Source organism: Juglans regia, chromosome 10 (assembly GCF_001411555.2).
Source record: "Juglans regia cultivar Chandler chromosome 10, Walnut 2.0, whole genome shotgun sequence".
In the NCBI taxonomy this organism is placed as follows: domain Eukaryota; kingdom Viridiplantae; phylum Streptophyta; class Magnoliopsida; order Fagales; family Juglandaceae; genus Juglans; species Juglans regia.
This window is the reverse complement of record NC_049910.1, coordinates 30,577,184-30,649,272: the sequence shown is the minus strand read 5'-3', so window position 1 is coordinate 30,649,272 and position 72,089 is coordinate 30,577,184. Positions and strand designations below refer to the sequence as shown.

The 72,089-nt window shown below is 35.2% G+C and overlaps 3 protein-coding genes, 1 non-coding gene and 1 pseudogene across 4 annotated transcripts; 3 read left to right on the top strand and 2 right to left on the bottom strand.

Annotated features, from left to right (window-relative positions):
• Positions 1-13,173: 13,173 nt before the first annotated feature.
• LOC108988568 lies at positions 13,174-20,462 on the bottom strand. Its single transcript, XM_035695317.1, has 14 exons — positions 20,177-20,462; positions 18,876-18,931; positions 18,494-18,668; positions 17,981-18,082; positions 17,711-17,782; positions 17,488-17,604; positions 17,216-17,293; positions 16,336-16,398; positions 16,164-16,260; positions 15,601-15,679; positions 15,313-15,524; positions 14,480-14,625; positions 14,190-14,312; positions 13,174-13,666 (listed from the first exon to the last, which is right to left on the bottom strand). The coding sequence occupies exons 1-14, from the start codon at positions 20,261-20,263 to the stop codon at positions 13,514-13,516; spliced, it is 1,560 nt and encodes a 519-aa protein (XP_035551210.1). The 5' UTR covers positions 20,264-20,462; the 3' UTR covers positions 13,174-13,513.
• Positions 20,463-40,913: 20,451 nt separating this feature from the next.
• LOC118349798 lies at positions 40,914-41,019 on the top strand. Its single transcript, XR_004802712.1, has one exon. It is a non-coding gene; the product is annotated as a small nucleolar RNA R71 (small nucleolar RNA).
• An 8,928-nt stretch (positions 41,020-49,947) lies between these two features.
• On the bottom strand, positions 49,948-52,342 carry LOC108982424. The gene has a single exon (XM_018953799.2). It carries the CDS (start codon positions 52,104-52,106, stop codon positions 50,310-50,312), a length of 1,797 nt encoding a protein of 598 aa, XP_018809344.1. The 5' UTR covers positions 52,107-52,342; the 3' UTR covers positions 49,948-50,309.
• Positions 52,343-52,425: 83 nt separating this feature from the next.
• LOC108982425 (mitochondrial import inner membrane translocase subunit TIM17-2-like) lies at positions 52,426-53,491 on the top strand. The gene has a single exon (XM_018953800.2). It carries the CDS (start codon positions 52,521-52,523, stop codon positions 53,208-53,210), a length of 690 nt encoding a protein of 229 aa, XP_018809345.1. The 5' UTR covers positions 52,426-52,520; the 3' UTR covers positions 53,211-53,491.
• Positions 53,492-67,760: 14,269 nt separating this feature from the next.
• Positions 67,761-71,020, top strand: LOC108982421 (annotated as a pseudogene).
• Positions 71,021-72,089: the final 1,069 nt, after the last annotated feature.

Sequence of the window (72,089 nt, the reverse complement as noted above, 5' to 3'; positions counted from 1 at the left end):
GTTCCTCTTGGAACAGGAGGTAGGAACTTAGTCCTAATAGAAGTGGATCACAAAGTTGCTAGGCTATGACTTCACCATAGACTATAAAAAAGGTAAAGAGAATAAAGTGGCTGATGGGCTTTCTAGAATAGGTGAGGAGGAAAATGCCTCTAGTATTAATCTATTTTTTCACTCCTTTACGGATAGAAGAACTGAGGAGTTATTGTAATAAAATGACTAATGTGTAGGTAGTGATACGGGGAGTTTGGGAGAGTTAGTTAGATGGTGGTTTCATTTGATGTAATAACCATACTATGTATTTTTACTTCTCTATTATTAGTAGTAAGTAATATGGTGCGTTTTTTAATTAGTTGGGTATAAATAGTTAGGAGGGAAGAAGGCAACAACATCGGAAGTGTATTATTGTGTTATAGTTCTTAGAGGCAGGATTTCCCTCGAAGTAAATCCATCATTACGTTCTTGGTTCAATTCTTGTTTTTATTCTTATATTTCTTGATTTTCTTGTTCCAGAACTAGAAACTCCCTAGCATCCTCTCTTGGTTTCTCTCTATATTTCCCTCACTTGGTATCTCTCTCTATTTCCCTCTCTCTCTCGGAAGCCCTAGCGACTCCGTGTGCTGTCACCGTGGTCGACGACGATGTAATGAGCACACCATTGTTGGCCACCACCAACCACAACCGCTTCACTCTTAGATCTTCTCCCTCTCTCTCTCTCTCTCTCTCTCTCTCTCACCGTTGGTCCCCCTCTCTGTTTCTCTCCTTCCTCAGCCGCTACTCCCGCCGTGCACCACCAAGCTTTAGCCACCTTGAATGGCATCCATTGCCAGTTCCCTTTACCCTGCGCGAGCACTTGACACCCATAACCCCAATGCCTCTCTCAACCTCTCCTCCAACAATCATTGTCGTATGTTAAGCCCCTCCAAATAGCCCCTGATCAGTTGTGAACCACCATAAAAAACCATCGAGCCCCTCTATCAATGCCTGCAGCCATGGCAGCTTGAGACCTCCACCACCACATCCTATGTTTTGAAAACCACCGTGAACCATCAAGTCCCGACATTGTCATGCACCAAACATGTCCTCTGCCTCAATTGTGAAAGTCCACCACGAACCCTCACATTGCATCCATTCGATTTATGGTATATTTTCTATCCATTTACCTTTAGAATATGTCAAGTTTGTGAAACCGAAATTGTGTTTTGTTGAATTGGACAGATTTTCTATATATATTGACTGTATTGGTTGTGGTAGACTTAGAAGAAGTGGGGTATGGTTGTGACTGTAATGGAGTTGGAGGTGAAGTATATAGATTGTAAAATATAGGATTTGTGTTATTTGTTTAGTGTAGAGTTTAATTGGACCTTGTTTTGAGTATGTGCGTAGTTGCATGATATGATATTTGATTTCATGGACTAAGGAAATTGTAGTTGAGCAAGCAATGTTTTGTAAATTGGTAGGTTTGATGTATATGGAGTTTATATGTGCAAGAAACTGTTAGTATGGGCAGATTTTTATTTATATATGTTGAATGTATTGATTGTGATAATTGAGAAGAAGTAAATGTGTAATTGTGATGTGCATGTGTGCTATGTGTGAGGCAATGGGTTTATGGTGTAGTTTGTGCAGTGTTGGGATTGTTAATGGTGCATATAAAGCTTATAAAGCTTTGTGATTGTGTTGCGTAGATGTATTGATATGGATAGATTTTATGCATGAAATGTGTATGTTTCAATAAACTATTCAGAATTGAGGTGGTAATTGAAAAGTTGTTATGAAGTATGTGTGTTTGTGTTAGGTTGTAATTGGAAATATTTATGTATTACCAAGAGGCTTATAAGTTAGGTAAAATATTTGTGAAGGTTGGGATGATTAATTTATATGGGTAGTAAATAAGTTAGTATGTGTTATGATTTGAGTTGGGTATATGGAAGGATGGAATGGAATGATATGAATTTGTTACTAAATATTGAAGTGATATATTGCTTTGGTTGAGTTGTATATTGAGTTTAATTGGGTGATGGATTGAATATGTGTGTATTCTATTTATTGTTAATAAGCTTATCGATTGAGAATAGTACTTGTGAAGTGAAGGGGATTAATGAGCAGTTTGTGATGTGATTTTGTAGTATGTTTTATAAATTGATAAATTGAGTATGTGTATGGATTTTAAGGGATTTCTAGGTTGTGTTATGTGAACTTGGTGTATGGTGTTTAAATGGAGTAACAAGTATGTTAGTAATTTACTTTATAAAATTAGATTATGTATATGGAAGTGTGAAGTGGAATTATACGAATTAATACCAAGTATTGAAATGAAATTCTTGATTGGAATTGTTGTTGACATGTGTTGAAGCTGGAAAGATCAATTGTATGTTGGTTTAAGCGGCTGGACAAATTGTATTCAAATTGGGTTTCTTGCATTTTATGTTTGTGTGAAATATGTATAATGTATATTGCAAGATGATAATATTTTGGAAGTGTATAAGTTCTATTAAGTGGCATAAGAATTGTAGAATAACACAATTGGAAGAATTGGTCAGATTTGAGTATGTTGGATGTGCCAAGCATGAACAATGGTTGTGTGATGGATTTAGGTTAGGCTCAAATGGTAAATGAATAGAGTGTGTATCTTAGTGTTTGTGGCATTCATTGGACAGATTTAATGGTTAATCTTTAAATTTATTCATATTGATAATTGAGTATAGAAGTGGTTTGTAATTGTATGATTATGCTTGGTTTTTAGGTTATGCTTCCTAGTTGATTGTATTGAGATGTTATTATGAATGTATGAAGTTTGGATTGAGATGGTTTGTCTTGAAGTGTTGGGATTAAATGGAGTTGTAGTGAACTTTGAGAAACATGCTAATGTTGTTAGTTTTTAATTGGAAAATTTTTGTATATTTAATGTGTTGACTATGATAAATTATAAAGAGTGATGTATTTGGTTGACTAAGGAAGATTGTATTGAATGTGTGGTATGTGTATGAAACTTGTAAGTTTTGTGAATGTGTGGTGTTGGTGTATAAATGGTATGGGCAAATTTCATGTATTGGGTGTGTTGGTTTGGATTGTAAGGGAGTGGATGGTATGCATTTTGACATATTTATATGTATTAAATGTATTGAGTATGGATGAAACTTGTTAAAACAAATTAGTGCTTTAAATAGATTGTATGTTGATTTTAGGTGATAAAGGGATATGACACGTGTATGTTTGGTGAATTGTATATGTATGTTTAGTTTGGATTGTGTAATATATTTGTAGGTAAGGAAGTGAATGAGAACTTGAGTTGATGTTGGATTGGATAGTATGTGTATGGATGATACGTATTGTATTTGTAGTTTGGATCTAATGGTGAAGAGTGACTAATTTGTAAAGCTTGTTGAGTGATGGTTTGGAGGTTAAAGTGAAGTATAAGAGCTCATTTTATTAGTTAGAAAATAAAGTTAGGCTTTTAGGTTCATAGTCTAGGCTTACGATTTATGAAATTGATTATGCTTCAACGATTGAATGATGACTTGTATAAGATAAATGAAATAGATATTATGAATACCTAAAGGTATAAGTTTGTACAATTAGGGATGTCATGAAGAAGCATGCAAGTAAATAGTTTACGAAAATTATTTGGGCAATGACTAGTCTAAGTGGAGGAAGTTTAAGTAAAGAACCAGTTGGAAGTTAATGTCATGTGGAAGGGAATGCACTAGAGTTAGGAGTGGTTTTTATTATGCAAGTTCTAAGTTTAATATTCTTATGTAAATGAAAAGGAAATGACGTAAGGTTATGAATGCATATAGGTTGTCATTTGACACACATGTGAATGGACCGTATGAAATGAAAATGGCATGGACTCTAGGAAAGTATTATGTTTATACTCTTCTAGAGTTTTTTAAACATTATGAAAATGAAAATGAAATATTTTTCTTTAGAAAATAAAATGAAAACACTTTTATAAATATTCTTTTATGTAATGAAAGAAAAGAAAATGTTTTCCTAGAATGAAATGATGCTTTATGAATCTATGCTAATGTATTAATGTTTAAGTATATGTATGTAGTGGGATGAAGTTGTAAAGGCCACTCAGTGCCTTCGTTTCTCTGGGAGAGAGTGTGAGGTTTCAGTGCCTTGGGTTTTCACTCAAAGGTTTACGTCTCACTTGATGTGAGTTTGCGTGGCTGGTTTTGCTGGTTTGAGGTTTTGTGGCTGATTTGCTGGTTTTTTTTGGTGTTCTCATAAGGGTTACGGCTCACCTCATGTGAGTTACCTGGTTGGTTTTATTACTGGTTTTTCAAAAATGGAGGCAGAAGACTTGGCAACACAATGGGAGAGGTTCCATCTATCAAGAGAAGAAAGCTCTTGTTTCCATGCAAACCCAGAACAATACACCGAGGAAGCTGCACGGGGCAAATACTGTATTGTTGGAAAGGCCCTAACGGAGAAGAGTGTCAACAGTGAAGGTTTTAGGGTCACCATGTCGCATATATGGAAGCTGGAAGGGTGGGTCATCTTCAAGGAGTTGGGAGAGCAATGCTTTCTGATTGAATTCCAAAAGTTGGTAGATAAAGAAAGAGCACTAAGTGGACGTCCATGGAAGATATTGGTCAGCAATTTGCAGGATCCATTGGGCACGTTATCAAAGTGGAAGCTGAGGCTGATGGACGTGCTTGGGGAGGTGTCTCAGAGTAAGGGTAGCGGTGGATCTACATAAACCTTTGCTGAGAGGGAAATGGCTGAAGCTAGGTGAAAAACAGCATTGGATTTCCTTTAAGTACGAAGGTTTACAAAGTTTTTATTTTAAGTGTGGGGTGCTGTCTCACAAAGGAAGAAACTGTGCACGGTTGAGAGCTGAGCAACTAGGAGATGAACAGGCCTCGTATCAGTTTGGACCCTGATTACGAGGACAACCCAGGAACACAAATTTATTTGATAGGCGCAGGTATGGTGGTGGTGGAGGTGGAAACCAACGTAGTGGTGAACAGAAAGGAGATAGTGGCGGAAGTGGAAGCCAATGCAGTGGTGAACAAAAAAGAGCGGGAAAGCAGGATATGTCCTCAGCAGAAAACGAGGAAGAAAAGAAGCAAAGGGTCCAATCTCAACCACCAACAAAAGAAACAATAGTAGGCGAAGATTATATTCAGGGTGGTTATCTTGGGAACCCTAAAGATCAAATGGGACAGGCAGATTGGATCCCAGAAGTCAAGCAGTCAACACATGGGTATGAGGTGTTTAGTCTCGAGGGAGCCACTGAAGCTACTGATATGCAAGGGATCCAAAAGAATATGGGACAGGGTTCTGAAGTACCAAAAGAGGCCTCCACGTGCAAAGTAAATAAATGGTCCCCACTTATGATCTTGAAAAATGGGGAGTCCTACAAAGGAGTGAGGTGGATACTACTAGAAGTCTTGCTGGCACTAGGCAAGTATCCGGGAAAAGGGTGGAGACAGGTAAGTTGGATAGTATAGATGATCATGTGAACCCTAGTAGGGTTGACTTGGTTAGTACTGTCAGAAGGTGGAAAAGGAAAGCACGTGAAAGAACATCCCATGAGGAAGACAATGCTGGTGCCTCTCTGACTGAAACACCTAACAGGTCCACCAGAGTGTTTTACCAGAGAGGATGCAAGAGAAGGAACTCACATTGTAATTCTGTTTCAAAAAAATTTAAAGAAGATGATGATAACAAGAAAACATTGCTTGCTCAGGTAGAGGCTGGTCTCCAGCCCTGCCATAATCAATGAGTATCTTGGTGTGGAACTGCCGAGGGCTTGGGAACCCTCGGTCAGTTAGTGTCCTTAGAAATTTAGTTAAGGAAAAATGTCCCAATTTAGTTTTCCTAGTGGAAACTAAAAGTAGAAATAAAAGGATGGAAGTGATCAGGAGAAATTTAACGATGGATGGGTGTTTTGCAGTGGACTGTGTGGGATTAAGTGGTGGTATTGCACTTTTATGGAAAGATAAATGGGATGTCAAAGTGATTAACTATACTAGATGGCATATCAATGCACTGATCCAAGAAGATGACAGTGGACTAACATGGCAGTTTACTGGCTTTTATGGCCATCCAGAGACTGGAAAAAGAAGTGGGAGTTGGCAACTTTTGAAGATGCTTAAACCTTCCAGCCCCATGGCTTGGCTTTGCCGGGAGATTTTAATGAGATACTGCACCAAAAGGAGAAAATGGGAGGAGGAAGCAGACCTTATAAACAAATTGAGGAGTTTAGGCAAGCAATAGACTACTATGGCCTCAATGACATCCACTGTCAGGGACTCAGTTTTACATGGTCCAATAACAGGCTTGGAAGGGAATTCACAAAGGAAAAGATAGACAGAGCTTTTGGAAACAAGGAATGGAATGATCTTTTCAGGCATGCCTCATGCACTGCCCTGGCAGCAGTAAAATCTGACCATTCCCCTCTCCTCATTGAATTATGCAGAACAAGTAATGGAAGAAGGAGAAGACAAGTGTGTTTCAAATATGAAATGGCATGGGAACATAAGGAAGATTGCAAAAAGGTCATTAGTGAGGCATGGAAGGAAGATAATGGACCAAGTAGTGAGGCTAGCACTCTGAGGAGACAACTAGATGCCTGCAAACAGGAGTTACTGGTTTGGCAGCAGCAAACTAAAAAACAATAGGCCAGGAACATTACACAGGGAATACAAAACATTGGTCACCTCCAAGAAACTGGCTCGAGCAGCCACTTAGCTACCATGAAATAAGCTCAGGAGGATGTGTTATCTGCCTTGATAGAAAATGATCTAAAGTGGCGCCAAAGGGCAAAGCAACACTAGTGGCTTAAGCATGGAGATAGACATACCCACTATTTTCATATGCAGGCAAGTCAAAGAAGAAAGACCAATACCATCAAAAGGGTTGAGGCCTCACAAGGAAGGTATGTCACTGAGCAGGCAGAGATTGGAGGTGTGTTCACAGGTTACTTCTCTTCACTATTTACTTCCACCCATCCCTCAAATTTTGAAAACTGCATGTCTGCTATGGAAACAAAACTTGATTTGGAGATGAAGGCATGGTTAATGATCCCTTTCAATAGAGAACATATAACAGAGGCTATTTTTCAGATGAACCCACTAGGGTCTCCTGGCCCTGATGGTTTCCCAGCTCAGTTTTATCAAAAGCACTGGGAGGTAGTGGGTGAACAAGTGTGTAATTTCGCACTCAAAGTCCTAAACCAGGGTGGATCTCTTAAGGAGGTTAATGACACTTTCATTACCCTCATACCAAAAATTAAAAACCCTAAGAGAGTTTCTGATTATAGACCTATTAGCCTGTGCAATGTGGTGTACAAAATAGTCTCCAAAACCCTTGCAAACAGGCTGAAGGCCATCCTGCCTAAGCTCATTTCCCATAACCAAAGTGCATTTGTACCTGGGAGGCTCATTTCTGATAACACACTAGTTGCCTATGAGATCCTTCATACCATGAACTCAAAAATGAAAGGCAAAAGAGGCTTTATGGCTATGAAATTAGAAATGAGTAAGGCCTACGATAGGGTGGAGTGGCAGTTTGTTGAAGCTATTATGGCCAAGATGGAGTTCCCTCCACATTGGATTAACTTAATTCAGACCTGTCTTCAGTCTGTTACATACTCAATACTGGTTAATGGTGAGCCTCAAAGGTCTTTTTTGCCCTCAAGGGGCCTTAGACAAGGTGACCCTTTATCCCCCTACATCTTCATTCTATGTGCAGAAGCCCTCACTGCCCTTTTAAACAAAGCTGAAGGCTGTGGGTTCTTGACCCCTATCCCTATTGGAAGAGGCTTAGTATCAGTGAATCACCTTTTCTTTGTAGATGATAGCCTGCTCTTCTGCCAAGCTTCAATTGAGGAACTTAGACATGTGCTCAACTTACTTGATATATATGAGAAGGCCTCAGGACAGGTGATAAATAAAGACAAATCTTCAATTTTTTTCAGCAGAAACAATGGCCAAGCAATTTAAAAACAAATTTTGGAGATTGCTGGAGTAAAATCTTCGGGCTCTTTTGAAAGATACTTGGGTCTACGTGCATTGGTGGGAAGAGCAAAGGTGGCATCATTCCATTCTCTAATTGATAGGACATGGAGTCGAGTTACAAACTGGAAAAATAAATTTCTCTTTGCAGCAGGGAAATAAGTTCTCCTCAAAGCAGTCCTTCAAGCCATACCTACCTATGCCATGGGTATGTTTTTTATACCAGCCTCCATCACTAGCAAAATAACTCAACTACTCAGGAAATTCTGGTGGGGCTTCAATGAAGATAGCTCCAAAATTCAGTGGGTTAATTGGAAACAGCTCAGTTTCAGCAAAGACATGGGAGGGCTTGGGTTTCGAGATTTGAGAAGCTTTAATCTAGCCTTACTTTCCAAGCAAGGTTGGAGAATTTTACAAAACCCAAATTCTCTAGTGGCCAGGGTTCTTAAGCAGAAGTACTTCAGCAAAGTGGGGCTTTTAGAAGCCAAAGTGGGGACAGGGCCATCTTTTGCCTGGAGAGGTATTCATGCAGGCATAAGGCTCTTAAAGGAAGGTCTCATATGGAGGGTAGGGAATGGAAAACAAGTAAATATATGGTCAGATAAATGGTTGTCCTTCTCCCATCCATATAAGATTCAGTCCATTCGAGATGACGATTGTTGGTGTGAAAAGGTTTGTGATTTGATTGATCCCCAAGTGCAGCAGTGGAAGGAACCTTTTCTCCAAGAGCTCTTCACCCAACAGGAAATTGATGATATTAAATCAATACCAATTAGTCTTGGGGGGAGAGAGGACCAGTTAGTCTGGCAATTTACGACACATGGGAGATATACTGTCAAGAGTGGTTATCACCTCAGCAAAAGTTTGGAGTGTGGACTAGAAGGGGAGACATCAAGCAAAGCTAATGAAAAACAAGCTTGGAAGGCTATTTGGAAGTTGAGAGTAACCTCTGCTACCAAAATATTTATATGGAGAGCATGCAAGGAGGCCCTACCAACTCTAGCAAATCTGAGGAGGAAAGTAGTGGAACACAGTTCATGCCTGATCTGTAAGCAAGAGCTTGAAACTTCTGGACATGTTCTGTGGGGCTGCATTGCTGCAAAGGATGTGTGGGGTCAGGGAGTAAAAAAGGTGCAAAAACTATCCTTTCAAAGTGATCTAATCTTTGATATCTGGTCAAGAATGGTAGAGATCCTTAGTTTAGAGGAACTTGAAGAAGTGGCAGCTACTATGAGGGGCATATGGACTAGAAGGAATCATACTCTTCATGGTAAAAACTTCAAACATCCAAATGCTCTCCACCAACTGGCCAAGGCAGAACTGGTAGCATACAGGGAAACTCTCACAGAGGAGATAGTTGTCAATCCCACAGCTCATGTAGGGACTCCAAAGTGGTGAAAGCCTGAGACTGGTTCCTTTAAAGTCAACTGGGATGCGGCTGTAAATCAAAGGGAAGGGCATATAGGAATTGGAGTGCTCATTAGAGATCACCAAGGTGGTTTGATTGGAAGCCTACAGGCACACAAATCCTTCAAAGGAACCCCTTTCGATGCTGAAGCCTATGGCATACTCCTAGCAGCAGTTTTCTGCAAAGAGCTTGGCATAACACAATGTTTGTTGGAGGGGGATTCAAAGCAAGTAGTAGTTTTAATGAACCATCATTCAAAGAACTGGAGTTTGGGTGGCTGGTGGAAGATGCAAGGGTGGTACTAAATTCTTTTGCTTGCTGGTCAGTGGTGCATACATTCCGAGAAGCTAACATGGCAGCACATCACCTAGCCAAATCTGCCCTGGAATGCACAGAGGATCGATATGATCTTGAAACATGCCCCTCATGTATCTCATCTATTGTCACAAAAGAAATGAAGTAGTTGTTTTACTCGTTTTCTGTTTGTGAATTCATGTAAGTGGACATGCCCCTCTGTTTTTTTCTTCTATAAAAAAAAAAAAAAAAAAAGTATATGTATGTAGTGGTCTTTCTTGACATCTCCTTTTTATGCACCCTAATAATAGTTGTATGCATGTGAATGAATGTTATATGTAGTACTTACTGTATTTATGCTCTATGAAACGAAATGATGATGTTTATGCTTTATATTATAAGATGATGTTTTATGAAATGAAATTGACTGGTAAATGAAAATAATGAAAAGGAGATGAATGAATTAAAAGAAATGAAAGGAAATGACTGAAAAGAAATGAACATTTTAATATATGAAGTTACGTAACGGCCATGACTGAATGAATGAATGATGGTACTAATAGACTGGGCAAATTGTAATGTCAGATAAGTAGTACTGGTAGTGCACCCAGTGCTTCCCCCTTGACAGAGGGATTCCCAACTCACTGCCACAGGCGGAATCAGGTTCAAAGGACTTCTAATCCTAAAATACGGGACGTAACAGTGTGTACCGGCCAGAAGAAAAGTGGTACGAATAATTGGATGTATGAAACGTTTTAGTTTTCTCATGAAGAAATGTACAAGGTGGATAATGTTTTGAGGAATGAAAATCTTTTTAAAAGAAAAACCTCAACTTGTAATGTTTTCAAAGAAATAAAATATTTTATGTAAAGTATGTAGATGAATGATAAATGTATGAATGAAACATATGTTAGTATATTTTTACAGTATGAAGTAATACTTACTGAATATTAGACTCATTTTATTTTTATGTGTGCCCCACCCAAAAATAAAATGAGGACAAAGCATCATGATTGACATGGCCTAAAGAAGAGGTGACAAGCCTAGACATTTTATGTAATGTATGAAATCACATTTTGTAAAATGAACTTTGTAATTTAATTAAGTGAAATCTACTAACTCTCTTTTAGATTTATATATAAAACGTTCAAATTTTAATTGAAGAATCTTTTATATCTTGAGAAGGGAATTGAAAGTTTTAAAATTATTTTCTAAAATTATTTTAAAACTTTTTCTAAAATTATTTTCTAAAGTCCCACCACAAGGACGAGCGTTATATCTATGATTACAAATATTATTTCTCAAATGATAAATGAGAGAGAAAAAATTAAATAAAAATATTATAAAGTTAAAATATTATTACAATATATTTTTTAATATTATGTTTATTTTGAGATTTGAAAAAATTGAATTATTTTTTTTAGAAGTTTGGAAAAGTTGTAATGATTAGGTAATGATTAGATGAAAAAGTTAAAAATTTGAAATTGAAGAGTATTTATATTTTAATGATATTTAGATGTTGAGATGAGATGAGATGAGATTAATTTTATCTCAACGTTCAAACGGGCCAAAGATTTCTAAAATATCCAAGTTCTAATCTTTTTTTAAATAATAATAATAATAATAATAATAATAATAATAATAACTATCTTATTTTTAAAACGTAACCAACCATCTACACAAAATCACGTGGATGATTCGACCATCCCTAAAATCCCAATAACAAAACATAACTTGAGATTAGTTCAATTAATTGAAGTTAATAGCCAATCGCCTTATGCCAAATGGCACCACCCATGGTTCTTAGCCGCCATTGGGAACATGGTTAGCGGTTCAAACTCCCCCCAACTACTAGGGTTGATTAGGGATGAAAAACCGACCCCTTGGTTCGGTTTTGTGCACAGACCGAAACCGACCGATACTGATATTTTGGGGAAGAAAACCAGCCGAAAACCGACCATATAAGGGGTAAAATCGACTGTTACGGTTGCCGGCCGGTTCACAATCAGTTTGGCGGTTTGTTGGAAATCAGTTGTGTCTCTTCAAAAAAAATATATTGCTCAAATGTGCCATTCAATCCAACCAGGCAACCACAAAATTCAAAAATCCAGAAAATAGATATCGTAAACAACAAAATCATCTAACAATCCAAGAAATCGTAAACAACAGAATCATCTAACAATCCAAGAAAATAGTAAACAACATTATCATCAATCAAGAAAATAGAAATAACATTAGACAAAAAAAATTTTATCTGGAGAGTGGAGAGGACGAAATGAAGGGGACAGCTGAGGAAGCTTCCCATGCCGATGTCGCTGGAGAGTGGAGTGGAAGCGAGGGCTTGAAACGGAGGGACGTGGAAGGCTGCGCAGCTGCGGACGTTGGAAGGGATGAGTCATTGCGCCGCTGGAGACTAAGAGCAATGAGAGGACTGAGTGCTGAGGGTTGGAAACGACGAAATGAGGAGACTGAGAGCAAGGTTGTTTACCTAGGTAGAAACGGCGCTGTTAGGCATAAGTTTTTTTTTTTGGTTTTAAATTGCATAAGCAAAACGACTTGTTTCACCTGGAAACGACGTCATTTTAGAATGCATTATATATATATATATATATATATATATTTGGTTTAAGACGTCGGTCGGTTAAGCGGTTTTCTACTAGTTCGAACCGAGACCGAACTGGCCGACGTCGATTTTAATAAAATTCTACTGTTTGCCGACCGGTTCCCTACCGGTTTTGACCGGTTCCGAGATCGGCTGGCAGGTCTGAGTCGGTCTCGTTCGGTCCTTCGGTTTATTGTACAGCCCTAGGGCTGATGGCCTGATATCCCTCAAGAAAATTGCCTAGAAAAATAAACGAAGAGAATACATCTTTGTTACATATATAAGGTTTTTGCTAATGATGTACTTGTATAATTGATAGGTTTTGCTATATATAAGTCGGTGTGTTAATACACAACTAATAATGAGACTCATTATAACTTTAAAAAAATTAAAACACCAATTATTTTTTTAGCATAACTGATTTGGAAACCCACCACAACAGCAGCTTTTTTATTTTTTAGTTTTATTTGAGTGGGCGATGGGGATTTCAAATGCCAGACCTCCCTTTTAGAGGCTAAGGATTATGTCAATCAAGTCACAGACTTTTGGCATATCTACAGTATATTGAATCTGTTAAAAAAATGTGTTAAATAAACTTTCTCATAATTTATGGCCCATGCGATTCAATATGTGATTATTAATGGCTATGGCGAAGAAGTTTTGGCTGCAATCTTCCATCTTGTCAAGCATACTATTAACGAGAGAAATGTACTTCACAAAAATATAACTGTTATGCTGCAATGCTTGGCATTATTGATGATTTCTACATTGGTTTGTAAAATGTTAGAGATCTAATCGGGTAGTCGGTTTGAGTCTGCTAATAATGCTCTCAACTGACTCATTTCTCTTTCACTTTGTTTTTCTATGGCTGACCTTTTGTTCTATTTACGCTGAAGTTCTGCATGTAATCACAACTCTGCTGACTGACATTATGATTTGAGCTGTGTAAGAACTTGATAAATTACAAAATAAAACCAAGTATAAATTACAAAATCAGCCCAAACTAGTGGGTTGTTGGGGAAGAATAAAAATGATGAATGGGGTTTAAAAAATGAAGAGAAATTTCCTAAAACACTTCAATCAAATAAATGATGGATTGGCCAAGCCATTTAAGAGGACCCAAATAATCCTCGCAGTCATTCTTGCTTCTGAAGCCCTAACCTGCTCACTAAATCTCATATAATGGGCAAAAAGATTCAATATTTCTTTTGTTTTTTTGTTTTTGGGTAAAACCAGCAACTAGATATCATATTTCTTTGGCTGGCGCCACTGAGCTATAGCTCTGGCCAATGAGCCAAGGAATGAGACTTTGGGAGGAGCTCCTTTCTTCCCATATAAATGCTTTCCTCCCAAGTCCGTAAAAACTGGACCCATATCCTTGCTTCTTTCAATCTGCAAGAGCACATAGAATCACTACTGTTCAGAAATTTGGCAAAAACAACTATGACTAATATAAGGGCTGCTTCATAGTTTAAACTCCCAATGTTCTTTCTTTCCCTTTTTCCAACACTCTAAAACTAATAAAGTTTCGATATAAAGGGGGTAGGGAAAACAATTGAGATTTACCAAAATGAAATAAAACCATAAATGACTCTTTCAGCTTTTCCAATTTACCTCGAAATTCTCCCCAAATGGTTTACAGTTTAGAAACAAAATGAAAAAATAAAAATAACAGAACATATGGATGTCAAAAACATAACAAGGGAATACTTTTCATCTCTAGGCCCTTGGTAAAATCCACTTTTGTATGTACACTGAGCTCTACTGACATTACATGAAAATGAAGATAAGCATCTATTCCTCATATTGCGCAGCATTCAAGATCTTGCATTATACAATAAGTCATAAAACGAAATACTATTCGACTGGAGAAAAACATGTTTTTGGAATCAACTGTAGACCTTAGCCAGCTTACCTTGCTTATCTTTCCATTCTCCAAATGATATCGGATACCAGACCAATTGATAGACTGAGAAAAATGAGAACGAAATGCAGAGATAGTGTATAAAAAGTTATCCACTAGCATCGCAATGAATACCTGCTTGATTGGAAAAAGTTCAATTACATTAGTAACTGGTCATCATCACCACGATGTACAAGGTCAACTGGTCAAGCAAATCAAACTGTTATTTTTTTTTTGGAGCTTAAGTTCAGGGATACCAGCTTGCAATTATTGTTTCTGAAAGAAGAGTTAAAAGTACTTACACGACCCCACTTGTAAGAAGCAAGTGAAAGTCGGGGTGCCTCGGGGGATAGCATGTTGCACAGGTGAACCTCTATCCTTGTCAAATTCCACATCGAAAGAAGTTCTATTGCAGTGCATGTGGCTAGGCAGCTTACTAGTAACAAGCCTGAAAAAAACAGCTGTTATATTGTTTTTTCACAGAGACAAGTCCAATTTTCAGATTAAAAATGCACCCTTTTCACAAGCATTAATAGTGCACTTCTATTCCTTGAAGTTGGTAACACAAATATTTTATCAAGAATTGCAATATGGAAATGTGAAACTAAAATGAGCACCACTTTGATTGGAAATAACAGATTTAAGGTGTGTTTGGGTAGTGAGATCACTCCACTACTATTCATTATTTTATCGTTACTTTTTTACCTACTTTTCACTACTTTTTACTACTATTCAATATTTTATCATTACTTTTTCACTACTATTTACAGATCATCTGAGATCAACTCACTACCCAAACACCCTTAAATTGAAATTTCAGGTTGCAATAAGACAATACCTACACTGCCTGTGAATGCAACTGAGATTGTAAGATTCATTAGTCAAGAACTACAATATAAACAAAGTAGGAGTGTGGGGCAATTTTCCTATAGAGTGAATAAATTAGAAATCCTACTTTTACTGACCCAGCATTAATGGTTATTAATGTTGGAAACTCTACCATCCAATGATTGTACAAATTAACAACATGAAACATTTGAGCAACAAAATTTCATCCTGCAAGGAAGATCCAGCAAGTCGATCTGATCTAATCAACACTAACAACCTACCTAAAAAGGGAAAGTAGTGTGCTCACCACCAGAAGTCAAGGTAGTTTCCTCAAGCGAATACCCTTTAATGTAAACTCTAAGTGCTGCTGTGATATGAATCATAGACATGAAGTACGGTGCAACAAATCCCCATGACAGGTAGCAGTGGGAAGTAAACAAAGCACGATTCATTATCCAGTTAACCTTTGTTGTATATGATTCCAAAACAAACGTTTGCTTCCTCAAGTAATTCCAATACCTACACAAGAAGCCAAGAATAAAAACATGGAAAGGAGTGAAATAGACTTTGAGTTTACCAAGTGAAGATTACAAACCTTGGTAAAGTAAGATCGCTCGCAAGGGGGTGAGGAAATACGGCAACAGGAGGCGATGTAATGAGCCTCTTATGAGCCCCTGAAGGAAAAACATCAACAATCAAACATAGAGCCACTCTGCATCACGTTGGATAGAAAATTAACACAGCCACGCCCAACAATTGATGAGAGCCATAGTCTGGAACCTTCTCAAAGCTCACCAAACTCGTGGGAGAACAAAGTTAAGAACATTTTGACACTTCAACCACCAAAACTATATATGCACCAGATATGGAGTAACTTATCAGGAATAAAATGTCTGATAACGACCAGGATTTCCAACATGACATTAAGTAATGGATTGAAAGCCTAAGATATAACCAGAAGCACTACAAAACAGAAGTCTCATTTCAGTGCTTTCGCGTGCTCGCACCAAATTGGTAGAAACAAAGGTTCACTATTATGTAATAAATGAGTGATCTGAACAGCCACTACAAAGTCGTGGTTTGTGTAGATAAACAATTCAGAGTCTATAAAATGACCTGCCATGAGAAAAATAATAATATTACTGATTTGTTCAATACCAGATATAGCTGCAAGAGTCATATCATCAGAGTATCCACCATCTCGAAGTCCAGAGACCACACCATAGCGATCAACTCTAAAATCATCGGCATGCATCTGCAAACAATGTAAAACTGTTAGAATATCCGAATTATGCGAATGCAGCACCAATAGAGAGTAATATTTGGTTACCATCATGCACCCTCCCCACAGAAAGAATGTTTTCCCACCAGTGGCAAATCCCATTGAACATGGCTGTTAGAGGGAAAATATATGTCAGATATGCATGGTTTGAAGAATTCAATAACAAAAGCTGACAACTGGATGTGTTATCTACATCAGCCCACTACTGCAGACAGTCATTGACATTCACTACTGCAGACAGTCATTGACATTCAAAAGCCCTATCCCAGTAGTTGTGATAAAAATATTCAAGAAAACCCCAGCCCGACAAAATTTATTATGATATTTGGTTATTCTCTTGCGACATAAACTTCATAAGAGAAAAAGGAGCTAGTTTTGAGACAGTTTCTGGGACAGATGACTGCGAAATTGTTGCAATAAATCGGAATGACAGACATTCCCTTGAATATTTGTTATGACCAGTTGTTCACTTATGCTGCCAGAAAAGTTTTGTAGCAAAACATAACCGCAACCCACTAACATATGGGCCCCAAACACTCACAAGAGGGTAGGTCTTAGAATTCAAACACAGGACAACCCCACTTGTCTACCATGTAGTGGTTCCTAAAGGGTAGAAAATGAAGAGATCACAAAAATGAGAGACCATCTTCCACGACATTAATACAATTAGAATTTCTGAATCAGCCACATTACAGCGTTTGGAAATTATGCACTTTGGCTATAATTTTCGTATAGGTAGGAACCCCAGCTACAATGCCAAGCAAACCCAGGCTGAGGTTTACATTTTTCAGGTTACATGTACTGCCATATTGAAATAAAGGCAGCCCTACCATAAAGTACAAAACATGACAAGGGATATGCGTACACATACATTAAGAAGCTTGGGAAAAAGAATACATAAATGAGGAACTCATAGATAAAGCCCTACCATATGGTATTCATAGATGCAGTAGCTCCCTAAACTTCCCGAGGGTAAATCCAAGGGGTATCCAGTTTGAATGAATATCTATAATCAAGACAAATGGAGTTAAGAACATACAAAATAGTATATACAAAATAGTATATATCCACAGTTTAGACAAATGCACTGAAATGCATAAAGAATTACACCTATATGAACTAGCATCGATACAAAAAATCCACTAAAATCACCCGGAATTCAAATATAGGGCATTTGGTAGGTAGATTGCAAAATCATACATCAGGATTCTTTTCCATCTCAGCAGTGAGGGCTCCAATCGAACCAGGATGCAGCCTAACATCATCATCCAAAAATAATACATACTTGGTCTCGTTATGCATTTTCTCCACTCCAACCTGCACAATAGCATTATATTATATATGACTGAGTGCTCTTAATATACCATGCATTCACTTTGACATTGGCAAAGGCCATACGCCAAGTTGTAAACTTGTTCCATACCAACTGATTATGAATTTTCTGACTACAAGTCGTTGATAACCCAGCTACAATAACCTTAGCATCAACTTCATCCTGTGCATAATAAACATGCATACAAGTAAGGAAGGATAGCCATGGACAAATTCACGAGGCACCCATGTATTCATTAAAGATATTAAAAGACAAGGTTTTATATTATGTATCCAATCACTGAGTACTCTGGGAGTTTCTTCTCAATATAGCCAGAACCAATGTAAAGAGAGAGGCATATAAAACTCGTGAAATATATACCTTGAAATCTGATATTAACAAAGATACAGCATGGTAAGCAGGGTCATCTATACTTTCCACCACAAAAAGAAATTCTACGGGACCACCATAAAGAGAAGTGATCTGCATCCATTCATGAGACGGCAATGTAAACACTGCTTCAGATGAATATTATATTTGCAATTAGAGGGGAAAACTTCAATGTAAAATGTAGATGTAAAGTTTTTTATGGGTAAAATGTAAATGTAAATAAGTACAAGGATTTTAAATGTAAGTATTTAAGAAGAAAACAAAACATGGAAACATAGTTAACATGCCCAAGAAGAAAGTGAACAGAAATAATATAGTCATTCAGAAATAATCCTTTACCCATACAAAGTGACAGCAGGGATGTGTTGTGATATGTTTATCTTGACTAATTCATTTTCCATTTTGTTTTGAGAAAAACAATTGGCACTTGTTTAATCAAAAGCACACACTTACTTATCAAGAAATTAAAAGCGCACGCTAAAAATGCAACAATAAGAGAATCACCTGACTTCTCCAATTGTGTAGATTGTGTTCTCCAAAACCCTTTAAAGGCATAACAACTGACACTCCTGGCAGATTGACCTGCTTGGAGTGCTCAAGTTCATTAACATCATGATAAAGAAAGGCAAAGCTATTACCATGCCGTACGCTATCCTTCATTTGATTGATCTCTCTATTCCTGCAAGAAAGAAGATGTTGGAGATACCTCAAATAGAAACTATAAGTTCTCTTCTTTTTTTTTAACAAGTAAGAATTTTATTAATAGAAATCTAGGCAATGCCCAAGTAGAAATGATAAGTTTTCATATTAAATGATGATAGGTATTTAAGCATAGAGGTCATGTCCCGAAATTCATCAACAAATTTAATCCGTTGAATTCTGATACCTGACATAAGCTGCAAAAGCCCACCCAATAGCAAGAGTTAAGCATATTAAGCATCCCTACAGGACAAAAATAGATCCAAATCAATACTAGAGGCTTTTGGTAAATTTATCATAAAGCAACGAGAGGATGAGGGATGAACTACCACAATTACAAACAACATATAAAATAAATAAGTAGTTCCCCTATGGATATGCTATAGGTAATCCAAAACTTTATTAAATAACACAAAATGCATGTCCACGTATGCAGGATGTATAAGAGACAGACACTTATTTGTAGTTCTCCCCAATGGATATAATTGGAGACTACTACACATTAATAACGATTTCAAATACCCAACTTTCGTACAAATTGTACTTTTTGCTGATATACCACGGATGGAACTAGACAAGCCGTACTGATAGTAGCGAGTATGCAAGACGTCTGATCTTTACAGTCCTTATTTCGGCGAGCCAATTTGTGTTTTCAGTCTAATTCCATCTAAAATTTAAGTAATTATTTTTGTTTCGACTAAAAGAATTTCAGGCTTAGTAAAGCCTTTTTTTTATCCATGCAGTTCAAACTTTTTATCTCCTTACTTGCACATTTCCACTGACATGAATTCGGTATAAACGAAGTTGAGAATCACCTCAGGTATCGAGAACTACAGCAGTAATACCACAGCCAACAAACAATTTTTAAAAATAACAACAAAAGAAAATGATTATAAAAGGCGACACATTGTCCTTGTGGCGAACCCAATACAAAGTTGACACCAATATCTGTGTCAAAGTTAAAGAAGGCGTTCAAGTCCTGCTACAGCTGTAAGATGAGCTATCCAGATCTGAAACTAGTGTAATGAAAAGCTTAACTGCTTCTAAAAAAGAACACAAATTGTTTAGACCACAGGATAAAGCAAGAAGAATACTTTCGGTCTCAGCAAGGGAAAAGTGTTAAAGTCAACTTTAATCTTCCAAAAATCACAGCTTGGTCAATTAAAAATCAAGGAAAACATAAGAAATAAATAACCTCTGTTTGTTAGCTGAGAAGATTAAGCAAACAAGAGGAATACATCAGACTGTAATTGTTTGGAAAGAGAAGGAAGAAAACGTACGAAACTGAGCCAAATAAAGCAACTTGGATTCAGTTCGGCCAAATAAGGCGATTAGTCTCTCTTCCAGACATGAAACCCACAAATAACACGCAAGAAAATGACAATTTCCCATCCCTATTCCTCACCCACAAACTTCTCGACAGCGAACCAGTTAATTATCTGAATGGAAGACACGAAGCGCAAATGCGAAGCGGAGAGATAAACAAACCTGGATCTGAACAAAAACAGCGAGAGGGCTACAGAAGGATGTGCTTAGTGAGAAGAGGAACGAATCGAAAGCGTCCAATGTAGGCATTGTCGCTCCCACTATCTCTCAATCTCTTCCAAAGATAAATTACTCTTAACCCCACTGAATATGGCAAAGACAAAGGAAAATACAGCCTTAGATTTCGGCGAAAAGAGTCTTCTCTCTATCTCCCCCCCGTTCTTCAGATCGCCATGGACACAGGAAGAACAGAGAGAGAGAGAGGAGAAAAGACCGTTAGATGGGTTGTTATTTATATAGGTAACAACAGAGAGAAATGGGGGGAGGAAGGAATGGAAGCGTGTAAGGTGGCACGTGTGGATTAGTTTTTTACTTTTAGGGAAGAAGATGCTGCTTTGTGAACCGTATCTTCTTCTTCGTTTGCTGTCGCTTTTTAAAATTTTCTTACAGCCTTACCTTTTTGCTTTTGTCAACCTTCTTTCTTCCACTAACTTCTCTCTCTCCTTCGGTTTCAACAATCAAACGATTCAAATTTCAAACCCCTCTCCAATTTGGCCAAAATTAAGGAAAAAAAAAAAAAAAGTGTTCCTCCCCTTGAGTTTATTTTATTGAAAAATTCTTCTCATAAATTATTATTTATTATTTCACACATTTTATATATAAAAAAAAAAAAACTATAAATATGATATGTAAAAATAAATAGTGACTGATGCATAAAATTTTACTATTTTATTTTGAAGAAGACACAAAAATTAATTGATCTACGTCAACTCTATTTTTTATTTTTATTTATTTTTATGTTGTCTTAGGATTTGCTTAGGAACAAGCATTTTCATATATTTTTAGATATTTTATTTCTAAACATCACTCAAATACAAAATATTTTTAAATTTTAAATTTTTAACTTTTTCTTCTAATCATTATTTAATTATTATAATTTTTTCAAACAACTACACAAAACATAAAAAATAATACAATTTTTTCAAATTTTAAAACAAAAATTATATGAAACAATTATATTCAAACAATTTTTTAACTTTATAATATTTTTATTCAACGTTTTCTATCTCATTTCTTAAAATCTAATAAAATATCTTAACTCAAACTATTTCACTACTATTTAAAGATAGATAAATGTTATGTATCAGTCACTATTCACTTCTACACCCTACACCTAGAGTTTTTTTTTTTTTTTTCATAAGATGTGAGAGTATTTTTCACAGGATGTGAAATGTAGAGTAGTGTATAGTAATTGATGAGAAAAATTTTTCTTAAAAATATTCTAAATATCTAAACGAGCCTATAGTTGACAACTCATTATCTTGCCTATGTTGTTTTTGAATCTACCTGACTAGAGCTATATATTCACAAAGAAGCTGAAGTAATTCAAATCAAGTACTTTGCAATTTCTATATACATTAGCATGATATATACACACACATATATATATATATATATATATATTATATGTTAGTTGTGTATAATATTTTTTTCTCCAAAGAGAGGTAAAAAAGCAAAAAAATAGTATAGAAAATTTATTAGAAGAAGAAACACATATTAGATCATGAAAGAAAGTTGAAACGTGTACGCTAATTGGAAGTGTTAGTCATGTATTAATATTAAAATATTAATTGATTTTTAGTTTAATATTATAAAATATTTGTCCAACTTGGGAAGAAACCATGGTTGGACTTTGGGAGCAACACGAAATTTGCAGAACAAAATAAAAATTATGTATGAAATCTACTTTAAGGATTATGGCTGATGTGGATCCGTGGAGTATAATTGGCCGGATTCCAAATTATTTTATTTAATTCTCCTATATTTTAAGACCTTTTGCACCCATTAATCAATTATAAAATGGACATCAACATGTTAGTTATGTAGCAAAGGATGACAAGCAAATGTCCAATGGAATCCACGTGCATGGCTAAAACCAGGTTGACTAGATGGTTGATCAATCGATTCCCCAATCTGACTATTCTATGTGAAAGCTGAGCTTTTCATTGACATGAGTACGTACTGTTAGAATATTTTAAATATGGGCTTCATTTGATTGCACTTTTATAAAACGGGTTAGACATATATATAGCTCACAATGATATTTTGTTTTAACCCACTAAGTTGAGTGATCATTTGGGGTTTGTTGCACTTTAGTAATATAGGATTATATCCTATTTATATTGTGGTATAATTACGTATGTAGGCCTGGAAAACCAAGGGTCTTGATTATGGAATTTGTATAGACCCATATTGATTTGAGTCCTTAATGGGTGGACTCCATGAGTTTTCTTTTATAAGAGGCTAGGTCCCTCCTCCTCTCCATATGTCCATTGGCTTGCCCCATTGATAGCTGATATTTTGTGAGGAGCAAGGAGGAGAAGATCTGTCTATATGCATTCTGGAAACATGGCTTCCGCAGGTATATTTTCACCATTTTCGTTTTCAATATTGCTATTTTAGATTCTGATTTCTAGCATGTATTTTCGTGTATCATTTTTTTTTATTTTTTTATTTTTTTTTTAAAACATGGCTTCCGCAGGTATATTTTCACCATTTTCGTTTTCAATATTGCTATTTTAGATTCTGATTTCTAGCATGTATTTTCGTGTATTTATTTTTTTACATTTGGTATCAGAGCCACCATGCTAGGATTAGAATCTCTGGTTAAGAATGTGATGATGCATTTTTGTTGTTCAGTTTTCGGTTTTATTTTATTTATGCAAATCGATTGCTCAAAATGAAATGTGTAGGATTTATTTGCTGTAAATCTTCAATCTGGTTGGGTTTCTATTTTCTTTTCATTGTTTCCGCAACTTTACTGTTATGGTTTCACAATTTACATTTTTGTTTTAATTTTCGGAACCATTTTTGGGCAAGAAAATCGTATTACACAATCGATTGATCAAACTCATATCAAGATCGGTTTTTGGAATGATATTTACTTGTTTTAGATGTGTTTAATCGATAATGTGTTTCGGTTTTGAGTTTTTTACAAAACTAGGGTTAATACCCATTTCGAAATTTGTCTAATCTTCCTTAAATATTGATACCCATTGTTTTAAAACACCATATATGTGTTTTTCGGGCACTATATATTGTTTCCCCTAAATTAATTTTAGTTTTTGATCCAAGAATTGCAAGAAATTAAGAAAAATCCGTTTAAAACCCGTTGACCCGGTTTCTCAGACCCGCGACCCGCTTACTGACCCGGCTGGAGGTTGAAGATGAATTCACCTCCAGCCAGATCGTTGCCCACGCGCAGCAGGTGGCGCGTGCGGCGCGTGCAGCGCATTAAAAACTTTTTTTTCTGGTTTTCTTTTTCCAGTATTTATGTACTCGCCCTATTAAATCTATATATATTTTTTGAAAAATTTTTGTAACAACATAAGACACTGTTTTATATTTTTGAATGTTATTTACACATTTTTCTGTGGGCTACAGTGTACCGAATACTATAATATTTTTTGTGGTGAATAGTCAGTATCTTATATGATCTGTGCATATGTGTACTCTCTCTCTTAACATGTTTTGGATGCATGTTAATTTTGTGACTTGTTTTAAGTATTTCATACATATGCATTCCAAATTCATATTTAATTTTAGACATATTTGTTGTCTTATATGTTTGATCTATTCACACTGTTTTAGTATCACAATCACATTTAAATTTTAATTGTGATTTTATAAATTGATGATTATTATTATCATTTTGTGATTGTAATTTATGGGCATTTAGATTATCCTTATTATTTCTCTAAATAAAATTTTTGAAATATTTGTGGGTGGTAGCCGCCAAAGTGGCACACTCATTGATATTTAAAATAGGATATCTTTGTTTTCTAATTTATTGCACATAATATCTTGCCCAAAGGTGTTATTGTGTGTGACATTTTAGAAAATTGTGTGAATTAATTAATGAGATTACATTAGTCTAGAAATTTCCTTCTGCCTAAAGGTGATGGTATTTTGAAACTGATGTGATTTTATTAATTAGTTTGGTGATATGTTTTAAGAGTACCTTATAGCATGTTGTTTAGTTAGCCCAAAGGTGACTTTACAATGATGCACCAAGGCTCTTATTGTAATGAAGCTCATATGGTTCCGAGCTTAATTATGTATTGTCTAATTAATAGCTCATATTAATTAGAAAGATTTGATATCATCTATTGACTGCATGCTATTTGTTTGGATGATAATTAAATAAAATGTACTATTCCATGTTTCCACAGTTTTGAGTGCCTCCTCTATTTCAAGTCAATTATCTGCTATTGAAACTTTGACTGGGAATAATTATGTGAGATGGAAACGAGACGTAGAAATTGCTCTTGGTCTTTTGGGATTGGATTTTGTCCTAGAAGACCAACCTTCAAAACCTACTGATAAGAGTACTACCGAATATGTGGCTGAATATCAAGAGTGGGATAGGGCAAACAGACTTTGTCTTAAGATTATCAAGCGTTCTATATCAGATTCTATTATGGGAGCTATTCCAGACAGTGATAATGCTAAGCAATTTTTGGGTGCCATAGGACAAAGGTTTGTTGAATCCGATAAAGCTGAAACTGGAGACTTGATGGATAGACTGATGAGTATGAAATATGATGGTTCTAGTGGAGTTAGAGAGTATATTATGAAAATGATACATATATCCTCTAAGCTAGAAGCCCTCAAAATTCCCATTGCTGAGCCTTTTCTGGTTTATCATGTTCTTAATAGTCTTCCTAGCCAGTTTAATCAGCTAAAGGTAGCTTACAATGCTCAGCGAGATAAATGGGATTTAAATGATTTGATAGTAGTATGTGCCCAAGAGGAGTGTAGGATGCGTCGTGAGACCGTTGAAACTGTGCAATTAGCTTTTCAATCACAACAGAACAAGGGGTCCTTTCATAATCATAAGTCTAAGTTCCACAAGGGAAATAAGTCACACCGAAATCAGCACAGTAAAAGGTTTGAAGGTCAGACTTCTGGTGGTTCTAAAGAAACTGTGAAGAAAAATGATCAGTGCAAGTTTTGTAAGAAGAAGGGTCATTGGCAAAAGGATTGTTTTAAGTTTAAAATTTGGTTGGAGAAGAAGAAGAAGAACTCGACAGGTACCCCATTGGCCTTAGTTTGTTTTGAGTCTTCTTTAGTAGATGTGCCTTTAAATTCTTGGTGGATAGACTCAGGTGCAAGTATTCATATTGCGAATTCCTTGCAGGGGTTCGTAAGCAAACGGAGGCCAAGTGAGAATGAAGTAAGCTTATGCGTTGGGAATGGAGTTCAAGTGAAGGTCGAGTTTATAGGAGTAATAAAGTTGTCTTTGGAGTCTGGTTTTACTCTTGTTTTGGAGAACACAGTTTTTGTACCGTCAATGAGACGGAATTTGATTTCTATATCAAAACTTGATGAATCTGGTTTTTCTTTTAAGTTTGGCAATGGAAAAGTTGAATTGTTCTATGATTCCCGTTTGGTTGGAAATGGTCTTTTGTGTGATGGTTTATATAGAATGACTTTGGCTTCTTTTGGTGAAGTCTCTTGTGTTACCAATGTAGCGAAGAAAAGGTCTTTAATCCGTGAATCATCTTCTATGTTGTGGCATAAGAGATTAGGACATATTTCAAAGGAAAGAATGGAGAGATTGGTAAAAGTTGAAATACTTCATTCTCTTGATTTTTCAGATTTTAACACATGTGTGGACTGTATAAGAGGAAAGCTGACTAAATCCACAAGAAAGGGTTCTACTAGGAGTGACGGTATTTTGGAATTAATACATACCGACATTAGTGGACCTTTATCTTCTACCATATGTGGGAATAAGTACTTCATAACTTTCATTGATGATTTCTCACGCTATGGATATGTTTACCTGATTAATGATAAATCTCTAGCTCTTGAGAAATTTAAGATATTCAAAATGGAAGTAGAAAATCAATGTGGGAAAAGTATTAAGGTTGTAAGATCTGACCGAGGCGGCGAGTATTATGGGAAGTATGATGAGTCTGGTCAAAACATGGGCGAGTTTGCAAAATTTTTACAAGGGTGTGGAATAGTGCCTCAATACACCATGCCAGGAACACCCGAGCAGAATGGTGTCTCTGAAAGACGAAATCGGACTCTAAAGGACATGGTTAGGAGTATGATGAGCAGAACAAATTTGCCAGAATATCTATGGGGTGAAGCTTTGAAAACTGCTATGTACATTTTAAACAGGGTTCCCAGTAAAGCTGTTTCAAAAACTCCTTTTGAATTGTGGACAGGCCGTAAGCCAAGTTTGGCTCATTTCAGAGTTTGGGGATGTCCAGCTGAGGTTAGGATTTATAATCCTCTTGAAAAGAAACTAGACCCAAAATCTACTCCTGGTTATTTCATTGGATACCCAGATAGATCAAAAGGATATAAGTTCTATTGTCCTAATCGTGGCACCAGAATTGTTGAGTCCATTACTGCAAAATTTCTGAAAAATGATGTTGGTGTCAGTGGAAGTTCTGTATTGAAGGAGTTATTTGCTGATCCTAATCCAGTTGTTGTTCCAATTCCTGTTATACAGGAAAGAGCTGTTTCTCCGCCAATTGAGATTGTTAGTGAAGAACCTGAACAACAAGAAGAAATTCCAACAATGGTAGAGTCAGTTTCTGAGCCACAAGTCAGAAGATCTCAAAGAGAAAGAAGGTCAGCATTGCCTAATGATTACATTGTCTATTTGTTAGAAAGTGATTTTAATATTGGGCATGTAGTTGATCCTGTTACTTTTAAGCAAGTCTTGACATGTTCTGAGTCAGATAAGTGGTTAAGTGCTATGGAAGATGAAATGAATTCTATGGAAAAGAATAGAGTCTGGGAACTTGTTGAACTTCCTCCAGATGCTAAAGCTATTGACAACAAATGGATTTTCAAAAGTAAATTAGACTCGAAAGGGAATGTTGAACGAAAGAAGGCAAGATTAGTTGCAAAAGGGTTTACTCAGCGGGAAGGCATTGACTATAATGAAACTTTTTCACCAGTTTCGTCTAAAGATTCTTTTAGAATTATCCTGGCACTCGTGGCGCACTATGATTTGGAGCTTCATCAGATGGATGTAAAGACAGCATTTTTGAATGGAGATTTTTATGAAAAAGTTTATATGAGACAACCTGAAGGTTTTGTTGAGAAGGGAAAAGAAAACTTGGTTTGTAAGTTAAAGAAATCCTTATATGGCCTGAAGCAAGCGTCTCGACAGTGGTATTTGAAGTTTGATGAGGTTGTAACTTCGCTTGGTTTTGTTGAAAATGCAGTGGATCAGTGTATATATCGCAAGACCAGTGGGAGAAACTTTATTTTTCTTATTCTGTACGTAGATGACATTTTGCTTGCCAGCAGTGACTTGGGACTACTTCATGAAACAAAGAAAATGTTATCTGCTAATTTTGAGATGAAAGATCTGGGAGAAGCTTCTTTTGTGCTTGGCATTGAAATATGTCGTGATAGAGCTCGTGGTTTGTTGGGCCTTTCTCAGAAAGCTTATATACGACGTGTACTGCAAAGATTTGAAATGCATAACTGTGCACCTGGTGATGTACCAATCATAAAAGGAGATAAGTTCAACAAAACTCAATGTCCCAAGAATGAACTTGAAAGGGATTCTGTAAAGAACATACCATATGCTAGTGCTGTGGGGAGTTTGATGTATGCTCAAGTTTGCACTAGACCAGATATTGCCTATGCAGTTAGTGTTCTTAGCAGGTTTCAGTCGAATCCAGGGCAAGAGCATTGGAAAGCAGCTAAGAAAGTTATGAGATACTTGAAGAAAACTGAAGGTTACATGCTCACATTCCAGCGTTCAAATCACCTTGAGGTGGTAGGCTACTCAGATTCTGATTTTGCTGGATGTCAAGATGATTTGAAATCGACCTCAGGTTATGTTTTTATGCTAGCTGGGGGTGCTATTTCTTGGAAGAGTGTTAAGCAAACTCTAGTGGCATCTTCTACTATGCAAGCTGAATTTGTGGCGTGTTATGGAGCTACTATCCAAGCTGTTTGGTTAAGAAACTTTATTTCTGAACTGAAAGTTGTTGATTCCATCTCGAGGCCAATTACTATTTATTGTGATAATAGTGCAGCGGTATTCTTTTCAAAGAATAATAAAAGTTCTAGTGGATCCAAGCACATTGACATCAAGTATTTGGTGGTCAGAGATAGAGTTAAAGAAGGACAGACAAAGATAGAGCATGTTAATACAGAGGCGATGATTGCAGATCCTTTGACTAAGGGACTTGCTCCTAAAGTTTTTAAAACACATGTTACTAATATGGGTATTGTGGAAACTTTTGATGTTTTTGGTTAGTGGGAGTTACTTATGTAAAAAGAACTACGTTTTGGCTTGATCCCTTTACAGGGTACGTAGGTAACCCATTTGTTTTAGGGTGCAGCCCCTTTCCAATAATAATAAATCTCCCCTATTCATATACTAAATTTTTGAGCATGCATTTGGCTTATGTCTTTTATTATAATATCATTATGATCTCGAGATATATGGGCAAAAGACATAAGATGAGTCTCTTATTTTTTTTTTTACACGTACTTCAATTTTAACTCATCTTCTTGTGTTAACGTGATATTATTTGGCAATATTTGAGAGAAAATAACACTACAAGAAAAAGGTATTTGTGACCATTTTGTTTTGACGAAAATCATTATTTGCGATGAAAATATATTTATTTTAACTAAAAATAATTATTTCATTGAAAATAATTTGTTACAATTAAACAATTTTCTTTTAGCGTAAGAAATTATATTCCAAGTAATTAAATAAGTAAAGTCGACTAGTACATGACTTGGAAAGCAAGTTCCATGGCAGGCAATGGGCTGTCAATGACTTGGTTAGCTTGAAGATGCTATGAACAAGGCAAGCAAGAGAATGTTAGGAGTTTGGAGTTGGAAGCTATGGACTAAGGAATTCATGCGTACATACACAAATTATACTACGTCACTCACATGGCTTTGACAGCTCTGCTTTCAAGAACCATGTTATCAAGAGATGCTTTGCCACAAGATGTAGGTCCATTTAGAGCATTTTTCTGGGTCTACCGCGCGCGCCGCATGCATGCATGGTTCATCATTCTTATCGATTTGGATTGTCTGATCTGTAACCTAACAGTCTTCTTGACTTTAATCATACATTTCTTCCGCTTTGATGTAATCATACATAGAGTTTGTATATATTTTGCAACCTATTATCTAAAGAAAACTTTATTACAGGCAGTATTTAATATTATGAAATCTACGTGTTTTGTATATCTCTTTTCAAACTGTAAAAAATGTTTGAGATGGAAAATTGTAAATCGAAAATCTTCTTCCCTCGATTACTATCTCTTCTGAAAATTATTTAAGATAAAATTCACAAATTATTAAATATCACTAAACTCAAGATTTCTTTACACGTGAGATTCATAACATTTTTCAACTCAACATCTTTTCATACGCGGGATTTATAACCTTTTTTAATTTCCAATAAATACATTTAAACTTATCTTAACATCCAAACATATTTAAACTAATCTTAAGTGGGTCTCATAAAACTCATTCTACCATATCAACTTATTACTGTTTATAAAGAATTCAATTCATATCAACTCGACTCAACATCCAAATGAAGCCTTAAGATGCTAAAATTAAATTAAATTTTCTTTTATTTATAGTTTTTTGTATTTATTTTTCTGCTTAATTGGTTGCAACTGGTTAATTTCTTACCTAAACTGCCCACATTGCCCAGCTTATGAGGTAATTATTCACTACTGAAAGGAACCTAATTGGTTGGGGACCATATTTGCAGGAGTGATGGAGAATTGCCCCTGTCGGGATGCAAAAAGTACAACCTTTTCTCTGATTGAGATTATCTGCCTGTAGATTTTGGCAGACTACATATACATGTGTGCAGGGATACTTTTTGTTTCTTTCCATCTAGATTTTCTTAAGCTAGCATGCATGTCAAGTGTCAGCACTAAACAGCCTGGGTACGTCTACAATATAAGAAAAATAAATAAATTATATATATTTGTAATTAAGGTGGATATGTATATAATTCTGATAAAATTTAACTCAAAGCTGGGTGGATCCAACCAAATAACTCGGATATCTTATTAAGAGAGTCTGATGATCTGATAGCATATGATTTGATTAATTTTTAAATAAAAATTTTGAGTTCAAAATCATACACTCTTTATATAAAATATATATATATATAGGGGATATGAGTTTAAAATATCACATTCACACTACTAAAATCATCGAATTGGGATAATTTGTTTTTTTATTGAATTATTTAAAATGTAGATGCAAGAAATGTTTTGTCAAAAACATGTAGACTCTTAAATTAGTCAAACACCCTGTAATTATGCCATGAATTATTGTACTAACAGCAAACCACAAATACTATCAAATTCATTTTAAGGGGAGGGAAAAGGAGGATGAACAGTATTAATCAAACCAGCATGTTCTTGTTCAAAATAATAGAGAAGGTGGGGGGGTCATAAAAAAAATTGTGAGTAACGTGGATCTCCGATTCTTGTTCAAAATATTTATGTTGATTAAAAAAATATATAAAAAAATAAAACATAAAAAAATTTGCTCTTTTCGAAACAAATTTTAGAGGAAAATGCTGGAGCTCCCGCTGGGGGCTCCCGCTGGAGCTCTAGTGTATTTTATATGTGTATTTTTTAATTCTTTTTTTATATAGATGTTTTTAATAATTTTTAATATTTTTAAAAAATAAAAAAATTCATAATATTATTAAATAATATTTTCTTAATCAAGAAGTAAAATAAAAAATATATTTTTAATATTTTTTATTTTACTTCATAATTAAGGAAGTATTTTTTAATAATTTTTTTTTTTACTTCTTGATTAAGAAAGTGTTTTTAATAATATTTTATACTTATTTTATATTTTAAAAATATTAAAAAATATTAAAAAAATTTATATAAAAAACAATTAAAAAAAAAACACAAACAAATACATGCGGGGCTGTAGTACTATTCAATTTTAGATCCCCAATTCGGGACCCACAGACTCTTTTCTTTTGGTTTTTGGTGGTACTGCAATCATTTGTCAACTCAAAAGGTCACTTCTAGGGTTTGAAAATAATCCGAAAGTGAAATATGTTTTTTTTTTTTTAATCAATTTTACTATTTATCATTCTTACGTATTATATATTTTTTAAATTTTACTCTTTGAGACTAATTAAATTTTTTTTACTCATAATTCATATATTATATATATGATAAGAAAAGAAAAAAAAATGTGGTATGTGAAAATGAGAATAAAATGTTTCTTTATTTATTTACTGTACTTTTGAAGTTCTAGATTTCACAATTAATCTATAAAATAATTATTTTATTATCAAGATGATGTATATAATATATTATCTACATCATTTAAATGATAAGATTTGATTTATAATATTTAAAATTTAAAATTTATTTTTTAAATCAAACTTTACTATATTGTAAAAAATGTGTGGTGTAGAAACTTTAAAATAATAATAATATTTGTTTAGTAACCTTGAAATTACTCCACAATTTGACCATAAAATGAAACAAAGAAAAAAAACCTTCGAATACATTAGTCAAGAAAAAAAAATCCTTCAATAAATTCATATGATTTGCCTTAATTACAAATTAATAATCTCCATGTTAAAATGAAAATTAATCCCTAAGATAATCTTTGTGTTTGTCCGTTTACATTTAGGATTGAAGATGTGACATGTAAAGCTTCATTTTCCTCCCCATTAATAAATTTTTCTTTTTTTTTGGGGGGCCCCCCCCTGCGTCCATCCACCCAAGTCGATGACTGATTAAATTTGTTTGACACATAGACATGAGACATAAGTCGTATATATAGCTCATTGGTCGGTGCGAAATTATAAATATACAGTATGGTAATTTTATAGTAAAATGATGAGCAAAATATCATTCTTAGAGATTGATATTTCACTTTTGATAAGCATCGAAATTATACTAACCTTAACTTTATTTAAAAAGTCACTAAGATTGTTTGTTATTATAAATTAAAATAAAATTAATTTAAAGAAAATATTAAAAAAAAATAAAGTTACTGTTTTATGCTCGAATTAATGAGAAAAAAAAATTTAAGAAATCGATTTCACCTGATTCTTAACTATAATTTCTCATCAAGCTAGCTAATTGAATTTAATTCTCTCTGATTATTAGCAAAATCCTCAAACTCATTCAAAAGCCTCTTTCAATAGTCAGTTGAATTTATTTTTTATCATTATTTTATACAAGAATATATAAATTAATGAAGCAAGAAAGCATTAAGACCAACGATTTTAAGACTACATAAGTTCATATAGGTCTTTCGATTTTTATATTTACCTATACTGAAATATCTAAGGTCTATCCTATAATTTTTTATTTCCAAAGTAAATCATAAGATCAAAATCATCTAATAAATGGTCAGTCAATTAAAAACAATAAACTCAGAATAAATCAAACAAATAAAATAAAGAATTACTTCAAATTAGCATAGAAAAATAAACATAGTTTGAAACTAGATTATATCATTTTCCTAAATGAAGAGAATTTAGTTCATACTAAAAAAAATTAAATTCAATATAAACAAATTCACTATAATATTTTTTTTTAGAGGAATAATAAAAATTCCCTTATCTGCCGTCGTCATCCTCTTCAAATTTGTCGTCCTCTTCAATTCTTTTTCAAAACTTCTCCAGCCCTAAGTCACGTGATTGAATGATAAGCATGTGCTCTTTTTTTTTTCTTTTTATCCTTTTGAATTTCAACGTTCCTCTTCAATTTTTATTGAGAAATTCTATTTACAGTCCTCAAGTGGGGACTGTATGTGCAGACACATTATTAAATGAGAGAAAACATCATTTTATGAGGGATAATTTTATAATTTTAAAAAATTTTAAAGTTAAAATAGTCTAAACTTACATTGCAGTTCTCATTTGAGAACTGTACCTAACATTGCTCATTTTTATTTTTCAAACCTTTGTGCCGTTCACTTTTCTGTTTTTTCTTCCTTCACGCATCGACTTTCGTCGCATCTATAGGATTTCTCGTTCCGCTTCTTTTTCTTTTACGCGTCTTCTTCACTCTTTTCGTTTTTGCATTTTCTTAATTCCTCCAGATTTTGCCATTATCTAGCATCTTGAAAATCACATTGAACATCGACCTTTCTCTCTTGTTACACTCTTCAAATTTCTCAAATATTGAACATTTCAAAATTTAACTTGATCATTATCTCCAAAACAGCCTCGATGACAAACCCTTATATTAAGATAAATCTTCATTTAAATGAGAAAGAGTCCTTACAAGATAAATTGTTAAAATACAAGTCTTCATCTTTTTCAAATCTGAAATAAAATTAACTGACAACAATATATTATAAAATTAGACTAAAATTTAAAATTAAGAAGTGATAAAATGTACGAAATTATATAATATATCAAACATCCCAAAACTTAAAACTTTGTTTATCCTCGAACAAAAATAAAAGAAATTTGCTTATCCTTAAAATTTTGCAGTGGGGGGAAGGTCCATCCACCCACGTCAATTACTAATTAAATTTGTTGACACATAGACATGAGATATAAGTCGTATATATTGCTTACTAATTGGTGCAAAACTACAAGTACATATTATCATAATTTTATAGTAAAATGATGAGCAGAGTGTCGTCCTCAGAGATTGGTATCTCTCCTTTGACAAGTATCGAAATTATACTAATCTCGACTTTATTTAAAAAAATTACTAATATTGTTTGTAATTGTAAATTGAAATAAAATTAATTCCAATAAAATATTCAGAAGAAAAGAGAGCTATTGTTTGGTGATTGAATCAATGAGAAAAAAAAAATCTAGGAAACCGATTTCACCTAATTCCTCACTATGCTTTTCTAATCTAGTTAATTGAATTTAATTCTCTTTATTTGTTAGCAAAATCCTCAAACCCATCCAAAAGGCTCTTTCGATAGTCAGTTGAATTTATTCATGATCATAATTTTATACAAGAGTATGCAAATTAATGAAGCAAGAAAGCATTGAGACCAACGATTTTAAGACTACATAGGTTCATATAGGTCTTTTGATTTTTATATTTACCTATGCTAAAATATCCAACGTCTAGAAAAAAAAAATCTAGGAAACCAATTTCACATAATTCCTCACTATACTTTTCTCATCTAGCTAATTGAATTTAATTCTCTCTGTTTGTTAGCAAAATCCTCAAACCCATCCAAAAGGCTCTTTCGATAGTCAGTTGAATTTATTCTTGATTATCATTTTACATAAGAGTATGCAAATTAATGAAGCAAGAAAGCATTGAGACCAACGATTTTAAAACTACATAGGTTCATATAGGTCTTTTGATTTATATATTTACCTATGCTGAAATATCCAAGGTCTATCCTATAATTTCTTCTTTCCAAAGCAAATCACAAGATCAAAATCATCTAATCAATGGCCAGTTAATTAGAAGTAATAAGTTCAGAATAAATCAGGCTAATATAATAGAGAATTACTTCAAATTAGCATAGAAAAGCAAGTATAGTTTGAAATTAAAGCTAAGACCTTGAGTGTGTGTATCAGATAGTCAATTTAACTCCAAACCACCTGCAAACTCAGATTAAAGTCAAACAACTGAGACCAGAAAAATTCTCTCAAAACTTAACACCATAAGTCCAATTTTCAGAAATCCTCTCCACTAATGTCACTCTAAAATCAGAGATCAAAATGTTTTTAATCAGGTTGTAATGACAGGCCACAGGGTGAGGGCTAAGAAATAAATAAATAAGGAAAATCAAAGCAAACTGAAAAAATATTTGGTGGAAAGAACAATAAAAGAGAATTCTACAAGATTCAAACTGAAACTCTTTATTGACAATATGTTCATACTGGTGACATTATTATTATTGTAATCAATGAAGCAATACCAACTACACCTATAGAAGAATCTGAAGTGATCTGAGCTCCACTTGTTGACTTTTATCTATTTTATGCTTTCTGCATGATGGATAAATTACTTCTGGGCAAAAGACAAACCCAGCAATATATATATATATATATATATATATATTTTAAACTGACTCCCATCTTTTTCAAATTTTCAATCGCTTCAGCCTTTTTCGATTCTTGTTGTTCACCGTTTTTTTTCACACATTTTGATCAAATAGAGTATAATTTCTTTTGAACTAACTTTTTCTTTAAATGTAGATTTTCACAAAAGTATTTTTTCAAACTGTAAAAGGTAAATCATGGTTTTTTAGGCTTAGAATGGAAATATATGATGTAGTTAAAATAGATATAGTTAAAAGAATAAATAAAGACTTATATAAAATAAGGATCAAGGGGATTGACTATGGGAAATACACCATGCAATGATGGCATGATAACTAAGATGATTGGGAAAGCTTTTCGGTTATGACAAAGAATGCCTAGATCATTTCTCTAATAATTGGTATCAACTAGGATTTCACGGATTCTAGAGCAAAGCAAGATTGAACTTCCGTGATTCAATTAATTCGACTCATTCTCTTCATATGCAAAACGAAAAAAGAAAAAAAAAAAAGACTGTGCTCAATTATGTTCAAGGGCAGAGATTTAAATCAAAGTACACACAAAACTCAGCTTGACATAAAATAAATTTTTGAAAATTTTTCTCAATCCTATTCGTAATCACAAATTTCAGAGTCAGAGAGAATTCAATCATAATCAAATACATGTTTGGTAAGAGAATCCAACAACTCAAGACATCCAGAATCACAAGTAAAATAAAATAAACAACAATCAAGAAGACAAAATGACTATAGGAATTTACACCCCCAAACTTAAACTAAATAATGTCCTCATTGTGATTCAAAAGTGAGAAAGAATGAAGAAATGAAAGGAACTTCCTTGGTTTCGTGGTGGATCTGCCGTAGTTTGTAATTTCCAGCTCTTTATTCATGCTAAACAATCCTACATCAAAATCTGAATTATTCAAAATGAAAATAAAAGAGTAAAAGAAATTTCTATGGGCTGCCTCCTATAAGCGCTTGTTTTAAAGTCTACAACCATACTTTTCAATCTTTATCAATTGGGGTCCCTAAGAGGAATAAGTGCACAGTTCCTCTCCACTTGTTCTCTGTAATAATGCTTAAATCTCTGATCATTAACTTTGAATATACTTCATGTCTTGACCTTCAAGTCTATTGCTCCAAAAGAGAAAAATTTGTTAATTGGATAAGGACGGAAGGACCTGTCCATCTTAACTTTCCTGGAAAGAGTTTGAGTCGTGAATTGAAGAGTAAAACCTGTTGTCCTGATGCGAACTCACGCCTGAGCATCTGCTTGTCATGCCACTTCTTCTTCCATTCTTTGTAGATTTTCGCATTTTCATAAGTATTGTTTCAGGACTCATCCATCTCATTCAATTTCAGAAGTCGTTTTTCCCATGTTGCCTTCAAATCAAATTAAACTTCTTTACAGCCCAATAAGCTCTATGCTCCAACTCCACAGGAATATGGCATGCCTTTCCAAACACTAATTGGTAAGAAGACATCCCGATAGGTGTTTCAAAGGATGTACGGTATGCCCACAATTCATCATCAAGATTCTTTATCCAATCCTTCCTATTTGTGTTGACTGTCTTTCCAAGGATGTTCTTAATTTCTCGATTCGAAATTTCAATTTGGTCATTAGTTTGAGGTTGATAGCCAAGTGCTATTTTGTGCTTCACACCATATTTAGAAAGCATGTTGTCAAACAACTTTTTGCAAAAGTGGGTTACTTCGTCACTAATAATAACTCATGGAGTGCCAAATCTTGTGAATATATTCTTATGCAAAAATTTAAGCACTACCTTTGCATCGTTTGTTGTTGTAGCAATTGCTTCCACCCATTTTGACACGTAATCCACTACTAGCAAGATGTAAACAAAGCCAAAGGAATGAGGAAAATGACACATGAAATCGATTTCCCAAACATCAAATAATTCAACCTCCAATATGTTTTTCAATGGTAGCTCCTGACGCTTGAAATATTTCTCATACGTTGGCACCGGTCACAAGTTTTCACTAAAGTACAACTGTCACGAAAAATCAAAGGCTAAAAGAAACCACTTTGAAGTACCTTAACTGCTGTTTGTGTTGCTCCAACGTGTCCTCCATATGATGATGAATGTCAAAGATGGAGAATGGCTTTCATCTCTTCTTTTGGTACACATATTCGGATGATTTGGTCAGGGCATCTTTTGAATAACAAAGATTCATCCCAAAGATAATATTTCACATCATGCAGAAACTTCTTGTGTTGGTGGTAAGTGAGATCTGGTGGAAGTACTTTACAAGTTAGGTAGTTTACAATACCAAGTAAGCTCGATCTCACATGCCACTGAATCCAGTTTTACTTCCTCTTGCTCCAACCGAGAGAGATGATCAGCAACTGAATTTTCGCTTCCTTTCTTAGCTCGAACCTCCAAATCAAACTCTTGAAGAAGCAGGTTCCAACAAATCAGCTCTAGGCTTAGCATCCTTCTTGCCAAACAAATAATGAATTGCTACATGATCAATGAACACTATCACTTTTGTACCAATGAGGTAAGACCGGAATTGGTCACAAACAAAAACAATAGCAAGCATCTCTTTCTCGGCTGTTGTATAATTTAGTTGAGCTTCATTCAAAGTCCAACTTGCATAATAGATGGCCCTGAACAGTTTATCTCGCTTTTGTCCTAATACTGCTCCAATTGCAAGGTCACTTGCATCACACATGACTTCAAAAGGTTGACTCCAATCATGTACAATCATAATTAGTGCTAAAACTAGTTTCTCCTTAATCGCATTAAAGACTTGCAAACAAGCATCATCAAAGACAAATGGAGAATTTTCTTTCAAGAAGATTACATAAAGGTTTAGAGAGTTTAGAAAAATCTTTTATAAATCTTCTATAAAATCCCGTATGACCCAAAAAGTTTCGGATTCTCTTCACATTCTTTGGAGGTGATAATTTTTCTATAGTTGCAACTTTAGCTCGATTAACCTTAATTCCTTTATGACACTCGATGGCCAAGCACGATCACTTCTTGAACCATAAAATGGTACTTCTCCTAGTTTAGGACCAGATTTTTGTCTTGACATCTCTACAAAACAAGAGCTAAATTATGCAAACAATGATCAAAAGATATATCAAAAATTGAAAAGTCATCTATGAAAATTTCCATGATATCTTTTGCCATATTAGAAAAGATGGCCATCATGCAACGTTGAAATGTCGTTGGGGCATTACACAATCCGAATGACGCCCTCTTAAAAGCAAATGTTCCGTATGGGCATGTGAATGTAGTTTTCACTTAGTCTTCGGGGGCTATGGCTATTTGGTTATACCCGAATAGCCATCTAAGAAACAATAGTAGGAATACCTGGCCAATTGATCCAACATTTTATCAATGAAAGGAAGTGAGAAATGATCCTTCATTGTTGCTTTGTTCAGTTTGCAGTAATCCATACATACACGCCAATACTTGACTGTTCTTGTAGGAATAAACTCATTATTGTCGTTCCTTACCACGGTCATTCCACCTTTGACGCAACTTGCATTGGGCTTACCCATGAGCTGTTTGAAATAGCATAAATAATTATAGCATTGATGAGTTTCAAAATTTCAACTCTCACAACTTCCTTCATTGATGGATTTAATCCTCTTTGGTGCTTGATCGACGGTTTATAAGATTCCTCCATTAAAATCTTGTGCATACAAATGGAGGGGCTTATACCTTTTATGTTGAAAATGGTCCATCCCAAGGCTTTTCTATGCTCCCTTAACACATGCAGCAGCTTTTTCTCTTCTTCAGGTGTGAGTGATGCGGCAAAAATCACTGGAAATGTGTAATTATCACCCAAGAATGCATAGCGAAGATGTTCAGGTAATTGCTTCAACTCTAGAAGGATGTAAGTTGTAGTTTGCTACGTCTTTTCTCTAGAAAATGTAGAATTCAGCTTTGATACAATCGGCTCTAGCCTCTCCACTTCATTGCTAAGTGATGTGTCCTACTGTAAGGCTTCCAAGGCAAATATATAATGGAGAAATCCTTCACTAACAATAGGTAAATCAAATCCACAAATAGCAGAGTTAGTGAAATTAAAAGCTTGAAATGAAGTGATGATACATTGTTCTAAGTGACCGGCTGGTGCATCTTCTTGAAAGGCATCTTTTACACATTGTTTAATGATATCTATCCGAAAAAAAATGCTTGGCTTTTCTAGAAATCTCATGGCTTGGTGGATGTTGAACATAAATTCACCATTTTGAACATCAATTAAAGCCCTTCTGATAGCCAAAAATTAGTGGGACTTCTTTGTCTTCCTCTATATCTAACACCACAAGATCACCAAGAAAAATAAATTTGTCTACCTTTACCATACATCTTCTATGATTCATCGTGGGTACTTGATGGATCGGTCTGTTAGTTGCAAATAAATGGTTGTTTGTTTCATCTCTCCAAGTCCTAATTTTCTACAAATAGAAAGTATCATAAGATTAATACTAGCACCAAAATCACATAAAACTTTATCAAAAAATGAACTTCCAATAGTGCATAGAAAAGTGAAACTCCCTGGATCTTTTAATTGTTGAGGCAATTTCTTTTGAAGAATGACACTGCATTCTTCAAAAAATTTTACTGTTTCAAACTTCTCCAACGTTTTCTTCTTGGAAATGATGTCTTTCAAGAATTTGACATAATTTGACATTTGTTCCAAAGCATCTACAAAAGGAATATTTATGTGAATTGTCTTAAAAATATCAAAAAATTTCGAAAATTACTTATCTAATTTTTGTTTTTGGAAACATTGATGATAAGGGAGTGGAGTAGGAAGAATAGGAGGATTGTCAAGAAGTGAAATTGCTGGAGGCTTGTCAGTTTCTCTCAATATATCATCCATAATCTCTTATTCTTCTACTTTATTCTTACTTTAGCCATTGTTTGCAGCTGTAGGAATGGACATGGTTTCCTTTAATGGCGACCTCTCAATTTTTCTTCCACTCCTATGTGTGATGGTCTTACATTGTTCATTTGGATTCACTTCTGTGTTGCTAGGAAAAATTCCTCTTTGTTGGGTATTGATGGTTGTGGCTAGTTGCCCAATTTGCACTTCAAGATTCTTCACAGTAGCTTCCATGTTGCTATAATGAGTCTCAATGTTGTCCATCCGTGAATCATTCTTTTTGAACCTCGTCTTTGTCTCCTCAAGAAAAGAAACCATTGCATCCTCAAGTGACATCTTCTTCTTGCTTGGTTGACTATCAAATTTCAGAAGAGATTTCAACACATTCTTTGTATTTCCTTAAGACAAATTCTCATGATTTCGAAGTCATGGATGATAGTAATTTGACATAAGATTACCATGATAGTTGTAATTCCGATTGTTGATGTATAGAACTTGTTCTTGACTCGTTTCATTACTCAGAATTGTCATACTTGCAGCCGCAACATAATCTGCACTTTATGATATTTCTTGGGTTGTCAAAGTTGAAACTTGAGTTGAAAGGGCTTCTAACGGCTCCAATTCATGAATCTCAGTAACTTTCTTAGCCATAGTTCTTTCGGTTGGCCATTTATAGTTATTTGAGGCCATTTTTTTCAAAAGAGATGTAGCACCTTCAGCTATCTTTGACATCAAATTTCCACTAGCAGCAGCATCAACTGTGGTCCGAGTTTTTTTCTCATTTAACCCATTGTAGAACATCTGAACTTGCAACCAGTCTGACAATCCGTGTTAAGGGTAGCGTCGAATCAAATCTTTATACCTTTCCCATGCTTCATAGAGTGATTCGAAATCATTTTGTTTGAATTGACCAATCTCACTCCTGAATTGAGCTGTTTTTGCAAGTGGAAAGAATTTAGCAAGAAAATTTTCGGCCATGTCCTGCAAACTAGTGATACTTCCTAGTTGTAGAAATTGTAGCCAACCTCTTGCCTTGTCCCTCAAAGAAAAAGAAAACAATTTCAGTCTAATGGTGTCTTCAGTAACACCATTAATCTTTACAGTATCGCAAATATCCAAAAACATCGCCAAATGAATATTGGGATCATCTAGTGGCGATCCACTGAATTGGGCTTGTTGCACCATGTTGATTTAAGGCTCGTTTGAGCTCAAAATTGTTGGCATTAATGGTTTGACGTATTATATCTGAGTAGTTGTTATTCACAATTGGCCGTACATAGTCATTCAAGGTGTGTGTTTGTGCATTTGCTTGTCCGTCAGACATAACTAGTACTTTTTTTTTCTTAGTGATCTAAGAGTTCTTTCAATTTCTGGATCAAATGGAGTAATGTCAAGATATCTAGCACAACACATCCAACGTAAAAAACACACCTGTAAAACAAAATAATTTCTAAATTAAAATCAAGATTGGTTAGTATCAAAAAAAAAAAAAAAAGAAATCAATTATTGGCAACGGTGCCAAAAACTTGATAGGTGCAAAACAGCAAGTGCATAGTATCGTAGTTTTATAGTAAAATGATGAGCATAGTGTCGTCCTCAGGGATTGATATCTCACTATTGACAAAAACCGAAATTATAAAAACATCGATTTTATTTAGAACAATCACTAAGATTGTTTGTAATTGCAAATTGATATAAAATTAATTCAAAGAAAATATTCAAAGGAAAAGAGAGCTATTGTTTGATGATCGAATCAATGAGAAAAAAAACTTTTAGGAAACCGATTTCACCTAATCCCTCACTATGCTTTTCTCATATAACTAATTGAATTTAATTCTCTTTGTTTGTTAGCAAAATCTCCTAAGCCATCCAAAAGCCTCTTTTGATAGTCAGTTAAATTTATTCTTGATCATCATTTTAAACAAGAGTATGTAAATCTCCTAAGACTAGCGATTTTAAGACTATATAGGTTCATATAGGTCTTTCGATTTCTATATTTACCTATACTGAAATATCTAAGGTCGATCCTATAATTTCATCTTTCGGAAGTAAATTACAAATTAAAATCATTTAATTAATGATCAGTCAATTAGAAACAATAAGCTCAGAATAAGTTAGACAAAAATAATAAAGATTTACTTTAAATTAACATAGAAAAGTAAATATAATTTAAAATTAGATTACATTATTTTTTTAAAATAAAAAAAAAATTAGTTCATACAAAAAATTAAATTCAATATAAACGGATTCATCGTATTTTTTTTTTAGAGGAATAATGAAAATCCCCTATCTGCCGTCGTTTTCCTCTTCAAATTTGCCATCTTCAATTCTTCTTCAAAACTTCTCCAGCCTTAAGTCACGTGGTAGGTAGAATGATAATCATGAGCTTTCTTTAATTTTTTAATTTTTTATCCTTTTGAATTTCAACATTCCTCTTCAAAGTTTTTTTTTTTTCAAATCTTTTTTCTGTTCACTTTTCTGTTTTTTCTTCCTTCACGCGTCAACTTTCGTCACATTTCAGGATTTTTCGTTCCATTTCTTTTTCTTTTACGTGTCTTCAATCTTTTTGTCTTTGCATTTTTTTTAGTTCCTCCAAATTTTGCCGTTATCTAGTATCTTGAAAATCACTTTGAACATCGGTCTCTCTCTCTATTTTAATTTCTGCTGTTATCCTCTTCAAATTTCTCAAATCTTTAACATTTCAAAAATCAACTTGATCATTATGTCCAAAACAGCCTCGATGACGAGCCCTTATATTCAGATAAATCTTAATTTAAATAAGAAAGAGTCCTTGGACGATAGATTGTTAAAATATAGGTCTTTTTTTTTTTCAAATCAAAAATAAAATTAAATGACAATAATATCGACAAAAATAAATAAAATTAGATAAAACTTAAAGTTAACAAGTGAAAAAATATACAAAATTATGCAAGGTGTAACACCCGGACCCAATCAAGCTCTTTTATTTATTTATTTTGTTTTAGTTTATTTTTTTATTTTATTTTTCTGCACACATTTTTTTTTTCCGCATGTTTCATTTTTGTTTTCTTCTCTTTTGGTCTTTATCTCTAAATTCCCGTAAGTTTTTTTTTTTTTCGTTCACGTCGCGCATGCTCACACACAACTTATCTTCATCCGCTCGCACGTCTCTTCCTCTAGGGTTTTCTTTTCTTGTTCATCCACCTATATATATATATTTATATATATAGGTATTTGAAGAAAGCTTTCGCCGCTGCCCTCCCACGCGAAACCTTAGCCCATCATTTTTTTTCCTCCTCTTTGCAAACAGCGAATCACCCTCTAGCTCAGTCACGACCCACGCCGTCCCAGCATCACCGCAGCCTGTCCTCACCCATTCGAAAAGCACCACGCCAGTTTAACAGGAAGCCTCTGCCTTCCTACTCCGCGTAGCGTGCACCTAGTTGCATGCCGCAGGAAGCCATCGCAGCCGCCTTCCCGACGAACCTGGTCTACACCTCCTTAAGCTGTCGTGAACCCACACGGAACCACCGCTGACCATCACCAAGAAAAATAGGAGAGCCCTTGCTTCTCATCTCAAAAACAAAGCATCACCACTTTTTCGGTTGGTCACCACCGTACGTCGGGAAAACTATTGGGCTAGCCACAGAATCTGCCGTTTGTCACCTTTCCGTCAGCCTCGAGCCGCCTCAGTTCTGTCTTGTCCCTCGCGGTGAGCTTTTGCCAAACGCTGCACTACTTCTCCGTTTTCTTTGTTTCTCTCTCACCGTGTTTCTCTCTCTCTCTCTCTCTCTTCCAGTGCACCGCCGTAGTACCCACCATCTCTAGCGCACCCGCCCAACTCCGTTGCAGCTCCACTTCTCTCGGTAGGTCCTCCGTTACTCTCCAACCACGCGACATTGTCTTGTTGCTTGGGTGTTTTTGTTATTGTTCCGAAAACTTCTGTAGTTTAGGAAATGTTTTGTCTAATAATTATATTATTACCTTTTGTGAGATGTATAAGATATTGTACTGAGTTTATATAGTATTTTTTTTAAATTATACTAAGTGTAACGTATTATTTTTATTGAAAGTGTGAAATTTTATTTTGAACATTTTAATTATGATTAAAGAAAATCACTTAAGTATTTTTTAATATGTTATTAAGTAAAGATTTATTTAATAGTAAACAATATTTGTGTAATGTTATTTTTTTACATTTTAGATATGTTTTAGTCTATTTAATAATAGTTATGGTTTATTTTAAAGTATTTTGGGATAATTATTTTACTCTATATTAAACTTCATAAGTTGTTTTCATTAATAAATAGGTCTGAATTTTAAATGTTTTAGTCATAGTATTAAATTAGCATTGGCGATTTTAGAAAGTGATGATTGGTAATTTTAGGTTTTGAGGAATTAAATAGGTTATTTTATAAGCTTAGGATTAAATATCGAAATACGTGATTAATTAGAATTTATGAGAATTACGTGATTATTTTATAGGTGACGATTAATTATTGTCCGACGTTTTTGAGGAATTTCGAAAAAGTTAAGAAGTTCAGGTAAGCGGGGTTCCTATGCTAGACTTTGCATTTAAAATAAAATGAGCTGAGGTTATTTTTTGGAAAATACACATATTTGATGTTGAAAAAAAATTTGAACTGTCTCAATTATTTGTTCTGCATTACTCATGAGATTCTGTTTAAGAAGAAATTATTTTCTGTCATGACCGGTGTAGACATGAGCTTATTTTTGACATTCTGTTTCTGAACTTTGAAAAAGAGAGCGAATATGCAATTTTGTGCATAAATTATGTTGTGTAATGATTTTGTTCTGTTCTGAAGATTTTATGTACTCTGAAATGATCTGATGTGATTTCTGAAAACCTCTGGCATAACATTCTGTTTCTGTTTCTGTTTCTGTTCCATTCTGACCTCACCACGGGTGTAACACTGTGGCCTCTGTTCGGGTTGGTACCAACTTTTCTGTTTCTGGTGCACCCACTTTGGAAACAAAGTGGTTTTCTGCGTGGTCTTTCCTATGTGCACACTCGGGGCACCGAGAATGAATAAGGGGAAGATTCACATTCTGTTTATACTCGGTTAGTTACCGGGGTTTGCACAACCCTACCACGGGGGTTAAACATGATATTTGTTATGATATGATAAGATAAGATATGATGTTTCAGTTTATGCTATGCCAAATGGATTTTGATTATGAATATTTTCAAACTTTCGCTCTGATATTTTTGATAATATGTTCTGATGCTGCATTTTGAAAACATTATTCTGATTCTGCATTCTAAAAGAAAATATTTTTGTTCTGCATTCTGAACTCTGTAAATGCTCATGTTTACATACTAGTATATGTCCTGTGCTTACTGAGTTGTTGATAACTCACCCCTTATTTCCATATATTTTTCAGATATTTTTGATGGTTCAGTTGGAGAACAAGAGTAGAAAGTTTTAGCAGGTGTAATGATCAGAGTGGAATAAGTGTCCGAGGGTACAAGTGCTTATTTGAGAGTCGTAGTTAGTAAACCAAATTTATGTTTCAGATATTTTGATTTGATGAGTTAAAGATAATTTCGAATTTTAGAGAGTTTTTAATTTATGTTATTGAGATTTTCTTTATTGTCCCCATGGAGGAACTTAGATATTTAGATTGATTAAATTGATTAATATTTTATTAGATTTTTTAGATTTTATAATTGTACTATTTAAGTTGATTTGAGATATTAAAAGTTAACTCTGCGGACCTCCGGGATCGGGGCGTTACACAAGGCATCACTCACATCATACAAACATATCTTAAGGCCCAGTTTGGAAATTGAATTGAATTGAAATCAACTCAGTAATCTCAGTTTAGTCTAATTTTAAGTTGAATTTAATTCAAACACTTTACTATCAAATCACTAAACTCGTCTCAATTTAAAACCTCTTTACACAGGAGACCCACAATTTTTTTTAACTCAATACCTCTGTACACACGAGACCCAATATTTTTTTTAACTTCTCATAAATATATTTAAACTCATCTTAACATCTAAATACATCTAAACTCATTTTAAGTGGACCTCACAAAACTCACACTATCATTTCAGCTCACTATTATTCATAAAAATTTAACTCAATTCAACTTAACTCAACATCCAAACGAGACTTATTAGTCATCCTATCATTTAATCACAAAACAGTTGATGAATAGGAAACAAAATTACTTTTAGTTTCTTACATTTTTCTCATTAAATTTTCAATTTTTTTGCTTCAAATTTTAGGTTTTTAAATTTTCTAATTATTGTTTAATTCTAGGTTACTCCAGGTCTAACTGTTTTTTATTTTTTAATTCAAGGATAAGATTTTTTTCATTCGAACAAAAAGGGATTGATTGTGGACATTTCAAAAAATAAAAAATTAATAAAAAAAAACTTTACACTTGTCGTGTAGAATCATGAGATTACTTTTATATGTACAACTACAATTTAGAAGGTTCTTTTTGTGGTCTAGGAATTAAATGCTTGGAAGCATGACACGAAGGAAGGAAGCCTACTAGCAATTGAGTCCAATTATTTATTTATTTATGTCTTCATGTACTTGTAAAACCATCTTTTTTAATCAAGGATTATCGTCCGAATCAATTCCTTTATGTCTTTTTGGAAATGTGTTTATTCTAAAAGAAAGATTCTATTCATTATCTTTACACCACACACCATATTTTTTTAAAAATTTTTTTCTCTTACCAAATATGTTACGTATGAATGATGAGTAGAAGAAATAAATTAACTTAGGAAGAATAAAAAATAAAAATAAATAAAAAAATACAAATAAATATAGTGTACGGTGCGTGTGAATGATGAGTAGTAAAACTCATTTTAAAAATGAGTTGTATCTATTATTTTGAGATATATGAATGTCATTTTTTGTAGAGAGAGAGAGAGAGAGTCCAACATGAAACATTGTGTTTGGATAGTGAGGTATTCTTGTATATTTCATGAATAATAGTAAAAATTTAATAAAAATTTAATGATAGAATATTGAATAGCAGTAAATAATAATAAAAAATAAGTAAAATAAATAATAAATTATAGTAAAATATTATGAGAATACCGAAAATCTCACCCAAAGGATAGAGCTGCCTTTTATTGTATAGCCCATGATCTCAATGGGCTTTCTGTGGAAAATAAAAAAGAAAAAGCTATGAGATATGTTGCAGTAGTCCCAAATAGATCCTTTAACCGAGATCCTCTCATAACTTTTTAACTACTCTGTCTGTGATCAATGAAAGGATAAGAGAAAGAAGAGAAAATCCATTATATTTCTCATATTCACCAAAATGGGTCCACATCAAATCAGTATTCGATATTATCACATCAAACACTCGTAGGAAATCCGAAGTAACTTTTAGGGGTATCGTAAATAATAAAATATTCAATAACCAAGATGGGTCGGTCTCCCCATACAGGAATTACGAACACCAAGTGAAACAGAGAGTCTCTCAAGAACAACCAAGGCAACCCCAACTCAAACAATAATACATAATAACTAATAAGTACCAAACCTGCAGCCAATACGCAGGGCACATGGTAAAGGCAAAATGCTACAGCACATAACAGCAAAAGTCAAGTCAAGTACATCTACTAAACATTTTGCAACCAACCAAGCATATAATCTGATATCCTTATTAAGTCCTCTATCTATTTATTTCTATGGGAGGCATGAACATCCCCAAGTGAGCAAAATCTTTAATTTTAATGCAGCTGGGAATCTCGTTCAGAATGCTCCCAAGAAGGAAGTTAATCTTTCTGTAAAGAGCACCACATAGAGGCTGCCAACATCATTTTTGTCGAGACATTTGAGATTCCTTTCCCCTTTTTGTGGCAAATAGTACAATCGATTCAGGCAGAGAAAGTTCAAGAAAATAATAGGATGGTCACGACCACCAATAGAGAATCTCTCAGCTTGGGCAAGACCTTGAAAACATATTCTATCCATAATGCTTGACCTTCATTCAAATTATAGCCACAATATAAGGAATGTGGAGGGATGTGTCCCTTTGAACCACGCCTAATTATACCATGAGACAAGTCATCCGTGAAAATACCACCACTAGGAGATCACCATAACAACTTCTTGGTCTTACATTTGGCGAGGGACGTTGTTTCTAATATCCTTCCAAATAGGATTAGGGTTAAATGGCCACTTCAAATTTGTACCCTCAATGATAGTGCTTAGTTTGGAGTTCTCTTCTTCCTCGAATTCTTGAGGTATAGTCTTAACACCTATAATCATTTTTTTTTTATAAGTAAAATAAGTATATATTCATCCAAACAAGTGTCAATTACAAAGAAAAGTTCTACTGCTCCCATCCTAACATGGATGGATTTGCCTTAACTTACTACAAATCTGAAATGTCCTTTGGGTGGGTTTGGTTTTTGGCTTTATGTTTTGGAGATCGGAGAGGACGTCCCTTACTCCATTCATACTGAATGGTGGAATGAGTGAGAAAAACGGTTATTAATACACTGTAAGACTAAGGAATCTCACAGCATAAGATTGAGGAATAAGTTGAAACTTGCCTGCCAAGGCCAAAATCCTACAAGTCCATCTTCTAACTCTAGCCAATCTTTTACACCAATATTCAACAGTCACACTAGTGCAAACGAGAGGAAATCAATGACATTCCTAATTATCTCATAGGGAATGAATCCAATTTGAACCCCGACATAATACTAAGACTTGACCCTTAGCACTTTCTGCAACCTCACACATAAAGATACCGTCTTTCCATACTAGGGGATCAGAGCCCTAACACGAGCTAGAAACTTATTAATCTATCAAGAATATGGACTTGATATCACCACCACAAAAGATCGGAATATTTTCCCCAGAAAGTAACCAACTAGCGCCTCCTTAGTGTTTACAGAGAACTTTACTCTCCAACATTCCTTAATCCATTGTATTGCCTGCTCGGAGAAACCCATCGAGCTCAAGAATTTTCATCTCATCAGATTGTATGCTTTAATCAAGTCTGTCCTCGAGGCACAACTAAAGGAACCCTTATTCCAGTGGTAATAATTCATGGACTCTTGGGGCCAGGTGGCCGATGAGGGTTTCATTGAGGTTCAGCCGGGAGGCCAAATGTCTTTTTCATGAATACTCGGTGACAGAAAACTCAATACCGACTAAATCAATGACACAAAGAAAGGGGAACAAAAAGACCAGACAGATACCAAACAAAAAAAAAGAAAAAAAGACAATAAACAAAAGCTCAGAATCTATGACAAATACTACCGGTCAGATTGGGCTTCTTTCGGCTGTTTGAAAAGAGCAACCCCAAGCCCACACACCTTTCTAACAATCTTGCTAAGCAAGGTGGGGCTTGTTTAGCTTCCAAAACTAGAACTACATTATGTTTTGTGTAGCAATAACTCATGCTTGTAGCACACCATGTTGGAAATTACCAGAAGATACTAGAAGAATAAACAACTTCCTGAATCAGTGAAAGGAGAAAGCTGGCTAAGTTTTGGTATTGCATTCTTACAAGGAACAATAGGCAATCAGTGACAAGAAAACTTGTCAAAGCTGCATCTTCTCATATTTCATATGTAAAATAAATAAAAAAGCAAAGGCAATATCTGGCTATATTTGCAAACAAGTATTGCAATCTTTTGAGAATCAATTTGAGGCAGACCAAGCTTCATCGTAAAATGCAAGTTTTTGCATGATTAGCATCAGAAAACCTTGCATTAATTTCAAGGTCATATGGAACAAACAGTTAATTTGTGGACAAAAACAGGAAAAATAACACGCACATAAGTTCAAGTTAAATGTAGTTTTTATGGCGATGAGAGAACCAAGGCAATGTTAGCACAGAGTAGTTTGCCAGCAGTTTAACTGTGAAGGATAATAGCATATGCCAAAGGTTAGTTATTCACTGGAGAGATGTGAAAGGAACATTTATAATCTGCATACATCATGAAAACCCTGGAGACATTTGATTTCAAGGACATAGGATCTCATCCAAGGGCATCACGTCGCTTATGGCCACAGTAACAACTCCAATGGCAAATGTTTCCAATCAAGAAATCAGAGGGGCATTCAAAGTTGCAAATTCACTAACAACTCTGCATAACCCTACAGATGCTGATAAAAATTTTATAATGCAAACATTATAAGTTCAAAAGAAAATGATAAGATAATTATAATGAGCTTGGATAAATAAACTCATGTAAAAAATTCAATGCATCTGCCAAAGGACCTCAGTCAAGAGCATCAGTCAACTTATCTTCGACGAGACACTCGTTTTTGTAATTGTTTCCAATTAAGTGATGAAGAAGGACACCTGCTGCTACGCTAACATTTAAGCTCTCCACAGCTAAAAAGGACCTGAACTCTTCACCTGAGCACCCAGACACTGCTTCTGCAGTTTCCAAATCATTAACTCCACTTGTAGATACATCCACAGGAATACTCCCAGGGATCCTAATCAAATGAGTACATGATCTCTCCACCAAAGGCCTCAACCCAGTACCCTCACTGCCCAAAACAAGAATCGTTGGTGCACCAGGCAAAATCTCATCCAAGGGAACAGCTCTTGGAGAAACTGAACCTCCAAGAACTCGCCAACCATTTTCAGCTGAGGTTACTAGGAACTGCATCATATTCTTACAATACCTGAGCTCCATTAATTCAAGTGCGCCTGCACTTGCTTTGCTCACAACACCACTCAACGGGGCCGAATTCTTGGCACATAAAACCACCCCCGAAGCGCCAAAGAAGTACGCCGACCTAATGATTGCCCCCAAATTCTGAGGATCTGTAACCTCATCCAAAGCTACCCAAAGAGAACCTTTATCTTCCTCAACAGAAACAGGGTCCAATTCCTTTATTTTTACCATCTCCAATGGAGAAGCATCTAGCACGAGACCCTGATGGGGGCGGTTATCAGCCACCATATTGAGATTATGCTTTGAAGCTTCCTTTATGCTTAGCCCAATTTTTTCAGCCATCCTCAAAACTTTCTCAAACCCCCTTTTGTCCTTCTTCTTCCGATTATTATTACTCAAATCCAACCCTTCTTGGAGGTACAACGCATAAAATTCTCTTCTTTGAGCTGATAAAGCAGCCAAAACTGGACCAACCCCATAGATCCCTTCGCCAACCATTTTAGGAACTGCTGATTCAGTAGCCTCTTTCCATGTCTTTCTACCCCAATTTTCCTGTTTGTTCCACCTTTTTACCTCAGGTTTCTCAGGTCCAGCATTTACATCAACCATTTGCTTGGACCTATGCATAATCTTATCCCATCTCGGATCATCAACGACCCCTAATTCTTCTTCTTCTTCTCCTTCTTCATCTTCCTCAAAATCTCCATGTCTGTGACCAAGATCACTTTGCCGATCCTCTGCAATGTCTATTCCATTCCTAGCTTCTTCACTCCCTTCGGCTAACTGATCACTTTTAATCACAAAATTGTCCGCTGCCACCTTCCAAGAAGAACCAGCATTTTCTATTGTTGTTGCTTCCTCCAATCTTTTTGCCAATTCCTCCCTCAAAGACCTACTGCCCCCTTTCTCCAACCTCTTCGCGGATTCCTCCCAAGAAGTACGACTTGTCTTTGAAGATGTCCCTTTCTCCAACGCTTTTGCTTCTTTATCTCTATTTGAAGCTAACCAAGGAAGAGCTTTTCCAGTTCTTCCCGCAGAGTTCTTTTCACCGCTTCTTCGAGCATACGAACTTGAAGAACTTGTAGCTCTAGTCGAAAGGCAATACTGTATGGCACTTTTATCCCGGAACCGACTCGCAACGCTTCTGGGTTTTGAGAAATTGCCAATTTTCAAGCTCTTCCAATGAGAGCATTTTGTGAAATTTATGGGTTCCATGAAATGACAATTTTCAAGGGTTATGACTTTACTGGAGTTCAAATGGGGTTTTGGACGAGACCAGTTGGGTAAAGATTGCTGCTTTGCGGAGTGGAGCAATTTGGGGCATCTGGGTTGTGAATAAATTCTTAAAGCCAAGGGAAATGCTTGACTTTTCGTCAAACTGGTATACATTGCAAACACTTCAGAAAATACGACCAAACTTGAGTGTAAGAGCCTTGCTATTAACCGAAGTAGGATAAAGGAGAAGAAAAACCTGGACCAAAAAAAACTACTAGTATAAATCTAATGAACAAGAAGACTTTTAGGTTGAAAATACAGCAGTGAGTTCCTTATCCGCACTCCATTCATGTATCGCTTTCTATCGAGTGAGGGTTTTTTTCACAAGAGAAGCCAAGGAATCTAGGTCTCATTTGGTTTGTTTTGGATACGAGTCGGCGTTTCAGGTCGGGGACAACACAGTAAACGACACGACGTTTGTATTGATAAAAACGACATGCACTTTAAAAATACAACACGCATATACACACACCGACCGTCTTCCTCTTAACTACTCTCAAAACTCAACCCTAAAGAAACTTCGACTTCATGGGGACGCCGGAGACGTCTAGGGAGCCGTGCCCGGACCGCATCCTCGACGACGTAGGCGGCGCTTTCGCCATGGGAGCCGTGGGTGGCTCGGCCTTCCACTTCCTCAAGGGCATCTACAACTCTCCCATCGGGGCGCGATTCGTAGGTGGCTCCCAGGCCGTGCGTCTCAACGCACCCCGCGTCGGAGGCAGCTTCGCCGTTTGGGGCGGCCTCTTCTCCGCCTTCGACTGCACCATGGTATACGTCCGCCAGAAGGAGGACCCCTGGAACTCCATAGTGGCCGGCGCAGCCACCGGTGGCTTCCTCTCCATGCGCCAGGGGCTCGCCTCCTCAGCTCGATCGGCTGCTTTCGGTGGTGTCCTCTTGGCTCTCATCGAAGGAGCTGGGATCATGCTGAACCGGATGTTCAGTGCACAACAACAGATGCCCATGATCATCGAAGAGCCCCCACCTAATATGCCCGCTCTTCCTGGATTTATGGGTCAGTCACCGGGCCTTCCCCTGGTCCAGCCCCCGTTAGAGCCGGCGTCAGCAAGTGGATCTTCTTCGGATTCGAGTTCAGGTTGGCTCGGAGGTTGGTTCGGCGGAGAAAAGAAGAAAGATTCGGCGGCAACGAGTAGCGGAAGCGAGACGAAGATCTTGGAGAGTTTCGATGCACCACCGGTGCCGAATTTTGAGTACAAATGAAAACATAAAAGAAAAAAAAAATTTGAGGCAAAGAAAGGTCTTCGATCGAAAGTTGTTCTTTTTTTTTCGGTTGTAACGATGATTTCAGAACAAGAGAATTTGGGAGTTTTTGTTAGGCATTGTGTCGGACCCGAGTTTTGTGATAAAATTGTTCTTCTTTTATGGTAAGATAGTGGCACTGTAAAATAATGCTTCTTCCAAATGGTATTTATCAAAATTAATGCTTCTTTCAATGTTGTATTTTGGATTTTGATTGGGAGCTAAATTATTTATTGATGAGTTTAATTAGATGTGTTGTTGGGAGCTGGCGGTGGTCTTGAATTGGGGCTATGAAATTGGCTGTTGTGTCTAAAATAGTGGGTGGTTCTTGAATTCTAGATTGTGCTTGGCAGAAAAGGCTGCACCTTTTGGGTATCTTTGGCCTTTGCAAGTGTAATTTCGTATTGATCTATTCGCACTGCTGTATCTTGGACCCTCGGTGCCACATTTATGTGGAGTAACCAAGTTGTGAATGCTTTGGTTGTTAATTGTTAATCATATCTATGTGTTAAGTTTATAATCATTAGGAAAATGCTACACCATCATCTCACTTCCATCCTACTTTCTTGATACGTATTACCCATCAACATTGAGTTTAATGTTTTTTATTTTGTATGTATTGACATTTTACATTTTTATGTTAATTGGATATGTTCCTTTGTGGTTGTTTCTATTCTTCATTGATTGCAATTCCCTTGTCATGCTTCCTCCACAATTCATTATGTTCTTTCTCACGGTTATATCATTAAATGAAGTCTTCTTTTGAGAAGAATACTCCAGCTATGCGCTACCTTTAACGAACTAGATCGCAATGACTTCTACCATGGTGGGGTTGGTGGAGAGGATGGGGATGGTGTATGCTCAAAAGGTGGGGCTCACCCTGGCTCTGTTACTGGACATGATATGGACCAGTGTAGCAGCGTCCAAGTCGCTGGATTTGTACAGAATTAGGGTTTTGAAGAGGGACTATTAGATTGGGGATTTTGTGTGAACCACTTCGTGAAGGGCTTGGGGATTTGCTTGGCGTGTCAGAACATGGATCTGGCTTTGCCTGAGTTGGTTCTGGCTGAGCTGCTCTATCTGTCATCAAGGCTCATGCGGAGGGTGAATTGACCCAAGTGCTTATCTGGAGCGGCTTAATAATGTTTCCCTTTCAACCACTGGCGGCTCTCTCATCTTAGAAATGGTACACCTTTTTTATCTTTTGGGGGCAATGCAGAATATAAATTGTTGCTCATTATCAAATGGACATATTGATATACTGCATTTGCGCATACGTTTTGGAGGGAGACTTACATTGTGTCCTTTGTTTGTTATTTCTACTTTATTGTGTGATGTTGTTGGATGTTTTAGCAATGATTTTTTGTGTAATGATGAAGTTTTGGGGAACGGGGATATGGCATTATTTGCTTTAGGATGCTCAACTGTATTAAGCTCGTGATACACAAATTGTTAGGCAAGCGATCTCATAAGCTTTCTGTGAACCTTCCCTTTGCTTCACCAGTGACCTAGACATGATACCAATTATGCAATTTTAGTTTACCCAACTTCTGAAATAGAAATTGATTCCCTAGCAATGCATGGGGAAGGCAGATGCAGAGACAACTTCTGTACAAGTTATGTTTCATGTGTTGAGAAGTGTCATCTCGTCACACTTTATTGTATATCCCTCTTAGGTCAAATGTTCAGATATGATTCTTGAGCGGCACATATTCACTGTCTTTTTAAGTTTGTTCTTCATTTATCTTCTATCCGATTCACTGTCTTTTTAAGTTTGTTCATTTTTACTTAAAAATGATGGATGACAGATTTCTTTGTTATATCCTATATAAGAAATGTTCAGGGTTTCTTGCTAGTTTGATATGCTAGTCTGCATTATCTTTAGTGGCTTAAGGAAAAATAAATGAAGCACAAATTGGGCCATTATGGGGTTGGCCTGATCTGGCTATCCATGGCTGGGTAGGCCACTACAGGGTTGGCCCTGATTGGGCCAGCACTGTGGTGGTTGAATGGGGTGATCTAACCATTCGTTTAGGAACTTGTAGCTAAAGTAAGTAATATTTTATAAATAATTAAATATTTTGTTAAAAGAAAGGCAACAAGTGTTACTAGACCAAGTATACAGATTAGTCAGAACAAGCTGCTTTTGAATAAAAATAAAAATTTTATTTGCAAGTCCATGTGAATGACATTCCACACTCCTAATATGATAGAATTTCATTTGTTGAAAAGATTTAGAAATTTGAATCCGACAAATTAAATTATACCATGAGCACATAATGGATGGTGTATCCTCCACACTAACTTGTAAGTTGAAGGATTTGAACAAAATCTTTCAGTCTAATATTCCAACTCTATCATGTCACTGTTTTGCGATATCAAACACTTTTGATGTCATTCATAGCTTGAGTCTTATACTTTGTAAATGAATATAAACAAAATCTCTCATATTTTCCTTGGTGGAGAAGGCAGAAGGTCCATGAATTGGTATAATTTCAGACCTAATATGGAGTAGTGAACTTCTATAATCAAAATTTTAAAACAAAGGGTAGGAGTGAATGTAGGTCTTGTTTTAAAGTTTTATCATATTTAGAACCTATTCAGACATGATGTAGGATTTGAAGCTGATTTCGTCTGGAATTGCTCTTTTTCCCCTCCTTTTCATTTAGGGTTGTTGATAAAGTTTGGTATCGTCATTGATGAGGTGCATATGGGATGTAACTATTGCTAGAAGCTTTGACAACAAGGAAGAGCATTGGCATTGGTTTATCTATATGCAAATGCAAATACATATTTGCATAACTAGACCATTAAATTGACTACATTGGATTATGCATATGGAAATATTTTCCATAGCTATGAACCGTGCAAATACATTTTTGCAGATGTACTGTTCACTCTACAAATGCTATTTTATTAATTTTTTTCTCTCTCCTCCCACTCTACCTTCAACATCTTTGTAGTAGGTGCTAATTGCAAAATATATAAAAAATAATAATTTTAGGAAAAAAATTCATAATAATAAAATGATATTTTATTATTATTTTAGCTCAAAGATGCATAATCTAATACTAGAGTTTTTCTTGAATGGCAAAGAAAATCTCCAAAACATGTGATTTTACATTTGCTTATAGATAAACCATTGCCAATGCTCGGACTAATAGGATTGGTTAGGCTCACCTAAAACATTGTCCAAGAATCTACGTGGCATGAGATGGGTTATAAAACTAGGAAAACTCTACTCCCATAGAGAGAAGCCAATGATTTTTTTTACTGATTGTTTTTATTTATCCTTAACTTAATGATTAAGAGAGTGTTTTTTTATAAGTTTGTGTTTTCTTTTTCCTTTTTAATAAATGTTTAAGGGATTTAGAAAAATGTTTAAAAAACAGGAAAAAAAATTATATAGTCGAATTTAGTGGGTGTAGCATCACCCTAACTAGGTTTTGCAACCACGCCTGGTCTGGATAAGTTGGAAAATGATGGATACAGGCTTTTTGCACACGAAATGTGACCTGGCAAAAATTAAAACACTGCATTTTGGTATGGGAAGAGAGAACGAAAAAGAAAACATCCTCGAAGGTTCGTCCATTCCCTGTAGCATCCCTCCCCTTCTCTTCTTCTCCAATCTCTGCAACCACGCCTTCTTCTTCTCTCCCCTCTCTTCTCTTCTCAATCTCTGCAAATCACCATCTTTCAAATTGAAAATATGGCCTAGACTAAGACAATGAAGTAATGATGCATTACTGAGATAAAGAAAATCTTGAATCAAGTTGCGAGAATCCTAAAGAAACGAGAACACATGACAAAATGAAATCAGACAAAAATCAATAGGGTGATGGATTTGATGCTAAAACCCTAGTAAAAGACCAAGAAGTTAAAAAAAAAAAAGTGGATACAATGAATGAGACATTAAAATTGCATAACATCCTGGGAAGAGCGAAATGATAGTAGAATTTTTAAGAGTTGTATACCATGACATAGATGGCTATAAAGGAGAAAAGGACTGTGAGAATCACTGCAAAATCTCTACTACTGCCGCCTTGAGGCTGAGCTAGAGGTGTCTACAGCTAAGACTGTGGACTTCCAGCTCTCTACTGCTGTGAATCCATGGCCGCTTTTGCACTCCAAGTCACCAAGAGGAACCCCTCAGTTTCTTTCTGGTTGTCCTTGGTTTCTTTCTGGAAAATGAAAAAGGAGACATGGAATTTGGGAGAGATGTTTCTGCTATGTTGGAACTATCGATTCCCTTTTCTCTTTGTTGAGGCATTTTCAACAATTTTTTTAATTTTTTTTTATAAAACAAGGGCTGATGTGGCAAAACGCCATGTCAACAGTGTGCGCAATTTGCATGCGAAGTTGACTGAGTGTAGCGGAACTCAGGTAAGTTAGCCTCGCGAGTCCGCGACGCACATGTGAGTTGACATCTTTTTTTTCTTCCTCTGACTAGAGTATTCAGTATGCCAATATATTTTTTTTTCTTTTGGAGTTTTTAAATAAAAAATAAAATGATTTTAAAAAAAACTAACCCAGTATATTGTACAAAAATTAGGAAAATATCTCTTGTTTTCTCTCTTGCAATCTAGAAGGAAAGGAAAACTCATGCCACTTCGTGAAGATCTTCTGCCATTGCGATTATCGTCCACTCCAAAAAGCAAAACAGTAAATGCTCAAAGTTCCAATATAACAAAATTTAAAAATATCTAATAAATCACCTGGAATAGAAGGCTTTTGGACACAAAGTAAAATACAGAATGAGAAAGAAAATGTGGGAGAAAATGGAAAGCATAAGGCATTTAAATGTATTTTTGTTTGAAAAGTATGCAAGCCCGTAAGCTCTCCTTGGAAATCAAAATTGGAAAACTGGCCCGAATAGGACTGGACTACTGTGTTTGGTCTGGTGCAAAATTGATTCGGTCCGGTACCAATTTCTCTTTTTCAAAACCGGTTTTAAATCGGTCTGGTTCTGATTTTGGTCTTTTTTGTTTTTTTTACACTGGACTGGTTCATATATATATACATAAATAATTATTTATATGATTTTTTTATATTATATGCTAAATTTCTAATTAATATAACAGGAAATTTTAAAACCTTAAAATTCATGTATAATAATCTAATAACATAAAATCAATATAACATTAGATATAAAATGAAATAAAAATTAATCTTATAAATCTTATTATAACATTTCATATAATATATAAATTTTAATTTTATAACATAAAATCTTAATCTTGATCTTAAACATGAACATTAATATTAAGTTATTAATATAAACCTACTTTTGATATATATATATATATTATATTAAGGATAAATACATTTTATGGCATAATAAATTATAATATATATATATTCTTTTTGATAAATACATTTCTACATATTTGATCATATACATTCATATAAAAGTTGTATAGTGTAACTTATATAGACCATAATAGTATAGTTAAATTTAATACTATACTAGTATGTGTTAATTAATATAATTATTATAAAATAATGTACGTATACTACTACAATATAAATAGAATAGTTTTAGTATATGTAACCATCATATTATCACTAACATATATAATCAAATATATAAATATGTTAGACACTAACCTATAGTATTTGCTAAGCATAATAAGTTATTTCTCACTAATTAGTAATTATACTATATTATTACTAGCATAAAGTATTAGTAGATAACTATATACATATTTTTATATCAAAATATCACAAATATATACTATTAGTCTACTATTAGTAATGTACTATATATAAATAACTATATATATAAATCACTGTAGTATTAGTAATTAAACTAATACTATATCGCTATAGGCCATGCTTGTTGGGAACTGTTTCTTTCTTGCTATGGTTTAGGCCATGTTTGAGAATAAACAAACACACTGCAAATTTACACTAGATCAAGCAATTGTATGGTCCTCCTGCACTTTTTCATACATAATACTACATTTTCCTCATTGGTTTGGAAGGGTTTTGTCACGTTTGGTTTACTTGATTTTGAGAAAGGAAAAATAGAGAATATTTGAGAAATTTCTTAGATATAATATTAGTAAGTTTTGTGAAATGAGAAAGAATTTTGAATAATTTATTTTTAAATCAATTTTGTATTTAGATTTGTAAAAATAGATAATAAAACTGAAAAGTTGTTTGAATATATATTTTGTTTGAATAATTCTTATTTTGGTTTTTATATTTGGATAATAATCAGATAAGAAATTTAGATAATTTTTTTTTTAGAGTTAAAGGAAATTAATTTTATTTTGAATAATCTTTTAAGAAAAAAAAAACTTAAAAAATAAGGAAAACTGAATCAGCAATCATATCCAGGGTCTTTAATATGGGCTCCTGCTGAGGACAAACGTCATATTTTTATAATGCCACGTTAGCATAGGAAAGAGGCAAATATATTATTGATCTACTTTATCTTATTGGTGGAAATTGTAACTTTACACGTTGGTAATTTTACAAAATAAAAAAAGTCATTTTATACGTGTCGTGGAAAAATCATTTTTTAATCTTTGTGTAATAATCATATCTTGATTTTTTTGATTCCAACCCATTTCACGGGGTGGAAAGCATTGACCGTTGATTAAAGAGATAAGATGAGCAGAACATGTAGTCAGTAGTCAGTCAATGCTTGACTGCTTGCATGAGTGGTAGTGGAAGAAAGTGCATATACAACCGACAAACTCAACATCAACCAAAGCAACTCAAAGCCTACCACCATCTTCCACTAGTGGGGTTTGGCTGCTTTATTTAAAAATCAAAACTTTCTAGTGACTAGAAGAACAAATATGCTTAAAAAAAAAAAAAAAGACTAGAAGAACAAATATACCACAAAATCGATTTTTTTGGTGAAAACAAAAATACTTAACAAAATATTTCAAAAATTGAACAAAATACTTGATATTGACCTAATCAACTGTGTTTGGCATATCGAGCTCCATTGTCCCCCAACTGACTCCATCAAAACATACCTTATGTTCCCATCTTCGACCTCCATCCTCTCGAAAGATGTTTGGTACTTCTGCGCTACATCCAATATCATGTATGTAGAGTTCCATCGAGTCAGAATGTCTGGTTGCAATATACTGGAAGATGGGATCTCAAGTTCGGCTATCACACCCGGATCCAATCAAGCTCAAATTTTTATTTATTTATTTATTTTTCACATGTTAACTTCCCCGCACGTTTTATTTATTTATTTTGCCATCTATTTTCTTTTTCACCCCTAAGTCTTCCTCTCGTCCACGGCATGCATGGCCTTGCTCGTCTCTAGTGTATTTTTATCCACTCCATGCACACGCACGACTCTGTTTTTCATCTGCACGCACGTCTCCCTCATATCTCTAGGGTTTGCACCTCACATATATATAGACACACATATATTATCCCATGCTATTAGAAACTATCCAAACACTTGCCGCCGCACCACCTTAGGGTATTCTTTGCCCAGCCAAGTGTAGCCAACCACGGCTTTCCCCTATTGCAGAATTGCAAGCTCTAGCCTCCATCCCCTCGATTTCTTGCACCCCATACCGACAGTCACCCCACGAAAGCCCAGCCCTCCATCGTCCGTATTGCCGCCACCAGTGCACCCCCCTCGTAAGCATCTGATCAACCAACCCACAACCCAGTACGCCGCCACCCCTATCTCAGAAACTCAGCAAGTTATACCCCTGTTTCTGCTATTCAAAACAGAGCACTCCATTTTTCTGCATTGTGAGACGGGTTTTTATCACCATGCCGCTGCCACCCCTTCTTTCGAGTTTCCAGCATGTTTGCACTGCCGTCCTCCGTGAATCAACCACTGGCCAGCATCCCTTTTCGCTCTCCCTACATCAAAGTGTTCACCCCCGAAGACTTCGCACGACACGGCTCCTCCCTGCGCAACCACCAACAGCGAACAGTGAGGCCCCGCCGCCACAGACAACTGCAACATAGGGTGCCAGAGAACCTTTCAACACCACCAAACATCGCCCAGCCCACGCGTTGCCATTTGTGAGATTTTCTCTCTATCTCTCGGTTTCCAACTCTACATCCCTTTAGCTCTCTCTCTCACTCATCTCTCTCTCTCTCTCTCTCTCAGTGCCTCACCACCGTGATCACCACCATGACCTTCTTAACCGCATCGCACGCAGCTCCTCCCTTCTCGGTGAGTACCTCACGCCCCTGTCCTCGTCGGCTGTTGCATCGAAATCGCATGAAGCATTTTCTTTAAAGTCTACGTCAACTTAGTTTTGCATAGTATTTGGATATGGATTTACAGTTTTACCCTTATTATTGGATGGTTTCAATTTGAAATTTTGTATATATTAAATCTGTTTTTACATGGTTTATGCGGGAAGTATAAGAAATTTTGCAGAAAATAAATAGGATTTCCAAATTGTACTAATGGTAGCATATTATTTTTACATTAAGTGTGAAATTTTATTTTGAACATTTTAATTATGATTACAGAAAATCACTTAAGTATTCTAACATGTTATTAAGTAAAGTTTTATTTTTAGAGTAAAGAATATTGGTGTAATGTTATTTTTGCACTTCAGATATGGTTTAGTCTATTTGAAAAGTAGTTATGGTTTATTGTAGAAATGTTTTGAGATAATTATATTATCCAGTATTAAACTTTATAGTTGCTTTTCAATAATAAATAAGTCTGACTTTTAAATGTTTTGGTCAAAGTTATTGAATCAATGTTGATGATTTTAGAAAGTGATAATTTGTAATTTTAGGTTTTGAGGAATTTAGGAAGTGATAGTATTTTAGAATTAAGAGAAATCTTAAGTTTTTGAGGAACTAAAATAGGTACTTCAAATGTAATATGAGATTTATCTATTCTCTAGAGATTTACTTGAGTTACATGAATTTTTATAGGTGACGATTGACAATTGTTTAGCACTGTTGTGGAGAATTTTTGAATAAGTTAAGAAGCTCAGGTAAGCGGGGTTCCTATGCTAAGCTTTATACGAATTATTGAGACTAAGGTTAACTTTCTAAAAACTTTGCACATTTTGTGATGAAATGAGAACTTGGGAAAAACCAACTTCAGTCGTTTATTTGCATTACTCATGAAATCTGTATGAAACAGGAAAAATATTTTCTGACATGTATTGTGTAGACATGAGCTAAATTTTGTCATGCTATCTCTTAATTATGAAAAAGAACGATATTAAGGATACAAAAAAATTGTGCATTGATTTAGAAAGATGCTCCGACTTTTGTTTTCAGTATGTGAGAATGATCTAATTTCAATACTCTGTTTTGATATAATATGGCATATGAAAAACCTTTGGCATGACTTTCTGATTCTGTTCTGACTCTGACTTTGGTTCTGATATGTGATTCTGATTTTGTTTTGCTTTGATATGTGGCCCTGTCACAGGATACAATAGTGACATATGGCCCTGTCATGGGATATATTAGTGACCTCTGGCCCTGTGACGGGATATAATAGTGACCTCTGGTCTTGTCATGGGAGATAATAATGACCTTTGGCCTGTCACGGGATATAATAGCGGTTTTATGTTTTGAGTGCAATTGCTTTGATAACATGGTGATTTATGTTCTACTTGGCTTTCTACAGAATGCACAACCCTACCATGGGGATTAAACATGGTCTCTGTTATGATATGTTATGATAAGATGAAGATATTCAGTCATGTTGTGTCAAACGAGTCTTTGAATATGAAAAGTTGGTTTCTGAATATGAAATGTTTGAAATATTGCTCTGATTTTCTGATAATATGTATTTATGAGATATGCATAATGAAAACTGAAATGTTTTGTTTCTGCATTCTGAACTCTGTGAAAATGCTCATATTTACACACTAGCATATGTCCTCTGATTACTGAGTTGTTGATAATTCACCCCTTATCTCCATAACATTTTTTAGATATTTTTATGGTCTAGCTGGAGAACAAGAATATGAAGTATTGGAACAGTCTGATGATCATAGATGAATGAGTGCTAAGGGCATGAGTATTTTGGAGGATCATATTTAGTAGTTTATCTCTAGCAGCTATTTTGGTACGTCAAATTATGATTAATTTGGGTTTTTGTGGAGATATTATTTGTTATATTGAGGTTTTTGATTAGTATTTATGTGGAAGGATACGGATTTTTGGATTTAACAAATAAGTTATGTATTTTTTGGAGTTTTTGTTTATTTATTATTGATTATTGGAGATGTTCTTGAGGAATAAGAGCTAACTCTCCGAACCTCCGAGAACGGGGTGTTACATCGGCTATTGCCTTAAACTGGCGGAGTCGTTGGCATGAAGCCCTCACATATCTTATAAGGTTCCAAAGTTTAATAATGGAATTATCAACCTCCTTGAACCCTTCAGAAACTATGAGGATGATGATATGGGCATAACATTGAACATTGATAAACTGGTTCTCACGAATGATATTCTCATTTACCGTCATATTCCGCCTGAACCAATCAATGACAGTGTCATTCATATTGGCATTGTCAACCGTGATACAAAACACTTTTGATCCCTCAATCCTTTACAATCAGTCATCAATCTCCTTGCCAATGAATGACCCATTGTGATTGACAATTTCTTTGAAGCCAATAAACTGCTTCTGCAACGTTCACTTACTATCAATAAAGTGGATTGTGATACACATGTAGCCCAAATATTATATGGAGGTCCATGTATCAGTTGTAAATGATACTCTCTAGCTTGTGACGACAAATATTTCCTTCATCGCTGCCTTCTCCTTGTCATGCATTTTCAAACAATTGCGCATCACAATATACTGTGAAGGCATGAGAAATCGTGGCTCTAAAGTGTGACAATCCTCCCCTTTTTCTCTCGATTGATCATGAGTCTCGTCTACTCATTTTAAATATTGAAGTTGTGTTTTTAAATGTAGGGGTGATTTTTAAAGCGAGCACAGTATTTTAAAGCCCTCGAAATATTTTAAATGTCCAAGAAATATTTTAAATTGGGTATTTTCAGTTTATTGAACTAAGCTCGATTTTAAAGTAGACCTATTATATTTTGGAAGCCTAAAAAATATTATAATTTTAAAAAGATAATTTTATCTTAATGATTTTATTTATTTAAAAATATTATGAGATTTAAATTATGTTAAAAACTCTATTTAATTAATGATAAAAGAATAGTATTTTATAATATAAAGTTGATATTAATTTATGATATTGTATTTATATTTTATCTGGATATTTTAGTTAGTTTATTTCAATGTTTAATCTCCACGATCTAGATTAAGAATACTAGATGAAGGGTCTAGGTTAAATACCTAAGAGGAAACCTAGATCCCTCGTTTTACCTGCCCGTGCTGCCCCGCATGGAGAGGGCCTAGCGGGGGCGAGATGACCCCAGCGGGGCCTAGCCCGTCCGTCGCTCTGCTCCACATATATGATTTTTATTTATTTATATATATATATAAATATATTGTATATAGATATATACAATTTATTAAAAACTTAAAATTGTATTCAAGTCATTGGATTGCCTCGACTTCTACTAAGTCCCACATTGTAAGGATGACTATTATATTGCCTTGATCTCCTATATAAAGGTTGGCCTAGGATGTCAAGATAATCCAAAATCTAACTCTAATGAGTTTAAGTTCTTTTTATATTTAGAAATTTTAATTTATTATTTAAATTATATTATAATTTAGGTTTAAAAAAATATTTTTGGAGCAATTTTTTTTTTTTTTAAACACAATGTGTTGGCCTAGGTAGGAGGCGGGATGGATGAGATTTTTTCCCGCGCCCCCGCCTCTCGGGGGTAGGGGCGGGGGAAAAACCCCAACCCCCGCATGGTGGGGGGCGGGATGCGGGGGAGGGTACCCCCGCCCCGCACCATGCGAGTATCACCCATAGTTTTACCTTTTTCCTCTCTCTCTTCCCTCCCTTTCATGCTGCACGTCTTCCCCCTCCCTCACCTGATCTTTTTCTCTTAGCCTAGCAGCACTGTCATCAGTTGTTGTCACGCCGCACCACTACCACCTCACCGGCCTCCCCCTTCTTCATCGAACCCAGCCTCCCTTACGCCTCACTCTCTCTCCTCCTCACCGAATCAAGCCCCGAAACAGCCCATTCTCTCTCTCGATTTTCTTTGTCACTACAACAGTAGTGCCACCCACAGTAGCCCCTTAACTCGCTGGACCACCCTTCTCCCCCTTGCCCTTACGACCTCTTCTCCACGACGCAACTCCCCGATCTGCCCCCTCTCACGCAGCCTCTCTCTATCTCACGGGTTCTTGCTGTCGCAAGGCCTTTCAGTATATTGTACAAAAATTAGGAAAATATCTCCTATCTTCTCTCTTGTAGTCTAGAAGGAAAGGAAAACTCATGCCACTCAGTGAAGATCTTTTGCCATTGCAACTTTCGTCCACTCCGAAAAGTAACACAACAAATGCTAAAGTTCCAATATAAAACAAATTTAATATCTAATAAATCACAAGGAATAGAAGCCTTTTGGACAAAAAGTTAAAGTAAGAACGAGAAAGAAAATGAGTTCCGATAGGTAGGGTCACATTTTCGATAATTTAGGCATTTTCATTGGTTCTCAGTAAAATTTCTTATAATTTTGTTAAAAAGTACATTTCTTAAAATTTTTTCTTAAATTTTACTCATATTAAAAAAACATTCTACATCTCATTCCCTATTCTATTAAAATAATATTTCTCTATTATTTCTTTATTACTTTTTTCTTTCACTTCCATTTACAAATTTAACTACTAAATATTTTTTCTTATGCTTTGAACTATTACTCTAGTGAATATTTTAAATAAAAATTTAAATTATTTTTAATATTTTAAAAATTATTATATTTTTATATTTTTGTAGTTATTTAAATTATTTTAAAAACTATTATTTAAAACTATAACAAATATGAGTGTGAGAGAAAGTGTAGATGATTGGAAGAAGAATTAATTTAATTGAAATGAATAAAATATTGATCAAAGTGATTTAGGGGATGAACAGTGCTATTCATTCCCTAAATCTTTTTCCTAAAATAGGGATTTGGATGGAGGGAGGTTTTGAGAGCATTCTCTAAATTTTTTTCTCCAATTTTAGAGAAAAAGTGATTATGGTGAACCCAATGAGAATGTTTTAATAGGGAGAAAATGAAAAATTAAAGGTATTTTTGTTTGTACGCAAGCCCATAAGCTCTTCCTAAAAATAAAAACCGGTAAATCGGCCGAACTAGACCGGTGTGTTCAGTCCGGTGCAAAATCGGTTCGGTCCAGTACAAGTTTCATTTTTTCAAATTGGTCTGGTTCCATTTTTTTTTTAACACCAGACTCATTCATATATATATAAGAAATAACTTTTTTTTATGATTTTTTTATATCGTATATATTATATACTAAATTTCTAATTAATATAATATGAAACTTTAAAATCTTAAAATTCTTATATAATAATCTAATAACATAAAATTAATATAAATTTCATATAACATGAAATAAATATTAATCTTATAAATCTTATTATGACATTTTATATAATATATAAGTTCTATTTTATGTTATAAAATTAATATAACATAAAATCTTATTCTTAATCGTAAACCTAAACAATAATATTAACTTATTAATATAAACATATTTTTGATATATATATATATTATATTTAGGATAAATAAATTTTATGGCATAAGAAGTTATAATATATATTCTTTTTGATAAATATATTTCTACACATTTGATCATATATACTCATATAAAATTAAAGTTGTATAGTGTAACTTATATAGACTTTAGTAATATAGTTAAATTCAATACTATACTAGTATGTATTAATTAATATAATTATTATAAAATAATGTACACTCATATGTTTATAATGCCATGTTAACATTAGGAAAATGGCAAATACATAATTTATATACTTTATCTTATCGGTGGAAACTGTAATTTTACTAATTTTACAAAATAATGTACAAAATAAAAAAAGAAGAAGTAATTTTACACTGTTAATTTGTGGAGAGCATTGTCCATTGACTAAAGATATCGCAAATCAGCAGCATGCTTGACTGCTTGCATGAGTGGTGGTTGAAAAAATGAAGCCATCTAGAATCCCAATAGGAGTTGCTACTTGCTATCCATTGAATATAACTTTTCCTAACAACAATTCCACTTATCAAAATAATTAAATAGATAAAATTCTAATCACTGTCCCATTCCTGAAAAATGACACAAGAACACTCCCTTATAGAAGAACATGAAAAACACCAATCATATCAAACACTCCTTTATGGGTTGCAAGGTCAATAATTCCAGCCCCATAGAACGCATCATCTCAGCAAAGACGCTAACTTGCAATTATTGCTCAAGAGAGTTCCCTTTCTGTGGAAAATTTTCAGATGTGACGTTGTTTGAATTTTCCTTGGTTTGAAGTTTGAACGTCCCACCATTGGATGTATATTTTTCTCATCTTTCTCGAGTTTTCATCTATTTATTAGCTCCTTGTTGAGATCAGAGTTCACACCAGAGCAAAAGCCAATGCCAATGCCAAAAGAACTCAACCTCCTCCTGCAATGACGAAAGTAGCTCCAATATTTATCCATTTCTCTTTCTATGTCACATTTTTCCTCTTTCTCACCCATGCAAACTCCCAAGCTCAAGAACAAGGAATCCTACTAAACCTAAAACAACTCTGGGGAAACCCAGAATCTCTCAGACACTGGATTCCAACAAACACCTCCTCCCATTGTTCATGGCCTGAGATCACTTGCTCCAAGGACTCTATCATTGGGTTATCCTTTAGAGATTACAACATCAATGGAACAGTCCCACCCTTCATTTGCAACCTCAAGAACCTCACAGCATTTGATGTTTATAACAACAGTTTCCACTCAACGGAGTTCCCAAGAGCTCTCTACAACTGTTCGAAGTTGGAAACTCTTGACCTCTCGCAGAACTACTTTTATGGTGCAATCCCCGATGACATTCACCGCATGTCTCAGCTTCAAGAGCTCAACCTCGAAGGCAACAACTTCGATGGTAACATCTCAGCATCTATCGGGCAGTTGACAAAATTGAGGAAACTCATGCTTGTCCAGTGTCCATTTACCGGTTCTTTCCCTCCAGAAATCGGAAACCTGTCCAATCTTGAGGTACTAGGATTGGCCTATAATTCTAAGATGGTGCCAACGTTTCCTTCAGAGTTCGGAAAGTTAAAGAAGCTGAAGTTTTTACGGATGACCGCGACGAATTTGATCGGGGAAATCCCAAACACGATTGGAGACATGGCAGCTTTAGAGCATTTGGATTTGGCACAAAATAACTTGACTGGGAAGATCCCTGATAGTTTGTTTATGCCAAAGAATCTAAAGATTGTTTACCTTTACAAAAACAAATTGTGCGGGGATATTCCTCGGGTGGTTGAGGCTGTGAACCTCGATGTCATCGATCTCTCAGAAAATATTTTGACAGGGACAATTCCCGATGATTTTGGAAAGCTCAGAAATTTGGCGGATCTGGCTTTGTTTCTCAATCAGTTATCTGGAAAAATCCCAGATAGCATTGGTCGTCTTCCGAGGCTGATAGATCTCAAGTTATTTAACAATAATTTTTTAGGGAGTTTGCCTCCAGAACTAGGGAGGTATTCTATGTTAGAAAGGCTTTGGGTTTCAACCAACAGGCTTGCAGGCCAATTGCCCGAACACTTATGTGACAATGGGAAGTTGGAGGAAGTGGTAGCTTATGAAAACCAACTTGTTGGAGAATTGCCCAAGTCACTTGGAAATTGCAGCAGTTTGGAATTAGTCAAGATATACAGAAATAAGTTTTCTGGGAATATTCCAAGTGGTCTTTGGACATCATCGAATATGAAAATGTTGATGCTAAGTGATAATTCTCTTACAGGTGAGCTTCCTGAGAGATTGGCATGTAATCTTTCACGATTGGAGATGAATAACAACAGGTTTTCGGGTAAAATTCCACAGGGAGTGTCTTACTGGAGGAATTTGTTGGTTCTCATGGCTAGTAATAACCACTTCAACGGCACGATTCCTCAAGATCTTTCTCGCTTGACAATTCTTTTGCTTGATCAAAACCAACTTTCGGGCTCCCTTCCATCAGATATTAATTCATGGAAATCACTGACTACTCTAAACCTCAGCCGAAATGCAATCTCTGGAAAAATTCCAGAGGAACTTGGTTCCTTACCAGGCCTTACTGAATTGGACTTGTCAGAAAACCAGTTGTCTGGCCTAATTCCATCAAAACTTGGCCTGTTGAAGCTCACTTCACTCAATCTGTCTTCAAATCATCTGACTGGAAGCATTCCAAGTGAATTCGAGAATGATGCATATTCCTACAGCTTCTTGAACAATCCTGGTCTTTGTGCTAATAGACCTTCTCGATCCCTTAACCTTAAGAACTGCAGTTCGCACAGCCAAAAGTTGAGCAAAACTTTTGTTTGGATCATATGTTTGGTGGTAGCAGTTCTTCTAGGTTTATTTATTTCATTCTTTGTGATCATAGATTACAAAAAAAGAAAGCATGGACTGAATTTGACACGGAAGCTCATCTCATTCTAGAAGCTGAATTTCACAGAATCAGACATTTTGTTAGGATTGACAGAAAATAATGTGATTGGCTCAGGTGGATCAGGTCAAGTATATCGTGTTGTTATTTATCATTTAGGTGATATTGTTGTGTGAAGAAGATTTGGAATAACATAAAGCTAGAATAAAAGTTTGAAAAAAAATTTCTGGCAGAAGTCAAAATACTTAGTTCAATTCGACATGCCAACATAATGAAGTTGCTCTGCTGTATCTCCAATGATAATTCAAAAATTCTTGTCTACACGTATTTGGGTAACCGTAGCATGGATCGCTGGCTGCATAGGAAGAGTAGAGCAACAACCTTTTCAAGTTCAGTCAGTCATGTTGTCTTGGATTGACCTAAGAGGTTGCATATAGCAGTTGGAGCTGCCCAGGGGCTCTCCTATATGCACCATGACTACTCACTACCCACTGTTCAACGAGATGTGAAGTCAAGCAACATCAATGCAGAAATAGCTGATTTTGGTCTAGCAAAGAAGTTGGTCAAGGAGGGAGAACCGGCTACAATGTCAGCTGTGGCTGGCTCTTTTGGCTACATAGCTCCAGGTGTGTGACAATATAGATTTCCAAGTTTCCTTTTATTGATTATGTTTTCCTTTTTTTCCATCAGTAGAAGTTTGGCTAAATTTGTGTTGCTGAATTGAAATGCAGAGTATGCTCGCACGACAAGAATTAATGAGAAGATCGATGTTTACATCTTCGGGGTTATCCTTCTGAACTAACAACCGCAAGGAAAGCCAATGATGGTGATGAACATACATCCTTAGCCGAATGGGCATTGCGACACATTCAAGATGGAAAACCAATAGTTGATGCCTTGGATGAGGAGGTCAAGGAACCTTGTCACTTGAATGAAATGTGTCATGTTTTTAGACTTGGACTCTAATGTACTAGCACACAGCCTTCTACCAGACCATCCATGAAAAGGGTTCTCAAGGTTTTGTTCCAATGCAGCCAGCCAGTCAGAAATGGAGAGAAGAATGCGGCAACTGAGATGTTTTTCCCTTCCTAAGGAATTCAAAGCCAAATGAGGATGTTGAGCATTGTTCAAGAGAAATAAAAGACTAGATCCTCTATGGTTTAGGGCTGAGCATCAACCAAGTCGGAGTCTATATGCCCTTCCTCCGACTTTGAGATGTTCATACTCCGCTTCGACTCCGACTCCGAATTGTCGGAGGGGGGTTGGATTTCGGCTTTTTTTTTATATACTGTTTTCAACTTCATATTTGGCACACTTTTTTAAAAATAAATTTTTGTGTGAGCTTTTTCAAAAATTACAATCCAAAGTAAATAATTCACTTTTGCTTCAATTTTACTAAAAACATAAAAAAATAAAAACAAGTAACATACTAACATGCTTCAAAAAATTAAAAAAAATTAAAAAGGACTAATAACTACAATAAACATCCACTGTCATCATCCATCATCCACATCCAACTAATCACTACAATAAACATCCACACCCATCATCCATCAACTACATCCAAAATCATCCACAAGACCGCACCCATCATCCACATCAATCATAATAATTTTTTCTTACAATGACTACAACTGCCATTTTCTAAGTTCCAATTCTGACAAAAAAAGAAACCCAACATTTTCTAAGTGCCAACAAAATTAAATGTTTCCAACAACAAATATAATTGCCCAACAAGGCAACAAATGAACTAAAATACTTTAAATGTTCCAAGTTCCACAGTGCCATTCCAACTTCCAAGTTGTGTCTGAAAAAAAAATATGAAAAGATTTTAGTTAGAAAAATATTTTTGGACTTACATAATATATCAATATAGGAAAATCAAAAGCTCATGTATACTAGCTGGCCAGAAGCTTCATGCAATTTTCTATTTGAAAAAACTAAACCTATCTAACTTGTTTGAGGTCTCATGTGTCCTTTGGACCTTTAGTCCTTTGGTCTAAAGCCAATAATAATAGTGCAGCACAACTAGCAACAACAAATCCAACATGAGCAATATATAACAAAACAATAGGTTAAGAACAACACAACCTCAATCATAGAGCTATTGCCAAGTAAGTAACTCAAGCCTCAATCATCTTCACGAAGTAAGCTCGCCATACTGGCTAATTCTACATTAAGATGTTAAAGTATAGGAGGTTGGTATCACAAAATGTCAAAATCAACATATATAACAACTAAAAAAATCTCTAAATACTTTACCTAAGTCTAACTTATAGTTCTTTGCATCATCAATGGTATCCGAATAATTTTGACTCAAGCATATAAGAGTGGAC

What these genes read in the sequence shown, in the direction of transcription:
- LOC108988568 (XM_035695317.1), bottom strand. Translation starts at nt 20,263, where the DNA reads ATGCCTACATTGGACGCTTTCGATTCGTTCCTCTTCTCACTAAGCACA. An exon ending in AGCGATCTTACTTTACCAAG is followed by an intron (nt 15,525 to 15,600) that starts GTTTGTAATCTT and finishes CTTCTTGTGTAG; the next exon opens with GTATTGGAATTACTTGAGGA. An exon ending in AACTACCTTGACTTCTGGTG is followed by an intron (nt 14,626 to 15,312) that starts GTGAGCACACTA and finishes TGTTTTTTTCAG; the next exon opens with GCTTGTTACTAGTAAGCTGC.
- LOC108982424 (XM_018953799.2), bottom strand. Translation starts at nt 52,106, where the DNA reads ATGTATACCAGTTTGACGAAAAGTCAAGCATTTCCCTTGGCTTTAAGA.
- LOC108982425 (XM_018953800.2), top strand. Translation starts at nt 52,521, where the DNA reads ATGGGGACGCCGGAGACGTCTAGGGAGCCGTGCCCGGACCGCATCCTC.